At 34.3% G+C, this 64,856-nt stretch overlaps 3 protein-coding genes and 1 pseudogene across 54 annotated transcripts in view; 2 read left to right on the forward strand and 2 right to left on the reverse strand.

Moving 5' to 3' along the window:
- LOC147382809 (dolichol-phosphate mannosyltransferase subunit 1-like) overlaps positions 1-4,007 on the reverse strand; it is an 8,054-nt gene extending 4,047 nt beyond the window's left edge. For 6 of the 50 annotated variants that reach the window (XM_086429474.1, XM_086429504.1, XM_086429477.1 and 3 more), the window contains exons 1-2: positions 715-3,997; positions 1-378 (exon numbers count right to left, since the gene is read on the reverse strand). The exon at positions 1-378 is cut by the window's left edge. Coding sequence is in view for 9 of the 50 variants with exons in the window: in XM_086429520.1 (XP_086285646.1) it covers positions 1-71; positions 155-188; positions 279-378; positions 1,504-1,583 (285 nt within the window). In the remaining 41 variants the exon portion in view is untranslated. Of the gene's footprint in view, positions 379-714 lie in introns of all 50 variants that reach the window. The other 44 variants (XM_086429512.1, XM_086429509.1, XM_086429511.1 and 41 more) reach the window with 34 other exon arrangements.
- Positions 4,008-21,313: 17,306 nt separating this feature from the next.
- LOC147382810 (RAF-like serine/threonine-protein kinase 20) lies at positions 21,314-24,223 on the forward strand (annotated as a pseudogene).
- Positions 24,224-30,002: 5,779 nt separating this feature from the next.
- LOC147382811 (3-ketoacyl-CoA thiolase 2, peroxisomal) lies at positions 30,003-37,295 on the forward strand. The gene is made up of 14 exons (XM_086427872.1): positions 30,003-30,186; positions 32,147-32,223; positions 32,355-32,439; positions 32,582-32,708; positions 32,790-32,888; positions 33,220-33,287; positions 33,400-33,507; positions 33,597-33,674; positions 33,747-33,879; positions 33,980-34,076; positions 34,989-35,112; positions 35,212-35,320; positions 36,836-36,919; positions 37,019-37,295. Exons 1-14 carry the CDS (start codon positions 30,097-30,099, stop codon positions 37,126-37,128), a joined length of 1,389 nt encoding a protein of 462 aa, XP_086283998.1. The 5' UTR covers positions 30,003-30,096; the 3' UTR covers positions 37,129-37,295.
- Positions 37,296-39,405: 2,110 nt separating this feature from the next.
- Positions 39,406-58,821, reverse strand: LOC147382812 (RING/U-box superfamily protein). 3 transcript variants are annotated; one of them, XM_086427869.1, is made up of 9 exons: positions 58,659-58,820; positions 56,885-57,822; positions 52,477-53,179; positions 52,180-52,263; positions 49,372-49,575; positions 47,882-47,976; positions 40,051-40,147; positions 39,815-39,913; positions 39,406-39,707 (listed from the first exon to the last, which is right to left on the reverse strand). In XM_086427869.1, exons 1-9 carry the CDS (start codon positions 58,746-58,748, stop codon positions 39,645-39,647), a joined length of 2,373 nt encoding a protein of 790 aa, XP_086283995.1. In that variant the 5' UTR covers positions 58,749-58,820; the 3' UTR covers positions 39,406-39,644. The 3 variants fall into 3 exon arrangements, with proteins under 3 accessions (XP_086283995.1, XP_086283997.1, XP_086283996.1); XM_086427871.1 differs by lacking the exons at positions 39,406-39,707; positions 39,815-39,913 and adding an exon at positions 40,254-40,291 and having other exon boundaries at positions 58,659-58,821; XM_086427870.1 differs by lacking the exons at positions 39,406-39,707; positions 39,815-39,913; positions 40,051-40,147 and adding an exon at positions 40,340-41,992 and having other exon boundaries at positions 58,659-58,821.
- Between the last annotated feature and the right edge of the window lie 6,035 nt (positions 58,822-64,856).

The raw sequence follows: 64,856 nt of genomic DNA on the forward strand, positions 1-64,856 counted from the left end.
GGATAGATTAGCATCCATGATAACAATAAAATTTCCGGATGCATGCTTCAGCTCATGAGAGTAAGCGGTGCCTAAAATAAATTTGGGATCGTATATTAGTCCCTAATTGTTTATGTTAAACAGAAAAAAAAAAAAAAAGAGAGGATAGATATACCTAAACCGAGCTTCTTTGGTCTAGCTCTTAATAGCTACATTATTGAGAGCAAAACCATGGGTGGTCATCACAAAACCTGAATAAACCAGCCCAAAAAAATTAAAGGCCCAAGTATAACACTTACTATGTGATCTTCTCCATACAGTTGCTGCAACTGTTTTACAACTTCTTGAGTACCATCAGGACTCCCATCATCCACAACAATAATTTCAAAATCAATATCCCTAAACCAAGCACAGGAAGGGGTGTCTACTTCAGTTTCGGGTAGTTTTATGGACAGCAAATATTGTTTACACTAGTAAAAAAAAAATTGCATCTGTTTTAAACATGCATGCAGAACAAAAGTATGAGCTAAGGGAGAGATGCATTGAGAAAGAGCTGCTTACCTGCCAACAACTCTACATGAATACATCTGACCCATCAGACCATATTCTATAATCATTGTAAATACTACTAAGGTACACCTAAGAGTGATGTACATGGGAATGTTTATCGCACATACAAAAAGATGTGAACGACCAAATGTCTCGGTGCATAAAAAAAAAGATGGATATACATACTCTGCAAACAAATGTGTCTCTAAGCTGTGAACAACCTCTTATGGTGTGGTGCCCCAAGCTCAGATTCTAAGGATCTTGTTTGTGATGCCCCCTTAATGTAGCTTACCTACCAAAACAAAGTGTGCATGATAAGAATCAAGTGATCCTCTGTCTATATGAGAATTAGCAGTAGTATCCAACCCAACTAAGCACATTAATGGTGGTAACGTGCCTCATAACATGATAGAACATAGAACAAGGACAAGTTGCCTTCAGTGTGAAACCTTGGGACCATATTAGTCGAGGAATGGCACAAACTCATTTTTAGATCGACACCATTCTTTCCAACCCTTCATCTATCTTCCTTCAACCTCTTCAAGGACTTGTAATTATGCCTTCTATATTTTAAGTGCAAATAATGAAAATTATGATGGCCCATTCTCCACTTCAACCTCCCTTTCTCCCACTAAGCAAAATAGTCTCTAAATTCCCTAAATTCCCTATATTAGGCAATGCCAACCAACATAAATTTGTAATTCCCAGCACTCCCTCCTCTATCTCGACTTTGAAAATTCCAAAATAAAGCTAAAATAACTGGAGGATGTGAGATTGGTAATCACAATAGCCTCAAAAGTTGTAGGTGATCAAAGTGAAAGACGAAATTAGTGATCTCAAACTTATATATTCCAAGAAAACAGCAGAATCAAGCCCAACATGATTAATGATCTCAAACTTATATATACGGAGAGCTTGAGGCATTCAATTGAGAGAGTTGAGATAAGTCTTGAAATTGAGATTGACGAATCTTACCACAAGATTACCATGAAATGAGCGTTTTGGGCATTTTTTGGAGTCGACAATTTACCATTTGAGGAAGTAAATTCTATCATTGAGAGATCCTAGTCTTATAAAAGTGAAAGCAAACAATAAAGTAAAGACACTCGGTATGTTTATGAAGACTGATACCTATGTCGTCTAGAGACGCCATTATAGAATTCAGAAAGAAAACATTAAAACTGAGATAAGGCACAAAGTTGAGTCCTACTTCTGATTCAAATGGAATGAAACACTGCTTGAGTTTGGAAATTAAATTTGGTATCCAACTAATTTTCTTGGATTGAATATTGGTCAAAGTCCAACTTACCCATTTTTCATATAGTGATAAAAAATAAAAACAAATAGTAATAAAACAAATAGATCGTCATTTTGATTTCAAAAATAATTAAGCCATTGAGAAGTTAATCAGTGATATTAAAAGTGTGACTTGGTTTAAAAGTTCTATAAAATAGGACAGACAAGTGCTAGTGTTTTCTGCCCTTCAAGAAATAAATTATCAATGAGAATTAGATTAAACAAAAATTACCTCATAATTGGAAAAGAAACTGGGGTATGGACCAGCCCAGATGGGAGGGTGCTCAGATGTCATTATTAGGCCATGGGGGAGTTCACCACCCACTGTAGTTATTACAATGACACGATAAGCAACCTTTTCCAATGTAACATCAACTAGCATGTGAAGGAAGAACTAAACCAAGTTAACATTCAATATACAAAAGTTATTTACTCAAAATCCACAACTTAAAAAATTGATTTTTTTTACACCTAAACTCAATATGCATTTATGACTCCTTTCAAGCATCTCAGGTGAAACTTCACCAGTAAAACATTGGGAGTATGATTGCAATCTAACTCAAAGTTAACATTCATTTGTTTTGTGATTAGATGTGATCTAACAAGTATGATTAGAAGCCAACTGCTCCATTAGTAAGGAGAATATCAACTTTATCAAATAACAATTTCAACATACATGATGATTTTTGGTGGACTGCTAGTCATTTATATTCTAAAAATAAAAAATAATGTGAGATGTTGGATGGTTTTGATCATATAAGCATGACGATCTAGCATAGAACTAGCTTTTGAATCATGCTTAAGCCTGTTCATAAGTAACCAAGAGCTGCTCTAAACTAAGGATGGTGATCAACATCAAGTACCACAAAGGAAGTATTGTGCCTAAATTATTTCTAGCATATATAACCCACATGGACACACACGCACAAACAAACACAAACACATTCTAAAAGGATAGGTGGCCTCAAAGCTTGGGGTGATATTTTGAACCAAGACCAGTATCTCCATGAGAAGTTGGTCCAACGACAAAAAGTAAAAAAAAACAAAAAACGAAAACGCATACCTAAGACAGCATCTATTGCATTTCGTGAAGAAGGCAGCAAACCCATTTACAATGCTTTGAATAGCATGGAAAACTTGCAGACAACAAGTACAGTTAATTTGAGACTCATAGAAAAATAACAAAGTGAGCTCTTAATGATCATTGATGAGATATTCTTTGGATTGAAGACATATTTTTAAGATCAACAGGTTCACTACCTCTTTGTTCAAAGATGAGTTTCTTTTTTGTTCTTCCAATCGTCTTCCTGATCTATGCCCCTAATTACACATCTCACTTCAAATTAATGACTTTCCAATCGAAATCTTGGGTAATTTTTTTAGTGGTTCTTATTTCTCTGTAAACAGGAGAAATTATCAAAAATCCATGAAAATAACTTTCAAATGGAATATCAAATCATTTAGAAAAATGGTTTTTAACAATTAAGAACACGAAATAGAATTGAAACAAAGAGATTTTAAGGAATCGAAACTAGAGACAAAGACAAAACTTATTGGGTTTATTGGTGCCATTGAAGATCGAATTGGTAGAAGAAAAGGCCTGCAATTGCACCAATATAAATATGTTTGCCTTAAAGAAAAGAACTAGAGTTGAAGAAATCTACAAACCTCTCTTCGTCTTCATCAAGCTCCAACGATAAAAGAAAACCCTGCACTTTAAAATCGAAGATGGGAGAAATCGGTTTAAAATCGAAGAATTGAAGATGAGAGATTAACTAACAGTTGAACATTTAGGGAAATTGAAGATTAGAGATGATTTACGATCCGAGAAAAGCTCAAAACATCTGCAATGAAGATCGAGCTTCGTTAGGGTTTGAGAAATTGAGAATATAGTTAGGGTTTTAGAAATCGGAACCGAGATGAAGATGAAGCTTCGTTACAGATTTGATTTGCTAGCTAATTTGCAATCGATTTATTAGAGAAATCCAACAGAAGTCGATTTACAAATGAATATGAGTGTGTTCCGTCTGTTCGTGCCTGTTGGAATGATTGACCTAACAGGTTTTTCTCAAGATTTACGCTCTGTTTAGATTGAGAGAAGGGAAGAAAAACTCATTAAGAGAGGGAAAGGAAGAGAAGAGAAGAATAGTTTCTCTTCACCCTATTTGGATGGAAAGAAAAGAGAAGAAAAAGAGTCAAATTTCTCTAAAAAGAAGAGAAACTATTCTTTTCAAATGACTATTATACCCTTCATAGTCTAAAGAACCAAATTCTACTTGTACAATGATACAAAATATAAATCATTAAACTCATCTGACCTTCTTTGTTCTAAGAAATGTCTTAAAAATCAGATCGGTTGGGTTAAATTGTTCGGATCCAAAAATATAATATTAAGTAGATATTTTTTATTTCTTTCTAAAATAATGTAACTTCAACTTCAAAAACACGATCCAATGCTATAGGATATAATTTACAAGATTTTAATAAACTTAAAATAATAATAAAAAATCATCGTTGGATTTGGATTTGGATTTGGATTTGAATTTAAGAATTTAGTGATCATCCATTTTCAAATCATGGATCAAACCTAAAATAAAGATATTTTTTATTTTTTATTTAAGTACAATCTAACTCAAGTTAAACATGAATTTTAGAGAGTCGTAGTATTATTTTTCCAATGTGACCATCAATTTTTTTTATTAATTAAAATATTTCTAAGTGTGATTAGTTTCCATTAGTTTATAAAATAATACCTTATGCGACGGTGTTAAGTTGTTCAATAAATAAGATGTCATAGTTTAAAATGAGTCGTTAGGGTGACACAAAGGGGAACACAGGAGTGACACAATGACATGATGACTTACACATAACCATAGATGTTTTTCCACGAGATACAAATAAAAAGCATCTACAGTTATGTACACACCATCACATCATTTGTGTCACCCGGGTCCCCATGTGTGTCACTCCATCATTAGTTACAATATTGTATCGATTGAATGTTTCCGTTAATGAAAAAACATATTGGATACAAACTGATACATTCTACTACAAACCTAATACATTCTTGAAACATGCAATGTTTCGAGGTCAATGTTTCATATCACTTTGAGATGATACCAATACGTACCAACAGATACATTCTCATATTTTAAACCATAATTGTAACAACCAACCATGGTATCAATTATGAAGATACTCCTCTTATTGTTCATGAGATCATTAAAATTCAATCTTCCTATATTAGAACGCCACGTGTCTAATCCTTCCATTGTCTGCTTCAATGACTAATTTTGCAAACCCCTTTATTATTTTCAAATTGATTACGTAACCCTTTGACTAGAGACCAATGATTTAGTCAAAATCATTTAAAATACCCTATTCGTCAGCCTAATTTTTTTTTTAATTGGTACAACACCAATTAATATAAATAAACCCAAAAAGCTGTTATGTTATTTAAATCTATAATAAAAATCTCATACATATTCTCCTTTAGTTCTTCGCTACACTACTTGAAACTCCTCATCAAACACCCCCATTGATGTTGTCAATAATTCACAAGGGACATGTCTTCTCTCTACACACACAATGACTAAATCATTTATTGGTTGTAACCAAAGCAACAACAACAATCTTAGAGTATAAATCAAAGCATTAAAGGTATTGATCTGTGGGTTATTGATTTGTACTTGCCAAACATATACATTCAAATGAAGAAAGAACATTACATGGTTTTCTGTCCAATTTAAAAGTTGGCTCTTAAATAATATGAGATTCACAATTCACATGGATAATATACACCAGGGTTGCCAAACACCTACTCGAAGAGCGGGCTCAATACTCTCAAGATTGGCAGCTTGAAGTTGCCCAAACCTATCATGAACAAGCAAAATCGAAACCGTTAGAACAATAATAATAAAACAAAAAAGTGAGAATTGAAACTAACAATCGCAGTAACAACCAAAATTTAAATAGCTAGTATTGAAGAAAGAAATTTCCCATACCTATGTAACTCTATGATAGTGGGGTAACCAAGGAATAGAAACCTAGATGATATCAACACATAATTTTAAATTTGATATACTAATCAATTCCCTACTACATAATCCTTCCTAAATTAGAAAATTCTTTATTGGAGCAAGCAAAGGATTTCAAACTAAGAAAACATGAGAGCCAAATCCTAGATCACCTCAACTGGTACAGAAAGACACAAATCTAAATAAAATGACTAAATTTCAAAACTTTCAAGAGCAAATGCAGCAAACCCAGACCATCAATTTGATTGAGTTTAATTACTTGGGTGTAAGTAATAACAGATGGCCTGCCAATATCAATTATTTTTGAAAATTTTAAAAAGATTGAGGAAAAATTTGGAATGTAAAATTTGTTCTCTTCTCTTCCCTCTTCATCTCTCCACTTTTGAAGATAACAAATTTTTAGGTTTTTTCCCTTCTCTTCCCTCCATTTTTCTTCTCTTCTCTCCCCATTTAACAATCCAAACCCGATAAAGGAAGAGAAAATTGCATATTTTCTCTTCCCTTCCCTTCCCTTCTCTTCTCTCAATCCAAACAGAGGGTTAATGTATGTGGGGATACGGTTTTCAACAGAGAAATGGTTTAAAACCATTTAGAATCACAAACAGATAAAATTCATCTCACACTACTGTTCTTAATATGTTGTTTTCTGATACTGAAGTACTTTGGCCTCGGTTCAGTAGCCTAACTGACAAGTTTCACCCTTCCAAAAAGTTCATCCTAAGATATTAGACTTTGACAGTTGAACCAAACATTTGATGCTTATGTAATTGCAACAGTTGGGTCATCAACTTAGGGTCCTTTTCAATCTTTGTGGGTCTTTCATTTGTTTATTTTAATTTCTTTATGTTGTCTAAATAATCCAAGTTAACAAAGTAGACATACATATGCTTCTAGGTTGAGTTGGAGTCCTATAAGAAAAAAAAATGATCTTATAAAGAAAGGAACAACATACCATACTTACATTTAGTTTTCATATATAATTCTCACTAATTGATGAACACCTATGATGATATTCAAGAATGATGGGCACCCCAAGTGTATTATGTCAATCGGCAGCACAAGTATTGCAAGGTATGTCAACAATACAAGGGGGTGATGGAACACAAAATTATTTGGTAAAGTGTAGAAAATAACAATAGATTGGTCTTTCTTCACTTTCATTTTGAAGAATTTTTTTAATTGGTTCCACTCCATATGTTTTTAAAGGTTCAAAGAGAGTGACACAAACAAGCGAGATAGTTTTGAGGAAGATAAATCACAAGAGTGCCAATCCAAGATGGAGAGTTGTGGAACAAAGTTCATGAAATGGAATCTATGGTTTTTTTATTGGATTTCAAAAAACAACGAGCTTCTGTGCTTAAATCGAATGATTATCCGATCTAATTAGTGAAGGGCAAAAAAATGATAATAATAATAGTCCATAAGAGTAAGTACCAAACTAATCGAAGATGCCAAGAAAAAAAACATGTTAATAAGAATGGTTAAGCCGTATTGGTGCGGTTGGGGACATCAAACACATTAGATCCTAAACACGTATTGTAAGAGAATAATCAAACGGTTTTGCCCATTTAAGTCATTTTTTTAGTCTTCCAAAGTAGACTAAGATCCAAGGGTATTTCTTTATTTTGAAAAAAAAAAAAGGTATCTCAAATATTTGCCATAATCATGATCACCCTATCTTGGGGCATCCACGGCAACTTGATTGGCTTGGGTGTTTGTAGGTACTCCAGTTGTCCATCATCTCAAAACTGATAAAGTTCATAAAGCAGGATATATCTAATTATTATTTTTTTCTAAATCTAATTAAAAAATACTTAATAGCATTTAATAATCAAATCAAATAATGGTAATTATTATTTTTTCTAAATCTAATTAAAAAAATACTTAATAGCATTTGATTATCAAATAAAATAATGGTAATTTTTTTTTCTAAATCTAATTAAAAAAATACTTAATAGCATTTAATAATCAAATAACAATATGGTAATTATTTAATTAAGTTGAAAAGCAAGGATTTTTTTTATAGAGTTGCTATTGCCACACCAAATTTTACCAATGCCCCACCAATTCCTATGAAACTCACCAAAGAATTGCATAGAGTTGGTGTGGCATTATTAAATTTGGCATGACAATAGTAACTCTAGTTTTATAATGCAATAAAGTAGAGCAGCTGACTGTTGACACTCCAAAGACAACAAAAGTCATCATCTTTTATCATGGGGAAAATGTTGAAATTGAAATTGACATTGTTTCACACATTGATGGCATGCATGTATGTATGGAACCATAGATGCATTTCATCGAGATATGATTTAATAGCATCTATGGTTTTGTGTGCAGTAATGTGTGAAACCATGTCAATTTTGATGTCACTGCAGCATGACTCTTTATCAGAGTCAATAGTAGAGTAATGGGACAAGCCTCCTTGCTTGACGAGTAATACGGATATGGGTGTGCCCTTGGAGTGCAATAAATACACTTCAGAAATTGAATTTTATACCAAAAATGCCCTAAAAAATATCTTTTTTTATTTTATTTGATCAAAATACTCGTAAATGCTTATTCCCAAAGTGTATTTATTGCACTTTAACTAGACCCTACATATATTGCTTTTTTTTTTCTTCCTTGAATAAGAAAGTTTTTCATTCCCCTTACAATTCTTTCATTCTCAAGACCATAGGTTGATTCTTAGGTTTTTCTCAATTACAACAGCAAATATGGTAATTAGAATTGTATCTTAGCCTTATGAGTTATGCTTAATTATGTTTTGATGTTGCATGCCCAACATGTTTAGTCATTAATTTTGTTATCATATTTATACACCTTTCCAAAGTTTTCAAACTGATGACATACCCCTTGAGCTAAGGCTTTTTTTGGAGAAACTATTTTAAAATGAAATAAATACCCTCATCTTTCAAGCTCTAACAAAAACACTATGAATTTTCTCTCCAAAATCTGTCGTCTTCAACCCTAGAGTAGAATTTTTTAACCTCGTCTAGAAAGAAACAAGGGTTTTCTACAAGGGTGGAAAAGATAAAATATAATTTACCATGGAAGCTAAAGAGCTTGAAGATTATCGAGTTTTCGGGAAAAATAAATAAAAATTAAGAGGTTGTGGTAGAGGTTTAACGAGGGCATCCAACTCATCTTTTGTTAGTAATCCAAACTACATTAAGCTCAAGTAGGTGCATCAATTTGAAAACACAAGGGATATTTTAAATATTTCCCAAAATCGTGAGGGATATGTCAGATCATGGGGACTCCTTTGCAACTTGATTGTTTTCAATATTTTGTTCAAAGGATTAATGGTAACATGTATAATTAAAAAGCAAATATTACTTAATTGTAGGGACTTTTTCCTAAATGCATCCCGAATTTTTGCGCGGTAGCTTAACAACGTACCCAGATAGTAAGGTCTCTTTTTCTTAATTCCCCCTCACCCTAATCAAACGTCAAACTCAAACCATCAACAATTCAATCTGATTTTTAGATTTATGCTCCAACTTGAGGGGGAATGTTAATCAGTAGCTGTATTAACACATCACAATTGATCCTTCCAGACATCGAAAGCTACACCAACTTTCATCAATTTCGTTTGAGCAATCAAGGTTTTCCATGGAGAATTCCAACAGATATTAGGAATTTGAAGAATTTGAATTCATCTATGTGAGCAACTATAAGTTCCTTGGACAGATCCTCAAAAATCTCTAGATACGAAAATTTTAAGTTTCTTGATTACCATTCAATGGGCTAATGGGTTCTATACCTAAAACACTAAAAAAAACTGCACAAACTTATTTCCATTTTTTGGACTTCTAGAGAATGATCTGACACCTAAGCATATCATGTCAATGGGCGGCACAAGTGTTGCAAGGTAGTTAAAGAGGATAAAAGGTATATGAGTATTTACGAAAACGTGATCAACTTTAGACGAATTTACAATTCCGGTTCACTGTTCATTTTAATTACCAAAACATGAACAATAATGAATTCAAAGGTTTTAAAGTGATTATTTCACAGGTTTAACGTGACAATTTCTCAGGCTTAGAGGGACTATCTCACTGATTTCACTATTTTTAGAGATAGTCACTTAAAACCGACAAAGTAGTCACTTTAAAACCCCAGAATTTGTTATTGTTCACATTTTTGTTGATTAAAATGAACAGTAAGCCTGTATCGTAAATTTGTCAAATTCAACTCATGAAATGGTAATTCACCAAAAGGTATAAAAATTCATCATCATCTTTCAAGGTCTCTAGTTTGGGTTTAGTTTTACCTGCGCCGTATAGGTCTCTTCATGTGCTGTAGGTAAATTTTGGAATTGGGGATTGGGTTTTTTATCGAAGGTTTCTGACAACCCTCTGATTGTACTGGTTTGGTCAGATTTCGTTTTCGTGAAAATAAATTTATTCGATGGAATCTGAAAGTTGGAAAATTTTATAGAAACATGATTGACAAGCGAGGAAAAATACTAAATGATTATACTAACTATGAATTTTAAAAAAGATGCTAACTTTGCCTAATTAAACATATAAGTAATAGGATTTTAATTCAAAAAATATACCCATAAAACTTCTATAACTATTAGGAAGGTTTAAAGGATCCTTACTTGAGACCTAGTCGAGAGCAACCTCAAAAAACGCAGAAATCTTGAGCTTTCCTCTTCGAAGAGGTCAAAAGCCCTAACTTTATGTATTCCTTCGAAGCAAACGACGAGATGGACAAGTACTTCTCCTATGATGAATTCTGTCGGGGGTCTCTAGGTGTTCAAAAATTTGAGCGATAGTTTATTGGTGGCTAGGGTTTTTCTAAGGTTTTTTTAGAAGATAGAACGTGTTAATAGTGGAGAAATTCTATGAATTTCTGTGGGTTTTAATATTTATAATGTTAAAAAGCTGTAACGGCCATTATCGAATTTATGTTTAAGAGTCTAATTATCCCATGCTCCGATTTTCGCAAACTTGCAGTCTATTTTTTCGTTGCGGGTCCAATGGTGTAAGTGTTTTTGTCAAATTCCAATTCAAGAAATTTTTTCTTATAGATTGACCTACAAATTTTCTCGAGACATGTGTTAAAAATTTAGGGTATTACAAGATACATAATAAAAAGAAAGAAAGAAGAGAAGAACCTAAGCTAAGCTCAAATCGAAGTTGTCCTTTAAAATGGTCTCTATTTAGTTAAAACTTATTCAAGTTTCTTAAAGATAGAGTCTATGGTTGGTTGTGGTAGAAAACAACAACAGATTGGTAATTTTTTTTGTAGAATTTTTTATTGGTTCTATTGAATATCTTCCTAAAGGTTGAAAGAGATTGACACTTTTGAAGAAGATGAAGTACAAAAGGGCTAAATCCAAGATGAAAAGTTGTGGAACAATGGTCAGCTGGTTTCAATGGTTCAAAATTATGAGCTCAAAACCTTCCATATTGAGCAAACAAAGCAAAATAACATTTCTATACACATGAAAAAGCGTTAAGGTGGGAAATATTTATCATCTTCAAATCAAATATGTATAAGAATACCTCAAAACCATTGCTCAATTTTTTTTCTTCAGGAAATCTAATAATTACTTGAATTGTTGGTCTTGATGGTGAGAATATATAAAGATATTCGAGAAAAAATAATAATAAATCAGATTTAGTTGGTCAATGTTTTTCAAATGATTTTTTTTTTTGGTAAGCAAGTGACAACTTTTTAATCCAGGTTGTGGAACCAATGCTCATTTTCCCCCTTGCTTCGGTGTAGAGCTCATGGCAGCCCAACAAATGACCCAAGCTAAAATGCACTCTGATGGCCCAACAGACCTCCAAGAAAATCCAAGGTACATACTACCCCATGTTTAAAAAAAAAAAATGTTGTTTAAGCAGATTGTAAATTTCACATTTGAATTTATAGTCAGAGGTCAGTTAAGTAAAGATAGTAAGGTAGATCACTGGGCATCTCAAAAGTTGGCCAAACCCAATTTGGGTCTAGTTACCTACGCCGCATAGATCTCTTCATGTGCCGTAGGTTAATTTTGGAATTGGGGATTTGGAAACACTTATCCCTTACAGAATTTGGGACTGTTGGGTTCAATACCATTGCAGCTTATTCTTTTGTACACGATCTGCCTACTCATGAAATTCCTTTTTTTTTTTTTTTAATTTTTTTTATAATATGTAAGTTTTACTAAATTAATTCTTGAAAATTTTCTTGAGTGGTCCTACACAATCACTGTTGTAGTAAAATTGGGTTCTTGAAAGTTACCAATGGATCAGTTTGGATTGTTTTGATACACCAAATTGGTACTGATTTGATAAGATCTGAACCGTCATCGGTCGTTCTTCAGTAGAGAAATGAAGAAGACGAAGTTGAGAGAGGAGGTAAATGAGGGATGTGAAACTAAATAGACTATTTTTAAAGGAGGGCAGAATAAAAAACATATAAATTTATAACTTAAACGAAAAACAGATTCCAATCTCATCCTATATATATATATATATATATATATATATATATAGGGTGGGGTTCCGTAGACACATAAAGCTACTCATAAAGCTACAATGTTTTTGTCTTATATGATTAAAGAGGTTCAGAATGGGCTGATTTTTTGTGAGGATGATTTCTATGGTGAGGGGATCATCCTTGCAAAAAATTATCCCATTCCAAAACTTCTAACCCCATCAAAAATGATTTACAATAATTGGACGGTCTAAAAATTTTCAACTTGTAAACATGGGGTTAGGAGTTTCATAATGGGCTGATTTTTTGCAAGGATGATCTCCTCACCATAGAGATCATCTTCACAAAAAAATCAGCCCATGCCAAACATTTTTGCCCATATAAGACAAAACACGTTGTAGCTTTATGAGTAGTTTTATGTGTATACGGATCCTAATCCTATATATAGAGGGGGCGTTCAGTACCAAACATTTTGCCCAACCATTTTTGTCCTACATGGGTTAGAAGTTTTGGAATGGACTGATTTTTGGTGAGGACGATCTCCTCACCGTAGAGATCATCCTCACCAAAAATCAGCCCATTCCAAAACTTCTAGCCCCATGCTTACAAGTTGAAAAATAGTGGACCGTCCAATTTTTGTAAACCATTTTTTATGGGGTTAGAAGTTTTGGAATTGGCTGATTTTTGGTGAGGATGATTTCTTTACCGTAGAGATCATCCTCACCAAAAATCAACCCATTCCAAAACTTCTAACCCATGTAGGACAAAAATTGTTGGGCAAAATGTTTGGTGCCGAACATTTCCCATATATATATACACATAGTCCAATGGCTAAATAATGGTCGAAAAAATAAAAAAATAATTTAAATTAAAAAATAGAAAATTAGGCCCGTAAATGATTGAAAGTTTGAATTTTAAAATAAAAAAATTTCGACCTTTAAAAGGCTGAAATTTTAAATATTTTAATAAAAAATAAATTCGACCCTTTAAGGGCCGAAATTTTAATTTTTTTAAAATAATTTTTATTTTTATTTTTCTAATTTAAAACAAATTTTCTTGGGGTCGGGCAGCCCAACAAATGATGGAAGCTAAAACGCAATCTGATGGGCCAACAAGCGTTGCATCGCCCCCAAGAAAATCCAAGGTACATATTACCCCATGTTTGTTTGAAAAAAAAAATGTTGTTTAAGCAAATTGTAAAAAATGTTGTTTACTCGCTAGGTAAATTTCACATTTGAATCTATAGTCGGAGGTCAGTTTAGAAAGGATAGTAAGGTAGCTTTTAGGCTCTCGTTCATTAGAGAAACTTTCCTTATCTTTTTCATCTTTTATCTCTAATTTACTTGCTAGCATTTCACATCTAAGTAATTCATTATTATGGGCTTCCATAAATTATGGACATGATAGTTTAAGATAAGCTAGATAAACAAACTAATTAACACTTTTTATTTTTTTACTTTTTCATATTCTAATTTTTATGTGTGTCTTGTTTTAGGTGATTATTTGCTAAGGTGATCACAAACATTTCATCGTTGAAAGTAGTAACTCTAGTTCTTTGAGTAATGAGTCTTGATCTTAAATTATATCTCCTTCAACCTTTTAATTAAAGAACAATATGGGATTTATGGGACGTAGAACGATGGAATTTTGGATAGAAAATCCAAAAATGGAGGGAAGGAGGCATGTGATCAATTTAAAAATGTACACATTGGTGTTTTCAATATTGACTAAAACATGGAAGGCCATGTCATCAATATGAAGATATATGGGTGTCTATAATATTGACAAAAAACATGGAGTTTGCAGACGGGGGAGGAAGGAAGTCATTCCCTAATGATATCGCCAAATGTCATTACTTATACCATTTTGAAATGTCATTATCTAATGCTATCGACTAATGCCACTGAAGTGAGGAATCATGTGAAGCCGAAACTCTTTGAGGGGTATGCCACTACTTAATCTTATTTCCTAATGCCATTTCCTATCAATGCCTATTCTTATTCCTGATCCTAATGCCATTGAAGTGGGGAACCATATGAGAGGGTCGCTTTCACTTGCAATAAATTTAAATGAGGACTAAGAAGATTGTATAGTTTTTGCATGTCCTCTGTAAGTTATACTACTATCAACATGGCCTTCTACATGTTATAAATTCATTAAAAAAGAGCATCTATTGACATAAAAAATTTTACTTAAAACACATCAATTATCATCTAGACAATCATTTAATTAGAAAATGAATGATGTGCTATAAGTAAAAGTTGGTGTGCCAAATCTCTCATTGGGATATTTTTTTTTCCAATGAATTCGTTACTTTTATAATCTTTAGTATTTTTTTAACGAATTCGTTATTATAAAAGTGACGAATTCAATGGAAAAACATGTTTTGGGAATTAAAATAAACAGTGTACCCAGCTCGTAATTTCGTGAGATTCACCCATTTTAGGATGTTAAAAAGAGAACTTCTATTAATGCACCAATTTTTACTTAAAACAACCCAATCTATATGCAAAAAACAAGGGTTTAATTTCAAAAGGATTGGTGTGCTGTAGATAAAATTTGGTGCGCCAATTAAATCTTTGTTAAAAACAGTTGAGTTGACCAACATTGGCCCTCCAAAAAATAGTTAAGAGTTAGGGTTTGAGCAAGAAGCCGTTACGTTAACCAAAGGGAGGGGGTTTTTGAGCAGAAAATTAGGGTTTCTGTAATGTAGCTGAGAGCGAGTTTAAGCTTAAAGAGATGGAATTTTCGCCGATTTTCCTCTGCAACACAGAGTCTTCATCTAAGTTCTATTTCTGACAAAGGAAATGGGGTCGTATCTGTAGTCGCGTATCCTTCTCCAAGACTGGTAATATTCTTGGAAGATTTTCTATCCTTCATTCTTACAGATATATTTCTGTCTGAAAATATTTAAAATAAATAAAGGGAGTGAAATTTACACCCATTTTTTTTTGTTTTTGTTTTATTTAGGCTGTATTACCAAAACATGCCCTGAAAATTGAAAATTTCCAAAATAGTAGACTATTATATTTTAATTCCGAAAATGGTAAATTACCATTTTTGTAATTAAAACATTTTTGTTATAGTGGGAAAAAATTCATTGTTTTATATTGAGGAACTTTTGTAACCTGTTTTACTGAAATTAAAATGGGAAAGGTTTTACTCTTTTATAGAATAAGAAAAAAAAATCCCCTTTAACCAAATTATTTTAATTTCGAAAATGGTAATTTACTATTTTTGGAATTAAAATGAGTAGTCTACTTTTTCTGTGAATTTTTCAATTTGTATCTACTTAATTTTTTGGGAATTTCCCCTTCTATTTATTTATATAATTTTATTTCGGATAAATAAAGAAAATATTATATATCAAGAGAGGAGGAAGCCGAGGGGGCCTCCAAGAACAAAGCATGCACCAATAAACAGAAAGGGAAATGAAAAGCAAGGAAAAAAACACAAAAAAAAAAAATCTACTACCCATACAAACCAACTCGCACCTAAAGAGAACCTCAAAAAAGACACCTTTGAGATGTTCATATTATTTACGCCACCAAAACATAAACCTGTGTCCGACAAAATGACTTCTTGAATTGATCGTTCCTTCCCTTCATAGAGCTTGCTGCTCCTCTCCGTATGGCCCCAACTAACTACAACAAAAATGGTCATGAATCAAAGAATCCTCATTATGGAGCTAAAAGCATTGGTCCTTCAAGAAGAAAATGATAAAATTTGGGATCTACAAAATTACCAAGACATATGAAAGAGTATTTATTTTGATAAATAAAGCTTAACACATAAATTGAAGGTCTTATATGTTGCACTTGATTTCCTCCATGATGACATTAATACCATAAGTAACCTTGATTTGGCGCTGAAAGTTACATATCTTTTAAGTTGTCATCCCTCAATTCGTCCATATCTTGCAGCCAAGAGAATTCATCAAAATAATAATTCTGTGTCGGACATTCCATGACAACCCGGGGTTGCAATCAATGGGTGTTTCAACACCAAATGGATGCTAATTGTGTTTGATGATTCATCATTTGGAGTGATGTACATACATTTGTTTCTGTTTTACCCGTCTACTTAATTTATTTGAATGCACTTTCTATGCAAAACTTTCTACCAATAACACTGGTTCTTCTAAAAGGGTGGTGCACCCATGCGGGACACGTGTGTGAGCTGCAACTTTCAAGTTCTTAAAGCATTGATCGCTCAGGTCATCCATAGCTTGCACAATATTGAAGTTAATCATCAATTTTGTGTAGACCATTGGATAAGAACCCAGGTCTTTGATGATTCATCTTTACAGTTAGTTGTGGTATACATGTTCTTTTCTACTTTGCCAATATACTTAATCTATCAATTCCTGTTATGTGAAACCTTGCATTAATAGCTCTATTGCATTGTCCCTTCCTAAAGGTTGACGTGCTTTTTTTAGACATACGTTAGATTCAGACACTCCATGAACTCTTCTCGATCTTTGTTATTTCCTTATTGCAAGACAATGATAAGGATTTATGTATAATATGATCCCAACCATTCCAATTGAAATTTTCTTTTTTTGCGGTATCCCATTTTATGCTTTTAGTTACAAAAGTAGGTATGAAGATAGACTAGTATCTACTTACACACACACACACACACACACACATAGGGAAGCGTTCAGAGGCCCTAAAGAGAGCCAAACATTTTTTAAAATAGGGGTTAGGAGTTTCAAAATGGGCAGATTTTTTGTGAGGATTATTTCTATGGTGAAGAGATCACCCTCACCAAAAATCAGCTCATTCCGAAACTTCTAACCCCATCAAAAGTGATTTACAAAAATGGGACAGTCCACGATTCTTCAACTTGTAAACTAGGGTTAGAAGTTTTGGAATGAGTTAATTTTTGGTGAGGATGATCTCTTCACCGTAGAGATCTTCCTCACAAAAAATCAGCCCATTCTGAATCTTCTAACCCATGCTTTGAAAAATGTTAGGCTCACTTTAGGGCCTCCGAACGCTCCCCTATATATATGGGTCGGGATCCATAGACAACATTCTAGACAATTTGTTTTGTCTTATATAGGCAAAAAGTTTCAGAATGGGCTGATTTTTTGTGAGGATGACCTCTATGGTGAGGGGATCATCCTTGCAAAAAATCTGCCCATTCTGAAATTGCTAGCCCCAATTTACAAGTTAAAGAATCATGGACTGTTCATTTTGACCGTTAGTTTGCAACCACTTTTCATAGGGTTAGAAGTTTTAGAATCAGCTGATTTTTGTGAGGATGATTTACTCACCATAGAGATCATCCTCACAAAAAATCAGCCCATTCCGAAACTGTTTTGCCATATAGGACAAAACGTTCTCTAGAATGTTGTCTATGGAATGCTGCCCTATATATATATATATATATATATATATATATATATATATATATGGGTTTCGTTCAGTTAACAAAATTGTAGACAACATTCTAGATAAAGTTTTTGTCTTACATGCTAAAAAGTTTTGGAATGGGCTGATTTTTTGTGAGAATTTGTAAAGTATAGTTTACTAATCAATTTTGTTACATTCTTGGAATCACTAATTTTAATTGTATTTCTATTAATTCTTGGATCCGCCGTCTACATGTTTGATTTGTTAGCAAATGATTGGGTTTGCTTATCAACAACTTCATAATAGAGTTCTTTGACCTACTTTAGTAGATGTGAAATTCACTGCAAGTTCCATTTTTAGATCCCTATATAACTCTTTGCGGTCTTACCAAATTCTTTGGGTTATTACATTACAAGTGTTTTTGTTTTTATTATCCACTATGATCCCGTCTCCCCCTTAGAATTGCAAACACATCTATAAGTTTTTTTTGTTTTTTTTTTTTGAACCAAGAAATTCCAATGTAAAAAAAAAAGAATGAAGCCAGTCCAAGGTAAAAATCAAAGGAAACACGATCTATGTTTTTTGAAAAAGAGGAGCCTAATGGTTTGTTTAAATTGCATCTTTGTTGAGAAAAACATACTTTTGAGACTTTTTCTTTTCAACATTGCATGAGGACTAGGTTTGGAGCCATAATAGTCAGGTGGCTATATTGAATCGACTCACTAGCAGGAAAAAAAAAAAAAAACAAAGAAACTGTTTTTGGTAAGGTACACTTGAAGACTGAAATCTTCTCTCACTGATCTCCAAAAATTACCTTAGTTCCACTCCTTGAGTAATGAAGACTATGACCATAACAGACCTTTGCACAAGGTTAGTACCCCTTGCATTACCACCCCTTATTGGTAGATGGATGCTTGACCCAGATGGGCATTCTTGGATGTGAGAGGTGGGTATTACGTGTGTGTCTGGCTATCGTGGGACCTATGTCTGTTCTTTATCATGAATTACAGGGTATAGCAAAAGGAATGACACTTGCTATCAAGTATTAGTGCAGCAACATATTTGTGGCAGCTGAATCCAAAACCACAATACTGGCCATACATGAGGATAGTGAAGCTCCATGAGCTGTCAATTATCCATTGCAGACACAATGTCATACAACTTGAGGGTAAAGGTCAATGAAGTTTAATAAACATCTCATTCAAAGCACCATTTTTTTTCGTGAAAAGCGACATCCAATATATTGTTGAGATCCTCAAAATTCATCACAATAAGCAACAAGTGTGGATAGAACCATCTTTTCCTGTGAACTTTCATTTCACGCAAGGTTCAGCTTGAATAGGCAAATTTTCCTTTCATGCAAGGTCATGGAAACATTGAATAATGCAGTGAATACATAATAGATCTAATGGGAGCTCCAGGATGACTAATTCTTGATGAAGTGCTAGTAATCGTATTCAAAATTCTGCATCAAATGTAATGAGCCACATCAAACTAATGTTGCAAGAGTCAGATAAAGATTGTTTTTTTTCTTTGATATACCTTGTAAATGGTATAATATAGATCAGTTGAACACTTTTGATAGAGTGAAAAATGCATAACTGAATTTAGTATTGTTTGGTTTCATAAGATAAAAAAGGACTGGTTTGGCCTTGTATTACCATCAAGTAAACCCATTCAAAAGTTTGGTTTCACTAAGAGCAACGGACATGTGTCTCCCATAGAATTTTCACACACATGCTCAAGACGTCTCTACGTGTAGGGGCGGAGCCAGGATTTTGTTTTCGTGGGGGCAAATTACAAATAGAAAAATTTTCTAATTTTCTATGGGGGCAAAGCAGTAGAATGTTAAAAAAATTTGTGGGGGCAAATTACAAATAGAAATTTTTTTTAAACTTCTGTGTGGGGGCAAAGCAGTAGAATGTTAAAAAAAAATATTAAAATTATTAGTACCTCCCTCTTGAATTTAAAAATTCTTATGGGGGCAATTGCCCCCACTGCCCCCACTGTAAATCCGCCTGTCTACGTGTCACATTAAAACAAAGAACATTAGAAATTGCAGAACTTATAATAATTGTAATATTAACACAGCAAATGTATATCACATATGGTCTGGACCTTTTTTGGGGGGCAAGTCGTGATATAATGACCTTTTTTGTTACAGTTACCACACGTCATTTGCTTGTTCTGATTTTGAACTTCCTCCAAACCTAAACGAATTCTCTAGTGATTCTTTGGTCTACCCACCGTGATAGCACGCTTTGGATCCTATACCCATATCTTAATTTGTTCAGTAAGCGGAACAACATCTTCGAAATGATGTGCACTTTCATTCACATTTTCTCCTCCTTTAGGATAATTTTTTACTCCAAGTCTATCCACAAGGTTTTTCAAAGCAGGCTTTGCAACCTTGTAATGTTCTATTGATTTCATTCCCAAATCAATTGAGTTTAAAGTTGCTTCTCTCATGTTCCAAATCATCAAAGGACTAACATGAAGCGGATCGATATTTTTTGCTTCTACTTGACGTATATGACCATGTCTAGCTTCCACGTCCATCGCATAATGATGTATCGAGATGGAATTATTAAGACATTTTCTTGTTGAAAAACCTTGAAAATATGCCTACATATTAATCCCTCAAACTCAAATTTTTTACAACAATGATCTATAACACATTCACGTTCATCAAACTTCACTATGCATTTCATATTCAAAACATAAATACCTATTGCATACTTACTAAAATGACCTTGTCTTACTTTTTGTGCAGTAGCTTAACAATTCAATTAGTAAACTCTTTCTCACTTAATGCCCATGACCCATATCAAACATCAAATCAAACCATCGACATAGATAATTCAAATTGTTGAGATCAACCACATAAATCATTATCTTCACAATTGCATTCATCAATCTCAACTATTCACGTTCAAGGTCATGATCGGCGATTTATAATAGTTGATTTTGATAGTTGTAAAAGATTGATCTTGAAAATTGGATCAAAGGTCGTTCTCAATGATTTGAATTGTTAATCTTGACAATTTGAATCATGAATCTCAACGATTGAAAGGGGGTGAAGGGACATTGGCGAGGAACAGACGTTGCTATAAAGAGAATAAAAAAGAGCTGCTTTGCTGGCCGATCATCTGAGCAAGAGAGACTGGTAAATCCAAAAAAATTGTTACTTCTGAAATTTCTTTCTTGGCAGTATTTTTTTGAATTATTTTTCTTGAATGACTTTTGTTATGTTAACAACGTCATAAAATTTTCTTTTCTTTCTGGACCTGGGATTTATTTTTTTGATGACTTGAAGCATAGAAAGTGATGTAAGTGCTAAGATATTTTAAAGTCTTGTACCATCTTGAAATGTTTAGTAAACTCTTTCTCACTTAATGCCCATGACCCATATCAAACATCAAATCAAACCATCGACATAGATAATTCAAATTGTTGAGATCAACCACATAAATCATTATCTTCACAATTGCATTCATCAATCTCAACTATTCACGTTCAAGGTCATGATCGGCGATTTATAATAGTTGATTTTGATAGTTGTAAAAGATTGATCTTGAAAATTGGATCAAAGGTCGTTCTCAATGATTTGAATTGTTAATCTTGACAATTTGAATCATGAATCTCAACAATTGAATGGGGGTGAAGGGACATTGGCGAGGAACAGACGTTGCTATAAAGAGAATAAAAAAGAGCTGCTTTGCTGGCCGATCATCTGAGCAAGAGAGACTGGTAAATCCAAAAAAATTTGTTACTTCTGAAATTTCTTTCTTGGCATTATTTTTTTGAATTATTTTTCGTGAATGACTTTTGTTATGAGTACAATGTCATAAAACTTTCTTTTCTTTCTGGACCTGGGATTTATTTTTTGATGATTTGAAGCATAGAAAGTGATGTAGGTGCTAAGATATTTTAAAGTCTTGTACCATCTTGAAATGTTTCAGCCGAGACATTCTGGTTCTGCCGAGACCTGAACAAAACATTGACCCTGAAAAATTGAATCTTTGGGCATGCTTAGAATGTTTCGAAATGTTTCGGTGAAGACAGTCTCAGTCTTTCTTCTGACCAAATCATTGCCTTTAAAGGAGATTTTAAAGCTTGGGTATTAATATATAATTCTTAACCTTCATATAGTAGTGATTTAGTCACAATTTATGTGCCAAATATAGATTGTATCATGAATTTTTATTAGCCATGCAGTTCATGCCAATATACCTCCATGTGGATGTGATTTTTCTTTTGCCTCTGTAGATTAAAGACTTTTGGAGAGAGGAACAAATCCTCTCAAAACTTCACCATCCAAATGTGGTAGCTTTTTACGGGGTGGTTCCAGATGGGACTGGTGGAACATTGGCAACTGTAGCTGAATTCATGGTGGATGGATCACTCAGACATGTCCTACTAAGGAAGGATAGCTAAGGTTTTTTTCCCCCGCTAAGCAATAAGTGAGTTGATCTCCATTTCTTTCCCTCTACTTATGTTCCCTCTAAGTTTTATTTACGGGAGTTTGGAATGTTTCTTGTAGGGCACTTGATTGTCATAAAAGACTTACAATTGCAATGGATGCAGCTTTTGGCATGGAATACTTACATTCAAAAAATATTGTTCATTTTGATCTTAAATGTGACAATTTGCTTGACAATATGAGGGATTCTCATTGGCCCATATGCAAGGTAAGCAGTAGCTGAGATAAGCTTTTATAGAACCAAGCATCTGCTTGGTCTATGAAGGAATCAAGATATAAACATGTCGATCAATCAATGGGACAACTTGGACTTATTGTGTGACTTTAGCACTCTTGCCTCATAGTTGTTTGTCTTTGGATTACTTTCTGCAACACTCAATATCCATCTAAATTGGCATGTTCGATGAGTAGTTAGATGTGTCTTGGAGATTGCTGATTGGAATTTTATCTTTCAATATATATGAAATTAGTTGCTTGAAACCTTGTGTGCCTAATTATAGAAATTTTTACTGCTTTTATTAATTTCAATCTGGAAATTTCTCACATATTTGCTTCAATCATGTACTTTTTTTAATTTTTTTTATCATTTCGTGGTTACTCGAAATTGGTTTTCTTCAGGTTGGAGATTTTGGATTGTCCAGAATTAAACACAAAACTCTGGTCTCAGGTGGTGTGCGAGGAACCCTTCCATGGATGGCACCAGAACTATTGAATGGTAGCAGCAGCCGGGTTTCTGAGAAGGTTAGGGGTGATTCAATCACTATCATTGAGGGAATTTTGGACATATGTCCCAAGTTACCTGGAGCCTTTAAATTTTATTGAAAACTCATAGAAGTATTAGAAAGAGAGATTCTATGGCCACAACTTTTGCTAATGCCATCCCAATTCATATGCAAATCATCAAAAAATTAGCACACATCTTGGGGTGACATCAGCAAAACTTGGTGTGGCAATAGAAGATCTCTTTATAAATGAATGACAGTTATAAAAACTTTATAACTGATGCTCTTAATATCATCCGTACCATACCTGGGTAAAATAGGCAACATGGAAGAAGATTTAAACTTTGTATGTAATCATGCAATTTGGGTTTTTACAGGTTGATGTTTTCTCATTTGGTATTGCAATGTGGGAGATACTGACGGGGGAAGAACCCTATGCCAATATGCATTGTGGTGCAATCATAGGTGAGTCATTGTTGTTGATCTAATGATTAGTGGTAAGTAATTTTGAATGGGGATTTTGATATACCTGTATTGTACTTTTGGAACCATGGCATGTTCTATACCGGGTGACACATCAATCCCAAAGTACACTACAATTAAATGGACCGTGTGGGATTCATGTTTCATGTACATGTTTTTATTGAACATATGACACAAAAGAAAGTACAAACTCTATGTGCCCTTTTCCCCTTTTTTATGCACTCCCTTGCCTAGATTAACTTCACATTTAAAAAAAAAAAAAAATTACTTATCAAACATACCGTATCAATCTTCTTTCTTGTCTTGCTGTAATTTGGCAATCAACAGTTGTTCCAAATATCTGTATCACTCAAGGGACCAAGGCAAATGGGTTCCTATTCTTCATTTTTTTTACGGGTTCAGTTTCATCATTCCTTCGCATTTTTTGACTTAGTAAATGGATGGTTTTAGTTGGACAGGGGTAAGCAATATGTCCTACACTACCATACATGTGGCAATTTAGAGAGTTTCCTTGAACCATAGCTTTTCCTTTATCGTTGAAATTCTTTGAATATTGAGTCAGAGATGGAAAACTAGAAATGGATCCTGCAGTGATAATTCCTGTTGTGAAACAATTCATGGAGGGATTTTGAACAAAACGCTTCGGCCATCTTTCCAGGCCAATGCTGAATGCTGTGATCCTGAGTGGAGAAAACTAATGGAACAGTGCTGGTCACCAGACCCCATAGCCCGTCCATCTTTCACACTGAGATAACAAACAGGCTGCGTGTATGTCAATGGCACTCCAGACAAAGGGACATAATCAGGCAAACCGATGAAGCCCATCCATCATCTCCGTGCAGTCAAATCATAACGAGCTCTCAATTGATTCTTTAAGATCCAAGATCAAGAACATGAATAAAATGTGTAATGTTTTTCCCCCCACCTTTTTAATAAATCTATTTGTTTATTTTTTTCAAAAGTACAAAAGTTTCTGGTCGAAATGTATATTAAACAGAACAAAAGTTTCTGATCGAAATGTATATTAAACAGAACATTTACATTTCTCTCATTAACTTGGAAATTCTTTTGATCAAAGAAAGACTTGTAATACATACAGTTCTCTTCTAAGAGTCTTGCACAAAGTCCTAGAATACCTGTTCGAGTGTTAGGTTTGCATTGTTGGTCCTTAGCCAACAATTTTGGAGTAGGTCCAATAGGCAGTAATTAATAGAAAGTTGGCTGAGATAATTTGGGCACCTTCAATGAAGGTCGATTTCAGTCCCACTTGAAAAGAAAAAAAATTATTCTAGTTAAATATCTTAAAAGAGCAAGAGGAACCCTAGAGAACTTGGATTTAGGAAAAGTACCCAAAGTTGTTGCTTGAAGGCAATCATGAGGTTTGTTTCCCTTATTTCTCCATCTGGGGATCCAAAGTACCCACAAAAGTGTCTTTCTTCATGTCATTAGCTGTCTGGAATAAACTTCCAACTGTTGACCTTCTTAAGTGCAAGGACCTTTTTTGGGTTTGGTTATTGTTGCGTGTGGAAAGTAAGTGGGGAGTTCGTGGATCATATTCTCACCCCTTGTGAGGTTGCTTTAAGTGTTTGATTTCATTTTTTATCATTGTTCAAGGTTCTTTGGTGTTAAATTGCGCTCGGTATTTTCCCTTTATGTTGGAAGTCCCCACCCTTTTCTGATAGGTTGAAGATTATGTGGAAGCTAACTCCATTTGCAATTTGCTAGGGCTTGTGGAAAGAGAGGAATACCCTCATGTTTGATTGGAAGGAAAGCAATTTGCAAGAGTTAATTTTTTAATATCATTGGATTATTATTTTATTGGTATAAACAGTTTAAAGAGTTTAGGGGTTGTTTTTTTTTTAAGATTTTCTGTTTAGATGGAAAAATGTAATTCGGGAGTGATCCTTTGTCTTTGCTTTATTTGAGGACTCCTTGTCTTCTTAATCTTTGAGATAAGATTTTGTTGTCGTTCCCAAAACTAAATAGAGGACTTAAAATTTGTTAAACCCTTAACATAGATCAAAGCTCAAGACTCGTACAAACCCATAAGGTAGTTCAATTAAATTGTATGGATGTAATTAAGGATCATGATCCCTTGATTCATGAAGAATGACTCAGAAAAAAAATAAAAAACACGATCCCAATTATTTAAATACAAAAATCAATGATTGAGATTTATCCTTGGGATAAGTATCCTCAAGATATGTGTTAGCAAGATACGCATATATCTCAGCTTTGGATATTGTACCAAATAGGTTGGGATCATGTGATTTCCCATGAGTCAACGAATCCCAAACCTATAATTATCTTGGTTTGTCTAAGTTATTATTAATCTAGAATTTTTTTTAAATATGTTGCAGTAACCTAACACTTGAATTTCATTAACCTAAGACTTTAAATCCAATCTCAAGCTCCTTTACTTATTTATGAGGAGAAAGCATAAGAGAGAGAATGGAGATTTGTTTTTGAGACTTTAGACTTGAGAGAGTCAGAGAAGTGAGTTGAAAAACTTGAAAGAGGGAAAACAAAGTGAAAAAAACTATATGATTTCTTAGTATCTTTTTCTTTTTCTCTTTTTGAAATTCCAAAACGGAGATCCATTAAGGTTTCCTTTTTTTTTTTTTATATAGAGTTTTTTTTTAAGTTTACATTAACATGCCAACTTTTACTTAAGACACACCAATTTATATCTAATAATTTTCAAAAGCACTGGTGTGATGAAAGTAAAGTTGGTGTACTAATATAATCTTTTTTTTTTCTTAAACTTATAAGCATAGTCACAATTGTCAGAATTTTTTCAAAAATTCATAAAATTCTTCGAATAAGAAACTAACCGATTAAACCAGTAAATTGATGAATTAATCAATGATTTATCGACAAATTATAGAATATGACCACATTTTTACTCTTTACCCTCAAAATTTTATTTCCTTCAATATTCAAATCTCAAAAACAAGATAGGATTTTTCGGGATGGATTTTAGTTAAAATCCCCAAAATATCATTTGTATATTCCCCTAAATTTATCCAATTTTTTTCCTCTAATTTTTCTTGAAATTATCCAAAGTAAAGCTCGGATCATTTGAATAATAATTGAATCCAAACTTGTTTACCATGCTTCTACATACCCCAACATGGCAACATGCAATGCAAGGGCCTATTAAAGGAAAAATTGGGAAAAAAACTTTGAAACGGCCAGCCCTCTTCTAGATTTTGACGGAACCCTCTCCATTGGACCACACATTGCATTTCTAAGGAGGTGTTTCAAATTTGGTGGAAATGTAGGGGTGTGAAATAAATTCAAAATGTCATGTGTCTTGTAACAAGGAGGGTTCCTTCAAATTTGAAGCGGGTTGTCTGCTTCAAAGTCAGACTCGATTTTTTGGGGGGACGTTAGGCGACCGCCTAAGTTGCATTATGATTGAGTCGGGCCTGAATATAATATATAATTAAACTTAATTAAACAATAGATTATAAACAATAAGAGATTTATGGGGCAGACATATTTGTTGCAATTTTATTACAAAATCTCCCTTACTTTATCAAGTTTGTAATTCAAAACACCTTAACTTATGAACCAAGCTAGCCTATGTTAGTAAGATTTCTAATCTTACTAAGGGTTGCAATCCAACACCACAGATTTTTAGATTCCATAAATAAAAAAAACTCATATTAAAAAAAAAAAAAATATATATATATATATATATATATATATATCATTTTTTTAAGCTTGATCCAAAATGTTGAAAATGTCCGGATAATAAACTCTTAAATTTAAAATTAAAATTCAACCGTGAAAATTAATGTTTTGTGTGTGTGCGCTTTAGGGAAATTCTTAGAATGTTGTTATATATAATCCCGTGGCATCAAATCATATTTTTGGATATCACAAATTGATGCAGTTAGGAAACTTTTCTTACTAATTTGAAGGAAAGTATTTTTTTTTTACTTATCAAATCCAAGAGTGGGATCTACGTCTTTAAAATGATCAAATACATGTAATATTCCCAATTCTTTCAATTAAATACTTAATATATTCTCTCTATGTGATCGGAGTAGGGATGTCAATGGGTCGGTTTCGATTCAGTTCCTAAGCACTTAGAATTATAACCATTATATTTTTATTTTTATTTTTTGATTTTGCCTCATGTCGGTTCCAGTTTAAAAATAAATAGAATCGAAACAACCAAAAAACACTAGTACCCATTAGTTCCAATTCTCAAGAATTAAATGAAAGAAAATGTATTTTGAATCATTGTAAAACTTCTTTTAAAAAAAAATTAACATATTATCTACAAAATTATTAACCTAGCTAGAATTTGTTATAATAAAAGATATATAAGTTAATGATTTTTTCAAAAATAAAAGTTTATCTTCTTTAAAAGTAATAAATTTTCAAAAGAGATACCTCTTTTTAAGCTCCAATCCATGGTTTATATATGAAAAATTGAAGACCTTTCAAATAATATGCATTAATTTTGCAATAAAAGAATACCTTAAATCATCTATAGTATAAAAAGAAATGATAAAATAAATCGGTTCCGAGTACCCATCGGATAGAGCCTAACAATTCTAGCTCCTATCAGTTTGGTTTCATTTTAGATCCAACTCTAATAGATTCCAATAAAAAGGGAATCATAACTGTTTTGGTTTGAATTCAATTAAATGGGTACCAAATGACACTTCTAGTTCGGAGAGAATAGATAGAATTGAATATGTTACAAGTATTTAATTTTTAAAAAAAATGTAGTTCCTACTCTAAAGTGTGTTGAATAACAAACTCGATAAAGTAAGGGAGTTTTTAAATAAAAATTTATCCATATAGGTCCAATAAATTTCTCTTAAATAATTAAATTAAAGAGTAACAAGTCAATAAAGATAGAAGATCAACCCAGGAACAAATTTAATTAAGAATTCCACATTAGAGTTTGGATCTCACCATTAATCAAGAAGCAACAGGAACAATTAATCTATAATATATGATATTGAAAATGAATAGTAATGATTAATTGGACGTGGAATTCTTGAGGGGTTATTTATTTTATTTTATTTTTAACAAAAAGAGTGGTTTTTTGCTCATAGTAGACTCTTTAGGACGTGCCATGTCAAACATGAAATAGTTTTGTAAGTAACAAGAGTAATTTCGTAAAAAATAATGTTGAAGTGACTTTAAGATCGTTCCTCATATCGCAAACCCTAACATGAAAGTGTGTAGTTCCTATACACTTTCACATCACCATGTGCGATATTAGGTACAATCTTGAGGTCTTCCAGCACGATGCTTTCGTAAATTAGGGATGCCATTCAATACACGTGGGTTCATGTGATTGGTGAATCCCGATTTTCTGTGAGTAAAAAAAATTTCCCCAAAATGGTTTGGATTAATTTCCAAGTATCATGCAAGCCTACTCAATGTGAAACCTTAGAGCAAATATGTTTTTGATCAAAATTTCTATACCCTATCTATAAAAAGGAAACGAAAACAACAAATTTATATTTCTTCTTATTGACCTACTTCCCATTTTTTATTAACAGACGGTTGAGATCCGTTGCAATCCTACGGCTGAAAATGTTGGTAATATAATAGAGTATATGTTTTTTTATATCATCGCTAAATTAATAGATCAAAAACTAGATTCAATCATTGATTTTTGTTCTGAAGTGGAGATGTATATGAGAGACAACTCATATGATCTTACAAGCATAACATAACACATACCATACAATCCTGCCACGCATCTCCATTTTCCTTTTTTCTGCATAAAATGTTTTGACTTGAAGTAAGACAGACGAAATTGTGTCTTCGACTCTTCGTGCATCTGTCAAGTATAGCAACAAAGGTAATTTTTTTCCCTTCTTCTTCATCTTAAGACTCTGATTCAAGGTTTGAAATTAAAAATTTATAACTCGAGATGTTATTTGAATGGAGTTTAGGTTTTTGCTAGTTCAAATGAAGAGGCTGTTGTAAGCTGTGTTCGGGTAGAAGCTAATCTTAATTTTATTTTCATATTTTTTAATTAGTACTTGTGTCAAGAAAGATAACATCATCATCATCATCAAAGCCTGATCCCCAAGATGAATTTCGATATGGTAATTTGATATAAGGTCCCACAACACAAACACGTGGCATATTTAGAATTAATGTCATAGAGTCGAACAATTAGAGAGACTCACAGCAAACATATTTTCCGAATCGGATAGAAAGCAAGCAAGTTTCTCCTCTTTTTTCGAGGACTGGCACGCAACTCAAAAAATCTGTTTCATGTCTATCGTCACCCCACGTATGACAAATAAATCAGCATTCACCAACCTTATCCAATGAGGTCTCCAGATGTTACGTTTTGGGATCCGTTCCGGTTCGAACCGACCGATCCGATCCTCATCGACCGAGTCAATCCTTTAAACCGGTCTAGACATTAATTGATAAAGAATTAGAAACTACAAGCACAAAATTTTACCTTTTGAGAAAAAGTAAAACTGGCCAACCGAGTTTCAAGAACCGGTTGAATTTCCAAAAGTTCCGGTTTGAGCCAATGTCGAGTTATGAAAGATTATTTACTCAAATTGGTGATCTCACTCGGTTTGGCCGAGTCACATCGACCCGTTCGAGTTGAATCTGAGTCATCCGAGTATTAAAACCATCATGCCGTTTTTAGAAACTCAGTTCATTCGCCTCTTAAAAAGCACACAGCTTTCTTTGGAAAGTATCTGTAGAATTGGATTTTGGATCTAATAAAGTGATCGTAAGAGATGGAGAAAGCCATTAACAGACAGAGAGTTCTCCTACAACATCTTCGCCCCTCTTCTTCCTCCTCAGAGAGAGATGAATCTGCTCTCTCTGTAAGTCTTTTTTTTTTTGTTTTTTTTTTTTTTGTTTAATGGTTCTTTAGATCTTTATTTTGATGTTTATTATTATATTCTTTTGGATGGAATTAGTCTTCCATGTGTTTTGATGTTTTGTATTAGATTTGGGGTTTATTGAATTAGGGTTGATTCGCTGCGAATTGATTTAAATTGTTTTTACGGTTTTGTGGAATTTGGTCTCGATCTAGGGTTTCTAGTGTTTCGGAACCGTTTTGATGGGAATTCACTGCTTGTTGGGAATCTATGGTTTATTATTGGTGTAGGAGAATTTGATTTGGTGTTGTTTCTTATTGACATAAGATCTATCATGGGATCTTGCCAAATATGTAAAAAATGTAGCCTTGAATACTTTATCTTCCAATTTAGAGTTTTAATTTAGTGTGTGTTTGGTAACACTTCTGAAGTCTGAATGGAGGTGGTCCACCATTAAAATTCAGACTTCAAATGTCTTAATCTTGCTTGTTTATTTTCAGATTTAAGAACAAGAAGACATTTTCAGCCAAAAAAATCAGCCATAAAAAGTTGCTGGACGAAGTTCTGAAATCTGAAAAAATATTTTATACCTAAAATACCCTCCTCAAAATAATTATTTCCATCACTTATCCCTCTTTTGTAAAAATCTTTAAATCCTTACCTCTCCTTTCTCTTCTATATCTCCTTCATGTCCAACTTGGCTGTCAAGATCTACAAAGGTATGTGCATTTACTACTCTATTGTTCTTCCTTGATTGATTAATAGCATGTGAATCTCATATTGAGAAAATCTCAAAATCAAAACTTCAACAAACAACCAAATCAAAAATCAAAACTTCAACAAAAACCCAAAATCAAAACTTTAACAAACAATCAAATCAAAAATCAAAACTTCAACAAAAATCCTAAAATCTCAAATAGCCAACCGAACCCATTATGGAGAAATCGAACCATTTTCAATGTCTTTTCTTATTTCTCTCTCCATCTTCTCTTTATCTTTCCTTCTATCTTTTTTGTTTTTCTTCTTGCATAAAGTTGGGTCATTAGACGAGAGAGAGAGAGAGAGAGAGAGAGAGAAAGAAAGAAAGAGAGATAGATAGGTTTTGTTTGGTGTATGAGTTGTTTCCTTAGTCCTTAGGTGGACTCTTTATGGTGTATGAGTTGTTTCCTTGGTTCTTGGATGGACTCTTTAGAGTGTATGATTTGTTTAATTGGTTATTGTGTTTTACTTGATTCTTGTATTTTCTTGGTTTTGATAAATTGGAGAGAGAGAGAGAGAGAGAGAGAGAGAGAGAGAGAGAGAGAGAGAGAGAGAGAGAGAGAGAGAGAGAGAGAGAGACGAAAAACAGAAAATTGAAAAAAAATTATATTATTTTATATATTAATGATTTGTTTTTGTACTTCGAATGTAGGATTACTAGTAATGGACTTTACCAGCTTAAAAAGCTGCCACCTTTTCTCTAGAGCTAAAACATGTCCAATTCAGAAGAAGAAGTTCATATTTTGAGTATTTTAAAGAATCCTATGATCTGGATTTTTTTTTTTTTTTATATGCTTAAATGCAAATGGTTGACCATCAATCGAATTATATGGATCAATGAATTCATGGACTATGTAAGATTTGGTAGCAAACTAAATAAGGTTCACAATTTAGTACCGACAATATAATTCTATTTTATGGATATTTTTAGTTATTATTTTATTTTTTAAGGTTAAATTTGGGTGTCAACATCAAGTAAGCTTTTTTTTTAACGAGATCAGTAATTTGGGTGAGGCCGTGAGGGTCCACTTGGAAAAGTATCAACATTGACAGATTTTACCAAGCTAGCTGGCAACTTCTTGGATTTTTTTTTTTTTTAACCTTTTTGTTTTCCTGTTTGCTTTGAGGGAATATTGGGCTTTGGTTTTTGGGATTCATTTTCTTTATTCTAAATTGGGTTTTATTTGATTGGTTGGTTGACAAGGCGTCCGTTTGTTTGGCTGGGGATAGTGCTGCATATCAAAGGACTGCTGTTTTCGGGGACGATGTTGTCATTGTTGCGTAAGTCATTTCATTTTGGAAAATGGTGTTTTCCAAGCTATGTTTGTTGGCTTTGGTTCTTAATCTTTTCAATCTTATTAATTTTTTATCCTCTTTCTCTTACCCATTTTGGCACTTTTCACAATGTATAGGGCGTATCGAACCGCACTTTGCAAGTCAAAACGTGGGGGTTTCAAGGATACCCACCCAGACGACTTGCTTGCACCTGTTTTGAAGGTTTGTTACATTTGTTCTATTTGGCATTTAATTCAGTTCTCTTAGATTTGAATGGGGTTGTGATGAATTTTGAAGCACCAATTTGGTTCATTGCCCTTCCAGTCTAATTCGTTTCTTTCCTTATGCTGAATGTTCACTGCAGGCTGTGATAGAGAAAACTAATCTGAACCCAGGTGAAGTTGGTGATATTGTTGTTGGTACAGTCCTTGCTCCTGGCTCCCAAAGAGCCAGTGAATGCAGGATGGCGGCATTCTATGCCGGCTTCCCCGGTAATTATATTTATATTTGTGATTTCTTGGTTTCCTTTCTATTCCTTGTCTCTCACTATTATAATATATCTGCTTCACCAGAGACTGTTCCCGTTAGGACTGTGAACAGACAATGCTCATCTGGTCTACAAGCTGTTGCCGATGTAGCTGCTGCCATAAAAGCTGGATTTTATGACATTGGTAAGAGCACATTTAGTTTGTAAGGATATTAGAGTTTGACCATGCCTACAGCACAGGCATCCTCTTTGGGGTTAAAGGGGTAAAAGAAGAAAGATGGTAAAATTGGAGGGATAGTTGAGGGTGGTGAGGAGGAAAGGCAATAAAGTAGGGTAGTGTGAATCCCACTCCATTGTAGTGGGAGTGGGATCGACCATTGTGTTTTATTATATAGATTTCATGGTTACATCTTCTATAAGCCACAGAGCAGGATCCACCGTTGTGTTTTATTGTATAGATTTCATAGTTATATCTTCTATAAATGCGTGGCATTATCTTTTCGGTTGATAATCAGGCATTGGGGCTGGGTTGGAGAGCATGACAGTTAATCCAATGGCTTGGGAAGGATCAGTTAATCCAAAAGTATGATAATGTTTCCTCTTCGTTCTTATCCATTTATTTTCTCCAAAAACTATTATATGCTTTTGCTTTTAAAATGATTTTTTTAACAAATATGTTTCCTTTAATACACCAGGTAAAGAGTTTTGTGCAAGCCCAAGATTGTCTTCTTCCCATGGGTGTTACATCTGAAAATGTTGCACATCGTTTTGGAGTAACGAGGCAGGAGCAAGACCAAGCTGCTGTGAGTTCTAAAGACCCGTTAGTGTGGTGTGAGATTCCAATGCAGTTATTTTATGGAATGATCTAACATCTTAAAATGTGTGTGATTAGGTTGAGTCTCACAGGCGAGCTGCTGCAGCCACTGCATCGGGTAAATTCAAAGAAGAAATTGTTCCTGTGGCCACGAAGGTAAAATCTCTTGCAATGCGCTTCTATTTTATTTATTGTTATTTTAGATGTGATGATATTTCATTTTCGAAGATTGTGGACCCAAAAACTGGAGATGAAAAACCTGTTGTAATTTCTGTGGATGACGGAATTCGACCAAACGCGACAATTTCAGATCTAGCAAAGCTCAAGCCTGTATTTAAAAAGGATGGGACTACCACTGCTGGTATTCAATTATGTCGTTCTCCTATTTCTTGGTAGAATAATTTTCTGATTTGTTGATTACATGCATGTCAATCATAAGTATCTGGTGCATGTATCTTTAGGAAATTCTAGCCAAGTAAGTGATGGTGCTGGAGCAGTCCTCCTCATGAAGAGAAGTCTGGCAATGCAGAAAGGACTTCCCATTCTTGGCGTCTTCAGGTATGCATAGAAAACTTCATTCTGGCCAACTTTGAATTAAATATGTTGTACACACGCTTCATTTCTAGACAATCCCAAATATATTGAATAAGGCTTTTGCTGCTGATGATGATGAGGCATGGTTCATTTCTAATTTATTATTGCGCTCTGAGTGGTGATCCACCTTAGTCTTTCTAATGTTCTAATAACTATATCTTGGGTGGAACGTGAACTTAGGTATTAGCTTGTCTATGGGAGTCATCCATGTCCATAGTCACAAAATTCTTCAAAATTTTCATAAAAATCACCAAATTAGGGGTTAGCTGATTAAATCAATGAATTGACGACTCAATCTGATTAATCATGGAATATGGTAACATTTTTACCCTCTACATTCAAAATTTTACTTTTTCAAGATTCTAACATCCAGAAGAAGATAGGGTTTTTAGAGAGGTTTAAGATGATGGGCTTCGGTATTAAAAAAAAAACCAAAAACCAAATTTTGTATAATTTCTGAAAATTTTCCGATTTTTTTACGAAACTTCCCTGAATTTATCCGAATTAATCGAATTGAACCCCTACCGAATAATTAGTGAATCTGAACTTTGTTATTAAATCCATGTTTGTTGTGTGGTTCTGGAATGGTTTTTCCAAATTAAATATACCTTTAGAATATTCATCTCTCTAATTTTTTATTTTTATTTTATTTTCTTTCCTCTTATTTTGTTTATAGACACTGTCATTTACCGTGGTTTATTATGTTTTGTGCTTCATCACAACACTATAAACTATTATGGTTCTTGTCATGAATATTTTTTCCTGCTATTGGATCTTTGTCTTGCCCATATTTTCTACTACACAATGAATCCTATTGGAGAAATATTTAAATACAGTCATGAGTCATTATACAATCTTCTTGTGTTATTCATGCAGGAGTTTTTCTGCTGTTGGAGTGGATCCTGCTGTCATGGGTGTTGGACCAGCTGTTGCAATCCCAGCTGCAGTGAAGTCTGCTGGTCTTGAACTGGATGATATCGATCTGTTTGAGATAAATGAGGTAATGGTTAAGGGCCTAATCTCTTTGTCCCCCCCTCCCCCTCTCTTTATGATGAAATTCAGAATTAACTTATTGCAATTTCATTTCTTCTTGTGGAAGGCATTTGCTTCCCAGTTTGTTTATTGCCGTAAGAAGCTGGAGCTTGATCCAGAAAAAGTGAATGTCAATGGGGGTGCTATGGCTCTTGGACACCCTTTGGGGGCCACAGGTATTTAGATCAACACATTTCTACTTCAGAAAGTTGACTTTATTGTCTTAGTCTGAAAACCTGCCATAAATTTTACAGGTTTTCCGATGACGTTTTTTTTTTTTTCCAAATAATATTTATACACTAAAGAAATGTCATGATTATTGATGACTAGAGTTCCTAATAAGTTAGCAACTTCACCAAATATCAATGACATGCTTATTTATTTATATTGTACAGCTAAAAATATTATAATTTTTTTTTGACAAGTAAAAATAAATAAAAAATGAGAACTTGTAATGCTTCCTATATTTTCTCTCCTTCTAAAAGCTTTATTCTTATCTTTTTAAGAGACTCTTTTCTGACCTATTTTTAAATAACTTAAAAACATTTAGTCCACAAGTCAGTTGTCAAAATTATTCATTCGAAAACTCTCAACAAGATCTTTTCCGTGATATCCATTAACTATTTCGATCAAACTCTAAAATCTGTGTACTTCAATTTGAAACTCCTATAGTATTCAATAACATGATCTATTATTAATTCTACAATTATAGAAAAAGTAATGCAATAATTTTAGGTTGTCTTTTGAGCATTTCTTGATGGATAATCTGATTACTTGAGAATTTATTAATAAAAGCAATTCTAGAAATGCCATTATTTGAGGTTAACGGGCATTGCAAGTGTTCCTCCCCTAGTTGTACACAAGTTTCTTGCTGTTTCTTGAATAACTATTCTTATATTCCAAATGGCCTCCAATATAAAATTGCCCTGTGTCCAACATAGCAATTATATACACTATAATTTGGATATTTAAGAAAAGAAAAAAGCAAGATCTACAAAATAGCAAATCCCACTTATTATCATTCCATTTCCTTTGTCTTTTGCAATGAACCACATACTCTTAAAATTTTAAACAGTGCCAATCCATAAAAACAGAACAGTAGGGAACGATTTTTGTTATCTTATTAACTCAAAATGGCTGTTTTTTTTCTCAAAAAAAATGTCACTCCTTCCCTGCTCTGGAAAATTACCTTACCTTACCCATGTTGGGGGCAAATTGTTTGATGAGTTTAAAGGTGTATTTTTTGAGGATTTTGTTTTCAGATGGGACGTGTTTGGTCTTTAGTTAGATTCTGTATCTAGGTAGGTCTTTTCAACCTCCTTTTTCATTAATAAATTTATACTTTACCAAAAAAAAAAAATGATACAAAGGTAGTCTCATATCCCATTATTTTTCTAATAAGAACCAAGTAGTCACTTGGGAAAACAAGATGTAATGATTTTTTTTTTAAATACTAGACATCCAATACTACTTTGCTCCTGCACAATCTTATATGCCAAAATTTGGGTTTAAACTATTGAATCAATTAACAAATAGAAAAAGGATAACCTCTCGTGGAGGGATCATAATACCCCATTCAATCTTATAGATGATTATATTTACTATCTGAAACTAATCATGGTATGATGCCTTCTTTATCTAATATAGAGTAGTACATGTGGCCTTACAACTTCTTTCTTTTCCTATTACAGGTGCACGCTGTGTTTCAACTCTCTTGAATGAGATGAAGCGTCGAGGCAAGGACTGCCGCTTTGGAGTGATATCAATGTGCATAGGTGGATTTCTTTCCCTCATCCTTCCATGAATGATGGCAACTTCTGTCTTCTGTTTTTGGTGGAAAATTTGTAACTGAAAATGTTTTACCAAATTTGTAGGCACGGGGATGGGGGCTGCAGCTGTTTTTGAAAGAGGCGACTGTGTTGATGACATCCGATATGCTCAGAAGATCCAGACCAACAATTTCCTATCCAAGGATGCCAAATAGATGTCCTTCCATTTGTCATAGCAGAGAACAGTTTTTATATCATGATGACCATTCCCGCAAGGATTTGCGTTATAATCCCCCTAATAAAGCAATAATGTAATAAAGATGTGTTATCAATCATTTTAAAGTGGTATTCCTTTGTTAATAGAGTTTTTTATATTATGTTCTGGTGTTGTGTGTGACAGATGAAAAAACTCAAAACGCATTAGGGTTCTAGACCAAATAAATTGATAAATTAATCATATTTTACAATTATTCAACTGGTTATGGTTTTTGGTGGTGTCTGCACCACTGTAACAGTATCAACGACCTCCAGCTTTAGATTCCATGGTGGAAACAGCCTTTTGCGTTCTTTTTCATTTCTTGCTAGGCGAGTGAGGCATCAATGGTTAGGGCTGGCAATGGGTTGGGTGTGGGATAACCATACCACAATTGCTGGATGATATCCAAATCCAAAATTTTACCGTTTTAGGTGGATGATCATACCTGATTTCTTAACTGGGTCATCCAAAATTTTACTCTCGTCTGAATATATATATATATATATATATATATATATATATATATATATACTTTAATAACAAAAATTATATAATAAAAAATTAATTATTTACATATATTTATTTATAGAATATGAAATTATATTTTTGTTATCGGATAATCGGTAGGATATGATCTACATTCATACCGGACCTTACAAAACTTTTGGGTAAATAGGTATAGGGTAATATTACCCAAATTCTTAATTGGGTAGAAAAATCTTATCCATATCCGATTTATTCAGGTCTGATGAATCAGGTATTATCCGACCCATTGCCAGCCCTATCAATGGTTAGCATGCAAGTGGGGTTCAATGGGCACACACCTTAGCTAAGTTGGCACTTTCAAATTTAATCCTTTGTCTGTTACTCCTAAAGCAAGGTGAACAAAATTTTGGCGATAGGTAGTGTTCATGGTTGTAAAATTCTCTGAATAAGGGACTAAACGGTAAATCAATTTATAGATTAATTATGGAGAATGGTTACATTTTTACCCTTCACCCAATTCCAATTTCAATTTCAAGAATTAGATGAGATTATTTTTTGGGGTCTCGGTGTGTGTGTGTGTGGTGGTGTTCCTAAGAAAACCAAAAAAAAACAACGATATATTCCCTGATTTTTCTATTGAATTTGATTTGCCTAATCCCATCTCAAGTAGTGATGGGGGAGTGCCAATGTCTCCTAGACTGGAAGCTTTTCTATGACCTCTCCTTTTGGACAAGATTCTAACTGTAGACATTTTATGGGTCAAGCTCATTCAGGGGGATTCCTTGATTAGGGATGCTGGTTGTACCTTATACTGCGTGTTGAGGCATATCGAAGAGTGTTAAAATTTCCCATTATCATCGCAGGTTTCAAAGTCTCATTCATGTTTTACTTCAGCACAACTGTCATCTTCAAAGGAACATATCGATTTATAAATCAAGACATTTACTAATGTTTGACACACGTTACGTTTGTAGTGGCACCTTAAGATTCCAATAAACTGCACCCAAGTAGCAGATGGCCTCATCGTCATTACTATATAATTAAAACTGTAATTTAAAGCCAAGGGAGCTGTAGTGAAACTAAGTTGGCAAGGCATGTGGAGTGATGATCTCATGACCTGGATCAAAACCCGCACCTTCATGTTGACCACTAACCCCTTGCTTTTGCAAAACCGGAATCCATATATATATATATATATATATATATATAAGCAATGGATTTCATTGGTGAACGTTTTGGGTAAGTTCCACAAACCAAACTGGTTTTCATTGTTTTTGAGATAATAATCAAATCAGTTAAGGTCACTAAACCCAGAGACGGTAGTACTACATGCCGAAGGCACAGATGGAGCATATTTCATGCCAAGGCAGACTCATTGCCAACCAAACCTGGTATTTTTATTAATTTAAAAAAAAAAAATCATGAAAAGGAAGTTAAGGATACCAAGAATACAATAAGCAATACATGCAACTTACCCTACTAATCTCCACTACAGTAAAAAATCAGAAATGCTACAAACACAATCCCAACGACTCAAAAGCTCTTAAAACACCATAAAATTCTTGCACTACAAGAAAAATGGAAAAAAAGTGCCTACCCATGATTGAAATGAAAATGTCCTGAAAAAATTACTCTATTCTCAAAAGTATGATTATTCCTCCTTTTCATAAAACCCCCAACTAATCTTACATCTGAAATTTTCTGTTGTTTTGACTAAATTTCTTCAAAAAGAGAAACAAGAGCAACAAAAGATCCAATGTAACCACATCCCAGCATCATTTTAGAGATTGATATGATATACCCGGGAAAAAAAGAAGAAAAAAGGAAACATATTATAGGATATACAATCTGGCATAAAAGCCCATCCACCACATATTCCAGACAAATTGAACTAATTGATTTGAACAACTAAAGCCATAAAACTTAATTTCATCTTCAATTTAAATCACTGCAATCCAATGGCCTAAATTATGCTGAAGCTCTTCCACATCAAGTGATACTTGACTTGCAAATCGGACATGATGTTTTTGTTCTTAGCCATGGATCAATGCACTGACAAAACAAAACAAATGAGACAAAAAAAAGTGAGCCGTTAGGTGAAAATCCTTTAACAGAAAACAACTTTCACAACTTGTGGGAGTTTAAAAGAGTTTATTTACGTCTTTATGAAATTTGTGTAAGCAAGGGAGATGGCGAACAGTATCTCCAGTGGCTGGGGCTTCAAGGCAGATTGCGCAAGCTTCTTCATTGTTGTCCGTCTGCATGAGAGAGAGAGATCAAGACAACAATTAACCAAAAAAGCGCATTCTCCTAAGAGCTTTAAGGCCAATTTTCAAATGTTTTTTTCCCTCTAATTTTAGAATAGAAATACATTTTAAGTAGAAAACTAAATTACCTGGACTATAGATTCTGGCAAGTTATTAATCTGATTAATAGATGCACCCTGCTGGTGATTGTTCTGGTCAAGGGCCAATAACATTTCATAATCATTTCTGCAAAAACCAAAGAAGAAAACATTATCTTACTGAAAACATAAAGGGAACAAAGTTCTTTATACAGAAAGCGTCTATGAACTCATTGAATGGAAAATAATCTTACTAGGTTTCCCTCGGTAACAATAGGGGAGGCCTCAAGAACTACAGGAGGAGGTCAGTTAAAATGGTATCAAAACACAGGCACCAAGGAAAAAAGCCAAATCACTTAATCATAATATCTCAGTAGGAAAGTGATGGGGACATCAAAGCTTGAAAAGTAGATTCAATTTATTATTTAATTTTCTATTTTAGGGCTTTGTTTTTATGGTTTTTGGGCTTATCTTCATGTTTTATTGGCCCATGATCTTAGTATAATGTTTTGGGTAGTTTGATAAATTTAGTTTGTCTTTTATTTAAATTTATAAGGATTGAAAATTTAGGAGAGAGAAATTTAAGAAAATTAGGTTATTTATTTAGTATTTTGGTTTTATCAGGACTCTTCATTGATTTTCTGTATTTATAATAGGGTTTATTTAAGAAAAGAAGAGAATGAATTAAAAAAAACAGAATTGTTTTCTTGTTTTGAATGTTGGTGCATTCAACGTGGTTTTGATGCCATAGAAATCATTGGTGGTGATTCCAAGGTAAATATATATTTCTTTAAATAAAAAGAAAAAAAATTAATTCTCTATCTTTTTCTTCAATCCATCTTTTCTACAATTTTTTTGTTTATTTGTAAAAGATCAAGAAACCACCAAGTGCCCTCTAATCCTTTTAAGAAACCAACCCATAAATTATGTTTTCTTGATTTTCAAGAAATCTTGAATTCTTGATCTCTTGAATTTTGATTCTTCAATTCTTGAATCTTGAACTTTGATTCTTGATTTCTTAAAAGTTAAACTCCATTTTTTCTCAACCTTTAAACCATTTCCTCATTCTCTTAACCTTTAATCCTTACCTTACAAACCTGAACTCTTTCATTTACCATATAAACATAGATAATCAATCATAATTGCCAAATCCCACAACTAAACCTTTGTGGTTGACCCTAAACTTTTAAGGTAAGCCTATTGTAGCCAAATCCTTAACCCGGTCCAAATCTTTAACCAAACTAAGATTTCCCAATCCCCTTATTTCATCTTCTTCCCTCATCGTCCTACGTTAGAATGTTTACCAATAACAAAAATAAATAAATAAATTAGGGAGACCATTCAAATGAGTTTATTATTTTTGTTTACTAGTAGACATTATTAGTACAAAGCAATACCAAGGGACTTTTTAGCAAAGAATGGTGGCATGCCTCATGAATTCCCCCAGGAGTAGGAGAACAATAACCACACTGCTTCATACAAAATTAAGCCTAGATGCAAACCAAATTGTTCCAATCGAATTGTCCCTCATAACAGTGGAAATTTGACAGCTAAAAAGTTCTTACTCAATTATCTCTGCCAATTAGCTAAAACTTAAACTTTTGCTCATAATATTTCATTAAATGAACTAAAAGCAAATCGAATAATGTATTTGATAAGCCGCCCCAAGCTCTCGATAACACAAACTAGTGCACGGGATTTCATAATAGAAGAAAATGATATGGAATTATTAGAGTAAAAGAAAGCCAGAGGTAGGTTGTCGTATACAATCCAACGGGAAAAGAAAGATTGATGCGGGATAATCTCCATGCTGGGCAGGGTGGCCCATGAGGTGGGGCTCATTCGTGGGGTGGCCTATGAGGTGGGACCTTGCAATGGGAGTGGCCCAAGAGATGGGGCCCACTAAGGGGAGGGCTTGACTGTGGTTTGGGCTATGAGAAGTAAATCTCATGCTCCTCATCAATAGTGGCTTTGTGGAGAATTGGTTAAAATCCTACAACAAAAATTGGTATTAGAACAGGTCATGTGAGAAGAATTGTAGAAAGTAATTGTTAAGTCTCATATCGAGAACTTGGCAGATATACATATTAACTAAAGTGTGAATGGACATAAATGCCTTTACATAGAATTAATAGTAAGAAACTACATTATTTCCAATATTCCCCCTTAATTGTGGCAAATATATTAACTAAGTCCAGCTTGACAAGATAAGAGTTAGTGACAAAAGCACCAACAATTTTCGTAAGCATATCGACAAGTTGATCTGAAGAAAATACAAAGATTGTCTGAAGAGCACTATATCGAACTTTCTCTCTATATGCTTGGTAAGATCGTGAAGAACTGAATCAGAAACAAGCATAATGGTAAACTAGTAAGCACAAAACAAATTAGAAGAACCAGAGATCGGAAAACCCAACTTCTTCAGCAAAGATGTAAGCCAAATAAGCTCACAAGTGCCAAGAACCATAGCATAATACTCAACTTCAACAGAAAAACGGGAAACCACACTATGTTTCTTACTTTTCCACGAGATCAGGTTACCACCATGGAAAGTATAGAAACTAGAGGTAGATCTCATATCTATAAGAAAACCATCATAATCAACATCAGTGAAGCAGGACAAATGTGGTTGAACAATGGAAGAGTAAAAAAACCCAAGATCAGGACGAGACTTCAAATAGTGAAGAATATGATAAACGACATCAAGATGAGGTGCGCGGAGCATGCATGAACTGACTGACTACATTAACCACAAAGGTCAAATCGGGTCTAGTGTTAGTCAAATAAATTAGACGACCTACGAGACTCTAATAAGAAGGATCAGATAATAAATCACCAGCTTTAGCATTAAGGCAATGATTCTAATCCATAGGAGAGGAAGCAGGACAACAACCAAATATACCAGTGCCCTGAAAAAGATTCAATGTGTATTTGTGCATGCTAAGATAGCAAAATACCACAGCGAGAGCGATCCGCTACTATCCTCAAGAAGTACTTGAGGTCTTGGATTCATTAACCTCAAAAGCACGACCCATTAGCATCTTAACCCTGTCAATCCACTGTGCATCATCTCTAGTCACAATAAAATCAAAACGATGGTGCAACGACCATCTACTCTTCGACGAACAAAGCAAGTATGATTTGAATTGCATCTAAAAACTCCATAGATAAAATGACTTCAGAAAAACGTTGAGTCAGGCTTGCGGAGACGGTTTCAGACCATATAAAGATTTGATAAGGTGGTATACTTTCTTAGAATACTCCCCCTGAAAACAAAACCCATGAGGAGGGTCCATATAGATAACCTCAGTCAGATCACCATTCTTCACATCGAACTGGTGAAAAGGCCATGAATGACATGCGACTAAAGAGATAAGGAGACAAACAGTAGAAAATTTAGCTACATGGGCAAATGTAGCACCAAAATCCTTTCCTGGAGTCCACATAAATCCCTTAGTGATTAGACGGGCCTTGCATTGATCGATAGTGCCATCCGCGAGATACTTGATAATGAAAACCCATTTATAACCGACGGTCCGCTCTCCAAAAAGAAGGGAACAAGCTCTCAAGTGTGATTCTTCTATAAAACATCAGTCTCAGCAGTCATAACTCCAGTTTACTGAGGAACTCGCAAAACCACTTATACAAACAGAGGAACTCTAATAAAATAAGTGGCGACAAGGTAGGCTTGGTAAGAAAGAAAGAATCCCTGATAAGAAACAAACTGGACAATATGATGATCAATAACACACCCCCGCTTACCTTTGTGAAGTGCAATAAGCAAGTGAGAGTCAAAAATAGAAGGAATAGGACTAAAAGTAGAAGAGGGTATACCAGAGACCAAGGAAGAAGTTGGAGAGGGGCGGAGATGAGGAGAGTAGACCTTAACAGACAACAAAAATGAAGGTGGAGAGAAAATCGAAGGATAACACTATAGGAGAGGGATTTTGCAAAATAAAGTCCTGCAAAGAAGATATAGCACGGAAATAGGGCACATTTTCAAAATATTTGACATCTAAAGAATGAATTACACGAAGAGAAAGGGGATCATAACAATGATACCCTTTTGAAATAGATAAGTAACTCAAGAAAACACAACGAATGGCTATGTCATCTAATTTTGTGTGATGAGGGGTCCTATCCTGAACAAACCAAGTACAGCCAAAGATTCTAAGTGTAATAGAGAAGAGAATGCTATCAAGTTGAAGAACATGAAGCACTTGTCCCCCTAAGGTACGACTCGGAACGCAATAAAGGAGAAAAGTTGTAATGAAGACTATCATATTCCAATATAACTTGGGAACATGCATCCCACGAAGAAGATAGTGGACAATGATCATAAAGTGACGATTCTTGAGTTCGGCCACCCCATTCTGTTCAGGAGTGTAGGGACAAGTCAACTAGTGAAGCATACCATGTTCATGAAAATTACGAAGAATCGTCATCAATAAATGTACAACGAGAGCTTGGCAAAATAGTCATAAAAAAATTACGAAGAATTGTAGAAAGTAATTTTCTAGTCTCATAATATATATTAACTAAAGTGTGGATGGACATAAATGCCCTTAGAATTAATAATAAGAAACTACATTATTTCCAATAATGTGTTCAAGTCTCCTTAACGAGGAGACCCATGTTGGGCTACCATAGCCCATGAGGTGCGACCTGTGATGGGGGAAGTCCACAAGATGGTGCCCACTAAGGGGGAGAATTTGATCAAGTACTCTGGACTATGAGATAAAAGAATTAATCTCATGCTCCTAAATAGTCACATCTTATTGGTTAATGTCTTGCACCAAGATCTTCTATACTACAAATACCAAAGGTAAACCTTGGCAAATGACATAAAATCTGCACCATGTCATGTGTTCAAGTCTCCTCAACGTAAGGAAAATCCACTAAACAGTCGTGTCTTATTGTTTATTGTCTTGCATGCAAGATTGATCTTCTATACTAGTAATACCAAGGGTAGACCTTGGCAAATAATATAACATCTGACCATGCCATGTGTTCAAGTCTCCTCAATGTGTGTGTGTGGGGGGGGGGGGGGGGGGGGGGGGGAGTCCACAAGATGGTGCCCACTAAAGGAGAAAATTTGATTTGGTACTCTGGACTATGTGATAAAAGAATTAATCTCACGCTTCTAAACAGTCATGTTTATTGGTTAATGTCTTGCATCCAAGATTGATCTTCAATACTACAAATACCAAAGGTAGACCTTGGCAAATAACATAACGTCTACACCATGTCATCTGTTCAAGTCTCCTCCTCAACGTGGGTGAAGGATGCGGGGGCATCTCCACGTTAAGCTACCGTGTCCCATGAGGTGGATGATAGGGGAAGTTTACAAGATGGGCCCACTAAGGGGGAGGGTTTGATCGGGCACTCTGGATTATGAGATAAATCTCACACTCCTAAACAATCGCAGCTAAGAGCATTGGTTAATGTCCTGCATCAAAGATTGATCAAAAGATCTGCTAGGAGGAATATGGAATTGAGAGGTAGATCTCATTGCCAGCCGCGTCTTTGATTTTAGATTGTGATGTTTTACTTGTGGCTCTTTCATGTCAACTCTTAATACCTCTCCTAGAGTTGATTTGAAGTAGATAGGCTTGCCAACACTTATCTTAATGCCTATGATCGAATTAAGATGCGTAGAAGAAAGAAATCAACGACATTGAGTGAGTCCAATTAGTAAAAATCGAGTCAACTCGATCCAATCTTTGACCAGTCCACAAGACCTAGCCCAACTCCTCTTAGGACTCTTTCTTTTATTGAGTTTCTATTTGTTAAGTTACTTAAATAATCCTAGTTAGTTTTTATTTCAATTTTAGAAAGTTTCTTTTCCTAGTTAGTTTCTAATTTGTTTTATGTTCTCTAAAGTCGTTTTTATTTTTTAGGTTATATTTAGAAGTCCTTTTAGATGTCCAAATTGAGTTCTAATATGATTAGAAGGTTAGTAATATGTTATAGATAGATTAGACAGTTACTTTTTAGTATTTTAGAAGGTTTCTAAGTTGTTATGCAATTATCTATATAAGAAGTTCCAATAAACAAATTCAATGAAGTAAGTTTTTTTAAAGATTGATTAAATAAAAGAAGAGACTTTTCTTCCCTTTCTTTGTTTTTTTAGCATAAAAGTCTGACATTGATTCTTAATTTTAGTGTTTGCAATTGATTTCCATCAATCTCGAACCTATATTGAAATTTCTAATCTATTTTGCTCGACATAGAGATTTTTCATTACTCTTAGTTCTTGGGATTTTTGAACCAGATTTTTAACATAAACTCTAGGTTTGCATGCTTTACCCTACATCATGATTTCATGGAGATGTTTTTTTGGAGATCTAAAGTTCCTTCCAAAATTGCAATTTTTTTTTTGCTCGGTAATCTTCCTGAGCTAAAATCATTAATAAGTCCATTTGATTACTCAAAAAAGAATCAGTGCTCCATGTGCGAAGTGAGTATTAACCCATGTACCCTTGTTTTTTCACTAGAGAGAATTTTGTTGATGGTGGCTTTGCACCTAGTAGGACATGATGTCTGAATTTTGATGGTCTCACTCCAATTAATCTTAACCCTCAATGGATGCACATTAAACCACCTATACAGCAAGTCCTTAATCCCTGGCCTACAACCACCAATAACCCCAAATTCTTGAATCAAACCTTCCCTAAAGCCAGGTCCATCCGTCCAGCAGAATTAAACTTTAATTTCTCAGACTATAATGATTCCCCCACAGGCCAAACATCTGTTATTATTTATTTCTGTAAACAGCCAATAGATATCCACTTAGACGCTGGCCCATTAGATAGCCCCAAAAACCCTAAAACGAAATCTAACTGAAACCCTTCACTGCAGCCTTTGTTCTACCAGTCAAACCAGTCTGTTTAATCTCTTAGGTGTATCCCTCCAGCCCCCGAATTCCCCTTCCATGGCATCCAGATATCTGATGTTAGATAAGAATTTGGTAGAAACAAGACCAAAGATTTTAGCGATCTCCTTCAGTGTCTGTTGGCACATGAGGAACTGACTAACATAAGGTTTTGGTCTTATGTGTCTGTTTGTACCAGATCAACTCGAGCCTTTTTCTTAATGCAAGTTATACTTAAAAAGAAAAAAAAAATGAATGCCAGGCGGTTTCCTCCACTTTGACTTTTATTTAGGCTCCTGATTTTATTAGAGATTGGTAGAAACCAGATGAAAGATTGTGAAAAGGAATGGCTTGATTAATTTGAAATTGATAATTTATAGTTTGACAGCTTTAAATAATTATGGTGTTTTAATACATAATTTGAAATTGATTAATTTCTTTTTTGTAACTTGGAGGCGAACTAAGTGCCCCTTTTCTTTTTTCTCCTTCTGATAACTTCTTGTATTTTCGGGTCATCTCGACCCCGTTTCTTTTTTCAATAAAATTTGAACTTATCAAAAAAAAATTATGGTGTTTTAATATGTTACAGGCCTCCCCCTCAGAGGTTGTTTGCATTTCATAATTCAAATTGTCCTCTTGTTCAAATTTTCTTTTCATTATCTGCTACTACTGTTCTTACAAACTGGTAAGAGAGAAGGAGATATAAACTGGGAAGAGGGGAGGTATGGAAGTTCAGTTTAGTCAGAAACTAACTTTTTGATATGTGTAATGTGAACAAATAAGTTCAATACAGTGTCAAATTGTCTAAAATATTAATATAGCACCAGAATTAGAGACATGAACAAGATTTTTAGGCTAACCAAATTGATAAGAAGGCTAATTCCAAAATACCACATCAACAATCCATTCAACAACGAGGGATATAGGAGTTTCCATTCAAATTTAATCCATACTTCTACTAAGGAAAATTAAACTATATCTTAATAAAACATATGAGAAATATCTTACTCATTAAATTCTCGCTGAACTTGAAATAAGTGACTAGCCCTCATATCATCACTGTCTCCAACTGCAGCTTCCAATGCTTCCAATATATGAATTCTCTGTATGAAAAAAAAAGGGCACACCATTCACATACAAATTATTTTTTAGATGGTAAGTTTCACATACAAATTTAACTATTTTGCCTGTTACAACATGTTAATTACCAATAGAAAGCAGTAGGAAGGGAAGAAAGAAGTCAACAAACTGCAACGAAAACCAAGATCCAATATTCATGACTAGAGACCAACAAACATCTTGAAATCAGATAAGGTATTTAGGGGAAAATCACCGAAATCATCTTTATCAACGCATGCACTTATTTTCCATCAAAAAAATCTTTATCAATCCTAAATAATGAATTTACTAGAACTTTGGACAGGTATCGACTTTAACTTACTAAAACAATTCAAAAATCAAGAGGCCCTCCAACATTGAAGATCTTCAAAAAAAAAAACCTTTAAATTCTTTGAAAACTTTATACCAAAGATATAAGAACCCTACCATTATTCGAAAGCTTATTAAGATGAATAAAGAAGTCCTGACTATATTTTGTTTTACAAAGATTGATCAAACATTTATCACAAATATTGATTATGCATGATACAAATAAAAAGGCATTCAACTCCTGTTCCGAATTTATTTCTACCAGTAGAGGCATCCATTTTAATTCTCCAGAAATATTTTGTACATGATTTATCACGTACAATGACACATTCATCTCACATGCTAATCCTTGAAGGGAAACTAGAAGCTTTAAAAACAACCAACCCAGAGCCACGTACTTCTGTCAGAGTGCCGGGGAGATTTAAAACCTTTTATTAAATTCCACATAAAAAAATAATCGAAGTACAAGATTTTACTATGAGCAAACAGACAACTGATTTGCACCCGCTTTATATAGAAACACATCTTCAGTCTAACCTTTTCTAGTTAAAGTGTGGAACAAGATCTTCCATGATTTATCAGTAATTATGCCAAGCAACGTATATGAACTCCTTCAATACTGGTGGACAGAAGCTTTCAACTCTAGAGATTCCACTCTATGGAGATTTCTGCTTTTACTTTATATTATCAGAATATAAGGTATGCATATCCTAGATATTTTTTTCAGCGGAATAGATTATCCACAAGACAAAGGGCATAACTTGTAAGGAGCTATACGTTTAAGATCTATTTCAACAAAAGGATGAGATTGTCAAAGATCCTACATAGATTGTGTTGGGAGAGGTAATTAAGTTTTCAATTCAGGCTTCTATTTTATTTTTTTTTAATTTCGGGGGGGGGGGCATGCATCTTTTGTACCATGAGCTTTCTTCTGACATTCTCTTTTTAATATAACATACTCATCTTTATTTATCCAAAAGATATATACCATTTGATAAAAGCTCAATCAAATAATAAAAAAAGCACATAGGAATAACTATCAAATTGAAGATAGGAATAGAAAGTAATACCATCTCAATATCCATATTTGAGGGAAATCGAGAACTCCTTCCTCTAGCTGATACTGCTGCAGGAGAGCGGCTGAGAAAGCTACTCCGTAATTGTGCCATTCTTGTTGAGGTAGGAACCCGTGAACGGTTAGCCGAACGAACTACAGAGTTCTGGGAAGACCGTGGTGGGTATTGTCTATACAAATGTGACATTGAGGAATCCCTCTGTAAAAACGCAAAATCAAATCATTCTTCAACAAGCACGATGAATGTCCACACAAAAAATGATCTTAATAAAATAAAGTAAAATATAACTATGGAGGAAAGTAAAAAACATTTTGTTAATTGAATTAAACTCATTCTTAGATTTGCATTTATTTGGAAGATATTACCTCAGAAAATGTGTGGACTAAAAACAGTTCGGTATGATCATATTATCCAAACAAATTCTTGGAATTACATTATGTTACATTACTATATTTTGTAATACAATGGTATCCTATATACTTTTGGAAATTTTGCATTTCAATCCCCATCATCCACATAAAGTGGGTTTCTCCATAAATTAAAAAAAGATGTCTTGGTTTTTACGACTTATTTAAGATTTGTCTTAGTTCCAAATTGTCCTTCCAAATTCCTAATTCTCTCTGTCAAGGGTGTTCCTTTTCTTTTTTTCCGCTCAAGTTCCTAAATCTTCAGCAAATTCATTATTCTGGAGTCCTCACATATTTAGTCTGATGCTACCTCAAGGACCAAATCCTGTAATGAAGGTTTCAGCTGAACTTCCACTAGCAAGTAATGGCTAACCCTGCTACATCAAAGTAAGATATTTGGAAGGAGAATTCGAAACTGAAAATCATATTCAGACGTTATAAAGGAATTTATAAACATTTTTCTTTCGATAAATATGAATTTTTTTCCAAAATAGGAAATGATACATGAATACAAGGATGCTAAAAGGCCATCGACTACTAAAAACTAACAATCTCCAAAGATCACCAAATCCCATCTAAATACAAAATCCTCATAATCAATATTCCTTCTACCAACTGTGAACACTATCTTTTTCCGTAATTCAAGGAAGATTTTTAGGATACTTTCCACACAACACAACCATAAGCTGAGTGCACTTATCTACTCTCTTTTTTTATTGATAGTGCACTTATCTACTCTTCCAACCTGACTCTTCAGTTCCATACTTAAGAAGAACAACTCTCCTTCCACAAGCTATAATACGCAGCTCCACATCCCCATAACTATTTATAAGCCTTTAACATAGATGAACATTTATCAACTGACCTAGATTATAATTGTTGAACGTGGATACATTTAGACATTTTTTTTATGGGCAAAGAAATGCATCTACACATAGCCCTTTGGTTTGGCCTTTATATTGAGAAGATTGAACAGAGTCTACCTGCCAGTGAGGTGGCTACACTAAAGTCTGGGGACACCAGACCCACATTGCTCTATTCCCACCACGTGGAAAGAGAATTGGATTGAATCTTCCATATATTCTTTCTTTTGGTTAGACATATTGCACAGCCAAGATCTTCTCGTTCATATTTCCCACCGAATCACTAGATGTATGCCATCTCCCCCCCTGATAAGTATTTGTTACTCCTGCCCAAAAATGACACCAAGAACTTTTACCATCCTCCATGACCAACCCACCGATACAATCCCATAGACTCAAGCTGACCCTACACTCCGTTCCTCTTGCTGCTAAAAAACACAAAGCAGAGAGTACTTACCAAAGAAGATAACTCCTTCCCTCTGGCCCACTATGTCTACTCTCCCCTCAAAATATCCTCTCTGCTTGAAGAAGAATTAGACATCTTAACCCTTCTTCCTGTTTGTAACTGCTAAAATTTGGTCTCCGTCTCTAGGCAGAAATTCAAAGATTCTTAGAAACCTCCAGATTTTTCAGAACGATCATACAAACAGACATCTCTAAGCTTCTCCAACAAGATTTTTCCCCAGATAAACTGCTTCCTTGAAGCAGCTCAAGTGCTCAAAATACAAAAACTCTTATCTTCTCTGGCTCCCATTTCCACATCATGATTGGATTTGCATCCACTACCACCATGCTCTCCAGAGCTATTCAACTTAACCTCATATATTTACAGAGATCTCATTAATTTTTTTTCAGGATCCTGCCTAAAATTTTCAAGGATTGAGGAATATAAGATGGCAATACAAGAATCTCTTTCTCACATTATGTTCATATCATCATACAATCATCTATACAAATCTTCATGTTGATGCAAGAAAGTTGCAGATATTGTGAGTTTGTAGTCAACAAATCTCACAATTTGTTACTTTCAGGTTTCAAAACTCCGGTTAGACGAGTTACTAGCAATAGCAGGTTTAACAAGGAGCAAAGTGGCATTCTAAGTTTCTAGGATAAAAAAAATCATAGATGAAAAAACATGAGTCTTTTCTTAAGAAAAGAAAGAACATATCACACACATGAGGACGCATATCTTTTTGGGTATTTTAGAAACAAACCCCTGTTAATTGGTGATATTAGATTTACCCCCCTTGATTTATTGATGACTTAACACTGAAATTTTGTTTTTTTGTTTTTTCCGAAATTTTGATTTAGTAATTAAAGTATTTGAATAGTATTTTGAAAAGAAAAAAACTCACCGTTAAATCATCAAGAAAAAGCAACGTCGACTTATGGTCAACAGGGGTAAACCTAATCTTGCATTTTGCAAGGGGGTAAACCTATTATCACCAATTTAACAAGGGGGGTATTTCTAAAATACCCTATCTTTTTAGCTGTCTGTCAGTATAACTCTACATGTGGACAGACCCACTTACAGGATGCACACGCTGACGCCCAACAGAAGCAGCACGCTGAGTATCCTCCTCCTGCTGCAAAGTCCATGCTATGTTCGCATCAATCTGTCAGCAGTACAATGATATACAAGAATATCTTTTCAGAAGTCAGCTTTACATCACACACACGAAACAAATTAATATGTAAGAAAACAAGTGCCAAATCAGGAAGAATAAAAAATAATATTGCTAAGCAATCAACATGGCCTACTTGTATTCAAAGAAGCTTCTCTTCACAAAAATAAGAAGATAATTAGTAGAAAAAAACGTAGGACAAACCTCTCCGCCACCAACTACTTGCGACTCATCATAAAACTGTTCTTGAAGTTGACGTGCCAACATTTCATCTGCTTCCACCTGTCGTGCCCTTACATCTGAGTCATCATTAACCATTTGACTTGTATCTTGGGAGCGTCTGCATCTTACTTCAGGAGAGAACTCGTCAATTACTATAACTGGAGCTGACATGCCACGATGGATAGTAGTCTGGTTTCCAGTTGATCTAACATCTGAAGGTTCCCCAGAAGACCAGACATAAGTGACTTCTTTGTCATGAGAAGGCGAAGCAGAACTTTCACCAAGATTACTACGAGCTGAGGCACGTTTCCTTTGTCTTTTCGGTATCTTGTTTGCTCCACAATGCTGTCCATTTTCTCTCTCCAAATCAGCTATAAAACTGGAAGAAACTTGAGCAGAGCAGGGAACACTCCCGGGTTGAAAAGAAACCGGATTCCTAACTTCAAGAAAGTCAGATCCAGGGCTGGTGTTTAGTCTAGTCATACGATCTATGCTTTCCATTCTGTTTTTGTCAAGGAAATGACCAACACCATCACTTCTCCCGGAAAGATGCTCAGTCTTATCAGACAAGGCCAAAGATGTTTTCTTTGATCGGTTGCGTGTGCATCTCCAACCACCTAAAACATCTAAATTTCTAGAAGCATCTTCAATTCCATTAGCATCCTCTGTACGATAAAGTGAACCTCTGGAGAAAGATATCATACCATTTAATGACCACAAACTTAAAAGTTGGAAGAATAACAAGTGTAAAATAAATCCATTAGGATCAGAAGTGGCCACAATTAAGAATATTGAACAAGAAAATCTGGAAAGGGGAGGGGGGCATAAGCAGTGGATCCAATAATAAGATGTAAATCAAAGTAAATTTGTCACCTAATATCACGATTAAAATTAGATAATGGTTTCACAGTGCTGCACTATGCCTATCAAATCATTAGAAATAATTCAAAAAAGTAGTATTAATACAGTAGATGCAGGGAAAAAACTATTGCCATCATTGGCTTAAACCAGTTCCAACTAAAGATTGTTTTGCAACCTTCCTGGAGTCTTGGATTCTAAAACAAACTAACCAAGTTTTTGACTCGATCCACGAGTGATGCCATTGATATCATTTCTTTACAGGTCAAGTTTCATTAAGGAAAGGTGGTGATTAAGGAGACCAAACCCAACTGAACAAACTTACAACAAGAGAAAAAAAGAATAAGGAAAAGAGAGGACAAAGTTCCAAAATGACTGTAAATTTCTTATATTACAAACTACATCCAATCTGAAAAGAAAGTCTTCGAAGAAAAATCCTTGTAGACTTTGCTCCAAAAATGAAGGAAGCCCATGACAGAAAGAAGGATACAATTATGTCTTTAAGGGGCTGTTCACAGCCCTAAAAAACCCAGTAATTTCTCTCCTTCCAGATGTCCCTAGCACCTGGCAAATCCATTGTCCTTTTCAAATATATGTACAGGAGAAACCTACAGTACCATTCCTCAAATAATGCAATATGAAATTTGGAAAGCAAAATGCAATGTTATAAATAGATGAAAGAGAGCCCAAATTGCATGGGAGATAGAAAAATGGAGTAGGTGGGTTATGGATTCCCCATGCATCTTACAAAAAGGACATTGATTTGCTGAGATGAAACCCCTGCAAATTAGATTATCTAGAGTAATAATACCGTTCCAAGTAGCGACCTAGCAGTCCAATGAAGAATGAAACTTTTGAGGAAAAGAAGATGACAAAGCATTTGTCAGGAAATTATGGAAAGATCTCATGAAGAACACCCAATTTTTGTTGGCTTCCCATACCCACCGTTCCTCCACAAAATTGATCATGATGAAGGACACGCATAAGAACAATTTTGATATTGGAATAGCTCCCTCATCTATCACAGTATTTCCTCTCCTTGCCAACTTGTTCATCTATGCTAATAGCACTGAGCCCACGAATTGTAATTTCTTCTCACAGGATTGGGAATCTTGGAAGTCTTGAAAGGTAGGTTGGAGAGATTCTCACCTACGTCAATGAAGATTATAGACTAAATTTTCATCTGGAGATGACAATTGTGGACCAAGATTGTTTGTACATAAACTTTGGTTGACCATTGGCTACTACTAACATTGAACTTGACCAGAGGAAACAATGCTTTTGGGGTCATTCAACTCCACATGTCCGCTAACAAACTTTTCAGATCCTACTTGCAGTGTAATTAGGACAAACGGCATAATTTGACACACCTCTGCTAATATTTGCATGGAAATCCTATGTGATCTACGTTGAGAATTTTGTCGCCAACTGCCAACTTCCCAGTCAAATCTGCCATGTTTTTTACATTAGGCCAGTCAGAAAACAATTAGGGATTAACAATAAAGCGGAGCTTTGACGATCAAAACTATCTTCTTGATATATGCCTCTTTCAAATATGACTCTCAAAAGAAAAGAAAAGAAAAAGAATAAGAAAAAATATACTCACGTCTTGGGGAGAAACATAAGTCCATTTTGAGTAAAGCAGATATAGGTGAAGACTAGAACTATACGTTCACATTGGAATATGAATGGGAATGCCTTCCTCACATGAAGGAGATTGTCAAAACATGAATGTAAGTAAGGTCATCAATCCAATAGTTAAATCTGTGGCAGATGAGTACAAGATACAGCGTGTTTAAAATGTGGAAGGGGAATAGAGAGCCACATAGATGGAGCACAATGGAGTTGGTATGCATCATTCTTTATCCAAAAAGAAACGGTCAGTAGGCATCATCAATTAATAAAATGTCAAAGGTGGCAACATGTAGCACGTTGTGAACCTGATAGAAAGAAGGATGATTTATAAGTTATAGCAGCAAACGTGATTTGTAAAAAAAATATTTTCCCAAACATTGATGAATTAATTCCGTTTTTTTTTTCATAAGTGGATAAAGTCATTCTGATTTTTGTATTGGCCAGAAAAAGTTCAAGTAGAGATGGAATAACAAAAAATTGAGTTCACATAATCCAATAAAAACCATGACAATTTTAGTGTTAATTATTTTTATAGTTTTCTGTATATCTAATATTTGAAATATCTGGCATGTTTAATGGAGTTTTGCAGAAAGTCCAGTAATTAAAGAAGTTGTAGGAACATTTGTAAAAAGTATGGAACTGAAACTGATGTCAAAAAATGATATAAAAAGCATGAAACAAACGGATAAATGACTGTCTCAACAAACAACCATTTTTAGTAACAAATGAAAGAACAATAGAGTTCACTGCATATAAATATTGAGACTGACAGCTAAAAGCACACAACTAATCTCTAAATCTTGCATCTAAGAGCATATAGGAGTACACAACAAATTGTCGAATCCATGCATCTAAAAATATAAAGGCCGAAACAGCTTATTTATGACCTAAGGAAATCATAACTAAATGGATCTATAACTCTCCTCATAATCTCCACCTTTTCTGAGGACCAAATAAAACTATTGTGCAATTTAGCATCGATACCACACTCACAACACGATGAAAGATTACCACTAAAATAATGAGCTTCTAGTTATGAACCGTGTCCCATCTATTAGGGGCGGATTAACAGTGGAAGCTGTTGGGGGCACTTGCTCCCACAAGAATTTTCAAAGTCTATGGATTAGTGAGTTATTGCAACAGATTATGGAGGCGGACAAAAATATCTACCACTATTGCCCCCACAAAAAAAATTTCCACTCTTAGTTGCCCCCACAACTATTTTTTTTCACTCTTAGGTATCTCCCACAAAAAAAAATTCTACTCTTAGTTGCCCCCACCTGGCAAAATCCTGGCTCCGCCCCTTATCATCTATAATGACCATTATGCTCACTACTACAAAGTATCGTCACATCATGTCATAGGCCAAGAAATATAGCTATATTGCATGAAAATACTATCAAACCCCTAGTCAAGATAGAGATGACGACGAAGGTCATAAATCCACGTGATTAATGGCTTCTTCATGCATTGAAAAACCTGATTTAGAGCAGCAATTCATGTGTATTTGGCATCCGGAGTCTAGTATTTCAGACATCTGTCACTATATTTAATAATATTCATCTAGACCTCCTTTGTGAGTGTGATGTCATATTTCTCTTATCATTTTTTGTAATTATTCACTAAATTTCCTTAATTATTAAATTTCATGCAGACATTCAAAATTAATTAAATTTCTTACTTATCAAAGTTAATAGCAAAATACAAGTTCACTGCCTTGTTCACAAAAGAAGAAAATCAATTTCTTTGAATTAGAAAATTTTAATGGGACCCAATCTTAATTAGAAAATTTTCAAAATAACAATGCCGGGAAAAACTATTTAACATTCAATTAATGGGGACCAAATAACAGAAGTTAAAGAAGTGCACAAAATGTTGATGATGAGTTCGCAGCTACCTGTTTGATAAATGTACGGCTTTAGTATCAGACTCTTTTACCAGAACCGATTCCTCCATAACCCCTTTTCCTTTCACTCTCTCTGTAGCATTAGTTTCATTGCCTTCGGATCTAGGGCTTATAATGATTCCCTGACTCGATGGAATCCAACATTGGGACATTACTTTTTCAATATCAGCTGGTTTATCATCTGCAGAAATCTTATCCTGGCTTTCAACTGTTTGTTTAGCCCTTTGTATATTATAAGGGGATATACACCCATTACGTACTAATCTCTTTTGCCCATTGAACCTAGGTGAGGAATTAGATTGCAGAGATCTCGATATCATATGTTCTGCATTGTGTTTCGTATCACTAGAAAAATCAATCCCTTTCCCACGATCGACACCTGAAACAACATTGTTGTTTGAACAACCATCTGTATTAGAACTTGTGTTACCTCGAAGCATCATCTTATTTCTCATATATGTTCTGTTTTTCTCCTTATTTCTATCATGAACTTCATCAGAAGCTAATATCTCAGCTGTACTTAATGTGTAACCATCAAGTTTAGCTCTATCATTACCAGAAGGCACATGTTCCGTAAATTGGGATTGTGCAGAAGAACCCTTTTCAGCCATAATTCTCTTATACAAACGAGCATTCTTGGAAACAGATGGGCTATCTGTCACTGTAACAATGGAGTGACCATTTTTCTTAAATTCGTCACGAAAACTGCTATCTACTCGTGGACGAGAATAAAATCTTCTATTGTTTCCATTTTCGATGGTCAATTGACGGCGTTCCCTTTCCTGATTGGAAACTCCTTTATCCAATAAATCAGAATTTACCTTAGTATCTTCCCCACTATTGTTAATCCTCCGTGCAGCCAATCTATCAGGAGTATCAGGAACCTCCATAACCATATCAATTTCCATATCATCATCCATACCATGCATCTGAAGATTAAAAATCCCAATTTAATCAACTTTATATTTCATTACAAAGAAATTCTTTTTCTCTATCGAATGATAAAAAAATTAAAAATAAAAATCTACTTCAGCAATATCATTTTAAAACAAATATGCAAACAATCAAAGATAAAGGTATGGATTACCAAGAACAAAAAGATATTTTAGAATACAATTTCGTGGAAGAAATATATCTCTTTTTTTATGTAAATGGTGATCCAAAAGGCCCTTTTACAAATAGATTTTCTTACATTTTATTACAAAGAAATTCTTTTTCCAAATTAAATGATTAAAAAAAATATATACTTTCAATATCATTTTATATAATATTAAAAAAAACACTCTTAATCAAAATGCTGGGAGAATAAAGAAAACAAGTAAGGAAACCATCAAACGTAAAGGGTCAATTTGGATCACCATTCTTTCTCCAACAACAAAAGATATTTTAAAGAAAAATTTTGTAGAAGAAAAAATCGCTCTTTTTTGACGTAAATGGTGATCCAAACAAACCATTAAATAATAAAAAATAAATAAACACGATTTAAATACTTTGATTTCTATAAACTGCCCACTCAAAGAAAATCAATCCCACAGCAATTAACGCTTAAAAGAAACAAATTAATCAAACCCAAAAATCGACCAAATTAAAAATAAATAAATCCTAAAAAACGAACCAAAATTTACAGATCTACAGAAACCCCAACAGTATTGATCCATATAGATGGGAAAAAAAAAATCAATTGAGGAATTTTTTCAGATTTGAATCACAAAGCAACCCTAGCAAAGAAAGAACAATTTTATAAAGAAAAAAAATCATAGATTACCATTTGTTGATGATATTCGTTCAAATCCAAGAAGGAAAGAAGGATCGAAGTAGAATCAAAGATGGAGAAATCAAGAGACGACGGATCCATACAACATCAAATCAATCCCTCTTCTCAGTCTCAGAGCTCATGGCCCCTCATCCCCTGGAACCCTATCGTCACTATTTATGCCATACGGTTTGGTGCAATTTTGAAATCATAATTGGGCCTTTTCATGGGCCGTTGTGAAGCCCACAATTTAATAGAATCCAATTCAACGGCTAAAAATCACCATACACGCATCATTTGATCAGAGATAGTGCCACCTACTTTTATAAAAAAAAAATATAGTGCCACGTGGCACTTTAAGGTGTGTTGGTGTTAGTGCGATACGTATGGGTAAGTTGTAGGGTTGCTAATGGATCGGATCAGACCTGAAATCCGATACAATAACTTCAGGCTGAGTTCGGGCCAGCCCGCCCGAGTTGCAACCCTGGATATTTTAGTGGAGAACAAGGAATAAATAATTCTTTTATGTTAATCTTAAATGATTAAATACTATTTTGAAATATTTAATATATTTTTATTTGACTAATTGTATTGAACGTGTAACATGTTGGACCATGGTTTTAAAACCCGTTTTGACATCTCGTCTAGTCCATGAACAAGACCGAGTCGTCTCAGACAAGATATCCAATTTATTTGAGTTTTCTCGGTTGAGATTTTAAAAAAAAAAAAAAAGTCTTAGAATTAAAACAAATCATGTTTTTTAGACAACTTGTCATTTGTCAACTCGTCTTGTTGGTAGACGATGCCGAGACAACTCGGACTAATTGTCTCGATCTCAGATAAGATTTAAAACAATAAACGATACATTGAAACTTACGCAGTCTATACATGGCTGACGTGATAAGAGCATGTACCTATAGAACTTTTTCCTTATGTATCCTGAAGAAAAAGATCGATGGCTCTGTGTCTTTGCCACATCAGCCACGTACGTTCACATTGAAACTTACGCAATTTATACATGATTGACGTGGCAAGGGCACATACCTATAGAACTTTTTCCTTATGTATCTCAAAGAAAAAGATCAATGGCTCTGTGTCCTTGCCATATCAGCCACATACGTTCACATTGAAACTTACGCAATCTATACATGGTTGACGTGGCAAGGGCACATACCTATAGAACTTTTTCCTTATGTATCCCGAAGAAAAAGATCAATGGCTTTGTGTCCTTGCCACATCAGCCGCGTACGTTTCAGCACATCCTTTTATCACAACTCTGTAAATAAATCCCTTAATTTACCTATATTTTGAACAAAACTCTATAAGAATCTCAAAGATAATGGAAGACTTAGCAAAAGCAAAGTTTTACAAACTTTTGAATCTTTGCAAATGCTTAAAAATATCTACATATTTATACCCAGAAAAATGAAGCTTAAAAAGTAGATAAAATCTCATTTAGATGGAATTTTTCAATCAAAGAAAAAAAGATGGTATCAACCAAAATGTTCCACTAAAATAGACACAAGACTTTGGATCATAGAAATAAAATTTTATAGGACCTTTTATCTTAGAAAAGTTTTTCTCAGAAAACCAAAACTGTCTTGACCAAAGAGTTTCAAAACTATTAATTTTTCGGAATCAAATGTTTTGTTTCGAGCTCAACTGAAATTGAAATGTCTTGGACGAAACATTTCAAAAAGGCATGAAACTTTAAACTGCATCCCAACCTGCTAAATATATAAGGATGCCATGCGCTTTCAAAAGGCAAGCAAAGCCTTTAGAGGTCTGTTTCGACTTTCAAGGAAGATTTGTGCTTGAACTCTTTTGAAGTAGAACACAATAATCTTATATTCTAACTCAAGCATAGAAACCCATGTACTAGTGTTACGAATTTTCTTCTCTTCATATAAAATTTGTTTGTTACAGATTTTAACTTTTGCTTCAAGATTTTGTATCTAGGAGAAACAGAAGCTCAGGGCTGTTCGTTTGGAATAGAAAAGCCAACTCAATTGACTTTTTTAGCTTTTAAGCCAAAAAAGCTCCGTAAACAATGTTCGTTTGAGCTCTTTTAGCTCCAATGAAAATCAATAAAAGTAAAAAATCAGCTTTTATTCAGAGACGTTACGGAGAGGCTTCTTTCTTTTGCTTCTGTACAAAGCCGAACATCGAAAACGGCTATTGAATAATGACCAAAAAGCCCTTCATCTTTTTCTCTATTTCCAACGAAAAAACAGTCTGTTTCGTTACAGACTTCGAACGACTGTAAACCCTCTCGTCACTCTCTACTCTCACTCTCGACTTCGTTCTTCTTAGATTTCTCTCGGCTCACACCTCCTCGTCAACGCCGAACGACTGTAAACCCTCCTCGTCACTCTCTACTCTCACTCTCGGCTTCGTTCTTCTTAGATCTCTCTCGGCTCACACCTCCTCGTCAACGTTGAACGACTGTAAACACCTCCTCGTCACTCTCCACTCTCAATCTTGGCTCACACAAATCGATCTCTCAAGGGTAAACCCCTCGTCGTCACTCTCTACTCTCATTCTCGGCTTCCTTCTTCTTAGATCAGTCTCGGCTCACACAAATCGATCGCTCAACACTCTCTACAGATCGCGAATCTTGGGTTTCCTCATCACTCACGAAGGTAAAATCTCTACTCTCTGCTTTCGATTTTGTTGCCTCAGTGTATACCCTTCTCTCACCCTCTCCACTCCAAATCTGAACAAAAAACTATGGGATCTCCTGCAACTAATTTATGAGTCTTGTTGGGGTTGGGTTTGATAGAAAAAATGAACAACTTGCAACTTGTATCCTTACATTTTCACGAATTTTATTTTATTTAATGTTTTCTGTCAAAAACTTGAATTGGTTTTGTTATTGGGATTGAATCTAAAAGCATGGAAATCTCTTTTGATTCTATTGGATTTTCGTTGTGGGTGAATTTATTTATATTGTTTGCAGCTTTGGATGACAAGTTTTCTGATTTCTATGGGATTTCTAGTTGTTTTTGTGTTTATTTAAAATTGTAATTGGATAGGTGTGGAATGGGTAAAAAAAACTGGAAATTGATGATTGTTATATGTTCAGGATTTGTGGTTGAGTTTCTTCATGATGTTTGAAGCTTTTGCTAATTTTCTGATTAAATTTGTTATTTTCTTCAATGATTTAGTTGAAAACTTGGATTGGATTGGTGTGGGATTGATAAAAAAGATAGGTTGTTCTACTATTTTTAGGTTGTTGAGTTCCTCGTTGAGATTTGAAGTTGGTTTTAAGTTATGGTTTTTGCTATTCTTCTCCAAGTATATCTTTGGACAATTTGGAACTTATGGGGAGGTAGGTGATAGGGGTGCACATTGGATTGGATAAATCCGAGATCCGAACCAATCCGAAGCCTTTGGATTGGATTGGTTCGGATTAAACACACCCACGGTTTGGGTACGGATTGAAGAAAAAAAAATCCGATTAATTTGGTTCGGTTCCGGATTAGGATATAATAGAACCGAACCAATCCGATTAATTTTTTTATTACCCCAAAGTCCACGCTTAAAAAAAGTCCTACTTGTTTTTAAGGTTTGAAGATTGGAGGAGATAGAATATTTGGATTGAGGAAGAAGGTATCTATCTTCAATAAGTATGAGAACCGAGAACCGATCCGAACCAAGATTGGATTGGCTCGGTTCTATAGGGTAATTGGATTGGTTCGGTTTCAAATTTGTAGAACCGATCATGTTTGGTTCGATTCCAATTTTGTCAAAATCCGAACCAATCCGAACCATGTGCACCCCTACTAGGTGAATCAAATGTATTGAAAAGAAAATTCGTAGTGGTATGTGCAAAGCTTATGAACAAACTCCTTAAGAGTTTTAACCTAAGGTCCAACAAAGCAAAACAAGTTAAATCTGTGCACATGGGTTGTTCAATACTTATATAGAATTGGGTTCGGCTAAATAAGCTCCTAACACTTGCTAATAACTGTATTAGCTAAATTACATATATTTAGATAGAATTCCTCACGTGACAATATCACTTTTTAAAGTAAAAACTGTCATTGTCTCCTAACACTAGGTCTCGACCCTTCTTACCATTTTTATTTTATTTTTTGAAGTTGGGTTTGATTTTAATTGGATTTAAACTCACCCTTGTTGGAAAACATTTAAAACATGCTTGGGTTATGCTCAAGTTGTCTAGTTGTCTTGATCTCGGAAGAGATTTAAAACCATGCTTGGGTTATGCTCAAGTTGTCTAGTTGTCTCGATCTCGGAAGAGATTTAAAACCATGCTTGGGTTATGCTCAAGGTAGAAATTGTACAACTGTTTCCTTTCCATCAAATTTGAAGTAAGGTGTAGGATAATGTGATTAATTTTATGGATCTACCACTTTGGGGATTCATCTCTTTCTTTTTATTATGAGGATGCAAGCTTACAATCTTAGCTAAGGTACAACTAAAAGCCTTCCTATAGTGTAATTTTAATGTTGATTCTACATTTCTTTTTAGATTCTCTCTCTTTGTTGATTTTTGTGATTTCAGGGTAAGTTTAGCAATTTTAACCACACTTAAATTGTATTTTCCTTTATGTAAACAATACTCACCCAACCATATGTTCAGATTTATTTTTATTTTTATTTAAACAGTCCTTTATGTAAACAATACTCACTTTTTACAATTTTTTGAACTCAAAATACCAGTTTTTTAACTTTATATTGAAAGTACTAATAACCCTTCTTTTAACTTATATTCAAATTGTATTTGTACACCTCCTATCTTTATTATATAAAAGAGTTGGGTATTGATAAATGTGAAGGGTAAGAATGATAAAAAGGTAGAAGAAAGGAAAATAACAGTTTTTGTATGAAAAATGTAGAATTGTTCATTTTTTAGACCATTTGGTTAAAAAACTTATTTATGAATAATGCAATTTTTTGTTTAAACTCACCTCAAATGCAGAATTTATATAGATAAATGCAAATTTATATAGTTATTTGCTTTATGAATTGATGGATTAGATTTCTTGACATTTTTAAAGATAAATTTTTGACTTGTTCCGATTTATTGATTATTTCTTATCTATTATTTTTTTAAATGAATATTTAAATTGTTAGATGCCGAGACAAAAAGTAACAGAACCAAAAGAAACAGAGTCAAAAATTGATTCTGCAAGATGGACACCCTATCTTCATAAGATTTGGGTTGATATCTGCATGGAATTAGTTAAGAAGGGAAAAAGACCCGGTACTTCATTGAATGTATCGGGATATTCATCTCTAATGAAACAATTCCAGACAACGACGGGGCTCAATTACACTAAGAAGCAACATAAGAATCACTGGGATAAAAGTAAAGCTATGTGGGCTAGATAGATTAAGCTAAAAGCATGTAGTGGTGTGGGCTACGATGCTGCTAACAATAAGGTCTTAGCAAGCGATGATTGGTGGAACTCTTGGTTGGAGGTAATTTCCGATTAAATTACCAAATAGAAATGTCACGTTTACCTATTCAAACCTATTAAAGAAATTTATTTATTTTGTAGAAAAATAAAATTGATGCACAATGGCGTTATGAGGGACTAGAACATGTTGAAGAGTTGGACATACTATTTGGAAGGACCTATGCTACTGGAGAGTATGTCGTAAGCTCTTCTAATCCTGGTGTACGTCCATCTGCTGGGTCATCTAGAGTTGGAGAGTATGAGCTTCAAGATGATAATGATGACAATGATGGTGATGATGATGATCTTGCATCTGTTCAAGAAACGCAACCACCAGAGTCTCAACCATTAGGTCCTCAGCCACCTGTTGATAGTTCTCCTAATATTGATGTTGATGGTGATGATATCCCTACATTTACTGCACCATCACACAAGAAATCTGGAGATTTTCAATCCCATTCCAAACGACAAAAAATGACGAATGCAACTATGTTGGGACAACAGATTAATCGTTTGATTGAAGCAGTTTCGTCGAGGACGAGCGGGAGTAGTGCACCACCTCCACCACCTCCTACACAACCTGGTAGCATTAATGAGTGTATTGATCTGTTAGATGCAACAACAGAAATCATCCCTAATAGTGATCGTTATCGGTTTGCACTAAAATTATTTAGTATGAAGAAGGAGTATAGGCAAATTTGGTGCATTTTGCGAACCGATGAACTCCGTATTGGGTGGTTGGATGGTGAGATGGAGGATGCTCGAATTAATCGTTCGAAGTAGTA

Source organism: Akebia trifoliata, chromosome 16 (assembly GCF_017979445.1).
Source record: "Akebia trifoliata isolate Shusen 1 chromosome 16, ASM1797944v1, whole genome shotgun sequence".
Lineage (NCBI taxonomy): Eukaryota > Viridiplantae > Streptophyta > Magnoliopsida > Ranunculales > Lardizabalaceae > Akebia > Akebia trifoliata.

Bases quoted from the DNA above. Each gene is read 5' to 3' on its own strand.
- LOC147382812 (XM_086427869.1), bottom strand. From the start codon at position 58,748: ATGGATCCGTCGTCTCTTGATTTCTCCATCTTTGATTCTACTTCGATC. The intron at 53,180-56,884 runs GTAGCTGCGAAC...ATCTTTCTCCAG, and splicing joins GCCGTACATTTATCAAACAG to AGGTTCACTTTATCGTACAG. The intron at 52,264-52,476 runs GTTTGTCCTACG...TACTGCTGACAG, and splicing joins AAGTAGTTGGTGGCGGAGAG to ATTGATGCGAACATAGCATG.
- LOC147382811 (XM_086427872.1), top strand. From the start codon at position 30,097: ATGGAGAAAGCCATTAACAGACAGAGAGTTCTCCTACAACATCTTCGC. The intron at 32,224-32,354 runs GTAAGTCATTTC...CACAATGTATAG, and splicing joins GACGATGTTGTCATTGTTGC to GGCGTATCGAACCGCACTTT. The intron at 33,880-33,979 runs GTATTCAATTAT...ATGTATCTTTAG, and splicing joins GGATGGGACTACCACTGCTG to GAAATTCTAGCCAAGTAAGT.